The sequence below is a fragment of the Bos mutus genome, chromosome 3 (assembly GCF_027580195.1).
Source record: "Bos mutus isolate GX-2022 chromosome 3, NWIPB_WYAK_1.1, whole genome shotgun sequence".
Lineage (NCBI taxonomy): Eukaryota > Metazoa > Chordata > Mammalia > Artiodactyla > Bovidae > Bos > Bos mutus.
The window spans coordinates 32,311,779-32,383,867 of NC_091619.1; the positions used below are offsets into that span (position 1 = coordinate 32,311,779).

Consider the following 72,089-nt stretch of genomic DNA (forward strand, 5'->3'; position numbering starts at 1 on the left):
TGCATCATTTTCTGTGCAGCCCTCAGCGCCTATGATATGGTGCTGGTGGAAGATGACGAAGTGGTGAGTGACTTTTGCACCAAGCAGCTTTGATAGATCGATCCCCCATGACCCTTCCTCTAAGCTTTGTGTCACTCCAATGGCCCAACCTGGGTGATCTCCGCTAACAATAATAGTTGAGCAGTTTTCTAGCAATCGATGTCTTAGGCAAATAATTCTAGAAATACTTCTTCTGCAGGTTCTAGGTTAGCACTTTAGAGGTCCAGATTTACTGAGAGCTTGGTCTCAGATAAGACATCCAAGTACTACTTGGGACATCAAACAGTTCATCAAAGAAACTGAGTACTAGAGAGATAAGTGATCATTAACTTGGCAAAGCAAAAGAGTTACACTTGGTACTCTCGCAGGCTGCCTATGGAAGTGAAGGAGGTGAAAATGACAGAGCAGAACAGTGTATGATGTGCATCTTTACGCAACTTGATAGAAGGGTTGAACTAGTAAACTCACTTGGAAGCCTAAATATATACTCCGTGTCAACAGGACTACAGAGAGACTGGCAAACCAGGTTTCTCACATGCCACTTAAATTGGCAGCTGGAGAACTACCTGAGGGTGGTTCTCTTGAGCCTACAGAGTTTTACAAGACAGAAGCTCTGTAGAATACTGTCAGCCCATCCAGGTAGCATCCGAGTTTTAGACTGCTGCTGCTGCTAAGTCGCTTCAGTCATGTCCGACTCTGTGCGACCCCACAGACGGCAGCCCACCAGGCTCCCCCGTCCTTGGGATTCTCCAGGCAAGACACTGGAGTGGGTTGCCATTTCCTTCTCCAATGCATGAAAGTGAAAAGTGAAAGTGAAGTCGCTCAGTCGTGTCCGACTCTTAGTGATCCCATGGACTGCAGCCCACCAGGCTCCTCGACAGAGATGTCAAAGGCATGGAAAACCCCAAATTCACATAAACATCTGCTCCACAAATGGAGGCCCACAGGGAACTGACAGAAGACAAAGCTTCTACCCTCCGAGCCCCTGCTCCAGTTCTTCTGCCTTCTCCTTAGTGCCTCAGGTTCACATTACAGCACTCTGAATATCCTCTAGCCAAAATGTCTTAGAGAGCCATTCATTTTCCAAGAACTCTTCTGTCCTTAACCTTAAAGTTTACAAGGTCTTAAAGGATTTTGTAGGAGTGTTAGCAATGAGCGAAGGTTACAAATTATATTTGTTTTATCAGGTGAAAAGATTGAGCCCAAGTCAGCTAAGAGCACATTCCAAGACCCTAAAGTCCTGCTCCCTAAAAAAAAGGCTGCTTTGGGGGCACTGGGTAACCTCTGGACTCCGCAGGTAACAGCACTACTTCTCACTCATTCCAAGTGGCGATCAGAAAAAGAAACAAGGCAGAAGTGCTTGTGGTGTGGCACTGGAAAATTTTTTAGCCCTTACCATTTGGCACTAGGGCCAAATAATCCCTATTATATTCCTACCCAAACTGAGATCTAGGACTGTCTAACAGAAACCTATCAAAATCATCCTGGAGATGGAAGTGGACACATGTTAACTGGCACCCAGTTTCAACCCTGAATCAGCAGCCTTAAGGATATCAAAGTCCTTACCTGTGCCCTGGCTGCCAAAGATTTCCAAAACATTTATTGTACACCGATATGCCAGCTACTATCATGGACACTTGGAGAAAGAAATGGCAACCCACTCCAGTATTCTTCCCTGGGAAATCCCATGGACAGAGGAGCCTGGAGGGCTACAGTCAATCGGGTTGCAAAGAGTCAGACATGACTTAGTGACTAAACAACATCATCACCATGGACACTACAAACACACGATCTCATTTAACTTTCATAATAATCCTATGAAATAGGGAAACAGAGACTCAGAAAAGCTCAGTAATTTCCTCCAAATCATACAGCTGATACAAAGATCAGAAGGAAGTCAGATCTCTTTGCATCTACTCTACCACACTAAATGGAGATAAGCTGTTCCCTATCTTTCCTTTTACATTTGGAATGCAGGTCTCTTCAAGGACAGCAACAACAGGAAGCACACAGGTATGCCATTAGCCCAATCTGATATTTCTGATGGTATTTCCTCTCACTAGAATCGTATGCATGAGTCACTGCACCTGTTCAACAGCATATGTAACCACAAGTTCTTTGCGGCCACTTCCATTGTCCTCTTTCTCAACAAGAAGGATCTCTTTGAGGAAAAAATCAAGAAAGTCCATCTCAGCATTTGTTTTCCAGAGTATGATGGTAAGTGCCAAAGGCTAGAGACAATTCTTTCATAGTAATGATAGGCAATTGCCTCATTTCCTATACCAAGAAGTTCCTATACTAAGGAACTTGTCTTTAAGGAGTAGTAACTCCTTTGCTTTACTGAGTTGATGATCCCTTATCTCTTTAATATTGTCTTATGTGTTTTATGATGTCCAAGAGGTATTTGGATGTCTAACCTGAGAAACTGGAGTATTCAGTTAGAGGTTTAAATTCAGGTATCTCTGGAATACAGCAGACATTAAATGCAGATGAACTGCTGATTATTCAAATGATACCTGCCAGAAATCAAAGGTGTCTAAAGAGACAGAGACACCTCTCTCCTCAATTCCTTTGCTCAAGTGTGAAACACTGGAGTGCAAGAGAGGAGAGGACCCACCCTCCAAAACTAAACCCCCAACCACAACTGTCTAACACATTTTGAGGATCAAATCAGTCACTTAAAAAGTAAGTGAGCAACTAAGAAAGCCTAATTTATCCCACTTCTTCACTATTTTTCTGGAAAACCAGGGAACAACTCTTATGAGGATGCAGGGAATTATATCAAGAGTCAGTTCCTTGACCTCAACATGAGAAAAGATGTCAAAGAAATCTACAGTCACATGACCTGTGCTACAGATACACAGAATGTCAAATTTGTATTTGATGCAGTTACAGATATTATCATCAAAGAAAACCTCAAGGACTGCGGACTCTTCTAGTTCTCACCATTCCTCAAGTATGTTCTATAAACAGGCTCCGAATCTCGTTAATTTTAAGCAGAAAATTTAAGGTCAATATATTATTGAATCCATAAGAATGAATCCATCCTCCCTTGGAAATGGAGTATGTATGATTGCAACTGTGTCTCATTTGTTCTTTTAAAAGCGGGATAGTTAGCACAGTTTAAAGAATGCAGGACCAGGAAATCAGAAGACCCAGGATCCATTATTGGCTCTGCCACTTACTATTGATGCAAAAATGTAAATATTTCATTTGTCTGAGCCTTGAGTCCCTCATCTATAAAATGAAGGTAACTTCTCTACTACTTCACAAGGTTACTTTAATGATCACAAACATAACTGAAGGCAGGCACATAAAAACTGTGTGGTGACACAAAGAAATTCTATGTTAAAGCTCCCACTAATGAAATTCAACACCAAAGTTTAGATGAATTATCCCAAACAAAAAAGCAAACCTTCCCTGCAATCTGCAAAAAAACTTAAATTAGTTAAAAACAGAATTTCAATAAACCTACCACCCTTTTTTACTATAAGACCTTTATGTGCCTTAGCTAAGAGATCTGAATCACCAGATGGATGTCAGTTTGTGAGCTCTAAGGCACACATCCAGTTTTTTTTTTGTTTTTTTTTTTTTTCTGTTTTTTTGGCCACATGGCTTGCCTTGCAGGATCTTAGTTCCCCAACCAGGGATTGAACCCAGGCCCTGGTCAGAGTCCTAACCACTGGACCGTCAGGGAGTTCCCCAAAATGATTTTCATTAAATCATATTATCCCTCTGCTCCCAAACTGCCAAGCTGTGTTCCTATATCTCTGTAAGTACAGGGATACTTATCTAAGTAACTCTCTCAGCTATATAAGACACTTTCTGAATGAACCTGGAGGACAGAACACACTCCCACTTGGAGTATTAATGATTGTGTTGCTGCTACTTCTCTGTCACAGAATTTAGAACAAGTGAGCAATCCTAAAATCCTCATTTCAACTGCTACATGTTTCAGAACAAAAAAGGCAGCTGATTTTGCTTTAGGCACTGAAAATTTTTGCAGTTGGATCCATGTGATGCCTGGCTGAAAACAACATCTCCCCAAACAGGCCAACAATTAAATTATCCCTTGAACTCCTTTGAGGGGAAACAAAGCTTGTATTTATCTTGACAGGAGGTGGTGAAGTCAAGTATAGATTTAGCATTTACAACTACTAGTGAGGAAAGCTCTTGGCATCCAAGATTTAGTATATAAGAGAAAGTGTCAATTAAAATGAAAATCTGCTCCTTGCCAGAAAAACACATTCACACTTAGGCTACTACTAGCAATATTGATACTAGAGAGCCATATGAGCTTGAAATACACTGAAGAATAAATTTGCAGGTGTTAAAATTGGATTCATTTAAGAGTCTTTTTGATTCTTTGAAAAGAAACCAACTTGGGAAAATTACCAGGGAAATAAGGAAAACTACTGTCTACTGCCGATTAAAAAACTTAAACCGAAGGAAAAAAATCTGGGCAAGATTTCTTGTATCCAAGCACTGTTCAGGGACTATTCTAAAGGGCACACTCTAATGCTCACTAACCTCTTTGCTTTAACTCAAGTTATAGGGGTTCCGAGGTGTTTTTTTTTTTTTTTTCCCTTTTGGTATCATAAATCCCTCTAGCAGTCTGATGAAGCCTATGGGATCTCTTTCTCAGGATACTTCAAAATGCATAAAACAAAACTCAGAGAACTACAAAGGAAACCAACATACTGAACCAACAACAGTTGTATCTTTGGAGTTCTGAAGCCCCAGGTTAAAAATTTTGCTACAGCTATGATCTTAGCTATTCAAGGCCCAAATGTAGTTTTCCCATTTATTCCACCTTCAAGTAGGGTAACCCCACCTACCCTCAAATCACGGCAAATTGTTTGCTTTTCTAAATTATCTTTTCCTTGATCTTTGACTCTAGGCAGGAATTGGTTATAGGTCAAACTACAGAAGCCCAACACAGACTCCTTGGTTATTAATGTTCATATAGAACTTGCCCTACAGTACTAGCATGAAAACAGAGTCAGTGGGACAGGTCTTATGGTAGAACAATCTATAGCAGAATAAAACACAGTTATATTTTAGTTTTCTTCTGCTCTGGTAGACGTCTCAACTTTTAACTGGTTTATAAACAGATTCCCACAAGCCAAAAGATGCCCTATTATATTCACTTCGCAGAAAAGTTATCTTGGAGGCTGGATAGGGAAGTAGCAGTACTTAAAAGCAACACTTCTATAGCTGCTTTACTCAGGTTAGAATCTGGTTATTCATCTTATAATGCTTTCAAGCTAAAACTCTTCTGGTGAGTTTACACAGAATAAAAATTGGGGGCCTTGGTCATCCACTCATCTGTTCCTTAGAACAAAGTCAAAATAATTTCCTAAAGCTCTTAGCAAACACCAGGCTCTTCTCTGAATAAAGGTAAGAGGACGTGACTTCAAATGTTCTAGGTAGGCTTCCAAAAAGCCTATTAATCCTTACTGCGGCTTAACTGTTGGTCAGACCCAGAGATGATTCCTAAACCTTACACTATTAGAGACAACTACATTGGTACTTCTATCCAACTGGCTTATTTTTATCTCGTGGACATTTTGATTGTGTCCATGAAAAGTTCTCTTTGCATAAAACAGCTGCTAGAAAGCTTAAAACCAAAATTATGCCATATACTCACTCTGCTGTCTATATGTCTTCTTTTGATCCATTTTAAATTTACATTATACTGTTGAATTTTATGTCATCACAAATTCTTTTCTGTAACAAGATAGGTTAGAAACTAATACTCAACCCTGTTTTCATATACTGCAACCTTAATGCTTAGGATGATAAAGCTAGAAGAAACTCAAAATATTCCAGGTCCATCACTAGCAATTTATAGATAAGAAACTGAGGTCAAGAGAGGTAGAGTGTCTTCAAGATCACACCGCTGGAAAGTAACAGAACTTGAACTCCAAAACAGGTCTTCTGAATCCAAAGCCAGTAGTTTTTCTATCTGCACAATACCAACAGTCCACCAAACACCGTAACATCAAAGTCAATTTTCTCATTCACCTAAGCTCCTTCTAGTCCCAAACAAGTCCTTGGTTATTTTTAAATTATGCCAGCTCTAAATCATAGCTATTTAACAAAACCATCTCCAAACTAAATACAAACTGGCCTCAAAATGGATGTGATATTAGTATAAAATAATAAAAATATAAATAGCTTTGTTTGCTGAAGGTATAATTTCCTGTCCTTATCTTAGAGGGCAGAGACCATGTTTTCCTTGACTTGCATGATTAGACATTGATGAAAGTAAGCCAAATGTAAATTAAGTTCCATTTCATATCAATCTGATGACAGTTGCTTTTTTTCTTACAAAAATATGACACATAAGGACAAACAATATGATTTCACTTATATCAAGAATCTAAAGTAGTCAAATTTATAAAGACAGAAAGTAGAATGGAAGTGAGGAGTTATTATTTAATGAGTACAGTTTCAGTTTGGGAAGATGAAAAAAGTTCTGGAGATGGATGGTGGTGATACTGCTAAAAACATGAATGTACCTAATACTACTGAACTATATACTTAAAAATAGTTAAAATGGCAAATTTTATGTTATGTACATTTTACTACAATAAAAAAATAATAGAAAAAATATAACTGGAAATGTGCTTTTATGTTTCTGTCAATTAAAGGATGGATAAAATGACCACAAAAATTCAGTATAAGAACCATATAAAAGACACATTTACTCAAAATAGTTCCTACTCTGATTTAAAAAAAAAAAAATTAACCTACATGTACCCCAAATAGTCAAAATCTGGGTGGCCCCATCCCCAAGGTGAAAAATAAGAACCTTCAAAAACCATGCTATACTTGGAGATATGCCGTAGACCAAAGTGTGCTGGCCCTGCTGGGTGGAGAAGGTGGTGAAGGGTGAAGAGCTCTTACCTCCCACTGCCCTCTCTACCCGGCACAGCCCCCGGAGCACAGATTCCAGCAGGACTTCAGTGTTGGGCCAGGGACTGCAAGTGTGCCAGAGCCTCTGGTGATCCTGCTAGGCAGAAGTGTGAAGACATCTCTGTGAGGTCAAACAGATAAACTGCAGATTGTAGGAACTTTTCTGCCCTTTGGTCATGGAAAAGCAAACACTGGTTTGAATCAGAAATAAAGAACTGGATTTAAATGCAAAATTTTTACAGACCTTTTCACCCTGCTTCACAAAATAAAATTTCTAGTTGAATTTGTAGTAATTTAGTTCATTTTAGGTTTTTGAAAGGAGTAGGGAAAAGTGATTCTGAGAAAAGACAACCGGCAACAATGAGCATTTGTAGGTATTGTCTCAAGACTTACTTTTTTTTTGGAGTAGAGTACAATTTCGAGTATCATAAAGAGTATTTATGAAACATTTCTAATGTTATTTCTATTTGATCAGAACTATAGTATATCAGACCTGGAAGGAGTACTTTAGTCTGTCTTTAGATGAGGGATATAAGACTGAAAGATTTCATAGCTAGCTGGAAGCAGGGAAAAGACCAGAACCCAGCACATCAAGCAACTCTCCAATCTCGTAAGAGAACCTTTCATCCTATGTAAGCAAAGATGAACAGTTAGAAAAAACAGGTAATTTCTTATAATTTGTTATGTCCACTGGGATTCTCTTACAAATAAACAAGCCTCTTGGTAAAAATGTTTGGATAACCCAAAGGAATATGGCCGGGGGTGTGGGGGTAAGATAGGATATCTGTACAACAAGGTTGTACAGAACTTAATATTCCAGCTGTAAATGATCTTACAGCTAATGCTAACACACTGAGACGGTGTACTCTATAAGTATATTTACTAATATTTGATTATTTCTCCTATCATGTTGATTCCCACTAGATTTCAGGAAAGGAAAACATATACCACTGGGCATATGGAGATATATGTTTAACTCCTCAATCATTCATTCCCTTTACCTACCTCATCCTCAAAAGACTTTCATCCTATAGCTAGTTTTGTTCTTTGTCTACCGACTGTAAATGGATATTCATGTTATTATAGTTATCTTTGTTATAGGATTTTATCTTTACTTTTGTGTATCTATTTTCACTGAAAATAAATGGAGTGAAATAAATGAAATAAATGTTTAGAAACCCCAAGTTTCTTGTTTTGTCTAACTTTTGTATAAAAACTAAATACTGTTATCCAAAATGCAATAATGTTCTTTGGCTAAACAGTCCTCAAACTAACTTTTTGGGTGAAAGGCACTTTAAGTTATGTACAAAAGGTGCTTTGTACTTACTGCAAATAAAAAATAACTCAAGTCTTTCACTAGTGATTTACAGGTTGTTTACTATTCATGTTGATCTTTAATATAAGGTCTATTCAGTTGTCCCCAGGATGTTGGCCCAGGTTAGTTACATCAGAACCACCTGAGGAATTTACTTAAAAAATACATATTCCCAGGACCTGGTTTGGACATTTTAATTCAGTTGAGGTTAGCCAAAGAATCTCCATGTTAATCGTGCACCACAGGTATCTGCTGCTGCATAATATTCCACATTATCTCTTATTCCTGAGAAGCCTTGAATAAAGCCAGGTGCAGGCCTGACAAAGTATCAGAAAATAACTGTCTTGCCCTGATTTGTTCTGAAATATGCTCTCCTCGGGAGAAGTAATTCATAAAACATTGTGAGAAAACTGGAGGGTGGGTGGTGAGGGGTAATGGGAATTCAAAACCTAGACAAGGGTAAAGGAACAAGGATCCTGACCATCCTGGAAGTCTATTCTTCAGTATGCCTCACTTAAATTAAATCTTTTACTTTCTGATAGTTGATAGCAAGAGGTATCTAAGTTCCAGGTCTCTAAGCAGCTTGGTTTTCTTTTGTGTTTGGACAGTCATAAGTTTACAAGGAGACCTGTGGCTGGTTCAGGTCAGATCTCTGATTTGTACTTTGAAGCCTAAACTGGAAAAAGAAAATTACCTGGTAGTACTGGGAAACTGAGATAATTTTATTCTTAAAGTCAGTATTACATATGAAAGATTTCACAGGGAATCAGTAAAAGGAATTAGTACTATTAATATTTTAGGTTTGTATCAATGAGTAAGGGGCCACTGTTTTTTGAACATCTAAAAGGAAAAAAAAAATCATTCAAAGGCAGCTTTTTGATTGACTGAGAGACTAACTTAACTTCTCCTTGTATGTAACTGCCAATGCAGCAAGGAGCTCTGCAACAGGAAATGCCAGAACTATGCTAAGCAAATGGATAAATATAAAAAAGTAACTAGTCAGATCAGGCCATCAAGGTCCAAACAAAGTTATAGCTACAAATCAGAGAGAACGGCCACAAATTAGAATTTAAGAATATAAGGTGAGCAAATAAATTCGAAGAACCACCAGTTATTTTTAAATACTCCAAAATGTGTATAAATAAAACACAAATAGAATACATAAGAGAATAAAAAATGAACAAGGCAAGGAACAGGTTTTTAAAATGTGGTCCATCTATTCTTAGAAAGCAGCACCTTGTGAAAAGTCACAACCCGTCAGGTACAACGCACTAAACTAGAGGTCTAGAGTCAAACCATCCAAGATGAAAATGGCACTTCAAGATCCACTTATGAATAACTCTAACAGTTCTTAGAATTTTCACGCCAGGAGGTGAAATCTGTTGAAAGGCTGAAATTGTAAGGTTATTTATTCCCTAAGACTGACCATTAAGGAGCAGAATACTTCCTCTTTACATAGGAGCCTAAAGATGGCAATTTTACACCCCAGAGTTTTAATCAAGTGGCTAAGATGTGACTGTCAACAAAATAAAGCTGCTGTTACAGTCCTTCCTGCTAATGGCTATTTACTGTTATTTAATTTTTTAACTTTCTTAGATGTGCTGATTTCTTAGATGGTCCAAAGCCTGGCCAACTAAATTCTGAAACATGATCCATCACAAATTTTCAGTATTTTCCACCAAAAAGATACAGGCAACTTTTCATTTCTTTGATTACAAATATCAATCCTTTTTCTCCAGGCTAGTAGATATGATGTGTCATCCCTACATTTTGGTTCTGCTATAAGAAAAGATCTTTTAATTCAAAACACAATAGTGGTTTGTAAGGCAGACCATCAGATTCATCAGATCAAAATCACCTTTTTAAAATTATAGACTGCTAGCCCACCATCCAAGAGTCAGTCTCTGAGATGGATCCAGGTGATTGTGACTGAAGGCATATTTGAAAACCACTGACTGAAACTGTGTCCTCAACGAATGTGCATTTTGATAAATTATTTGGGATGGAGGGGTAAGAAGTGATCCTCACATAAATATAGGACAAATGTAAATGGTGTAAAGTCAAAAAAGTGGAGAATTACTATTTTTCATTAATGAAAAGGCTAAAAAATTAACACATCAGATAGACATATTCAAATGAAAATACAAAATGCATTTCAAGTTAAATTAACTTTTTTGGATTATCTCTTGTTTTGGGTTATCAACAACACGATCCCACTAGCCCAGACTATAGAAAAACTACAGTTAAAGTAACATTCTACCAGTTCTCATTTCCAAATGATTCTACATCACAGAATACAATAAGGAAAAGATATATTCAAAATGAACAAGAACTATCCCTTATTTACACTGTGGGCATAAGTCAATCACCAATTGAAGCTGATAATTTTCTTTCTTTTAGATCCAGTTTTGCCAATCCTAAAAAAAAAGTTGTTAGATAATAAGAGTTATACCACCTGCAGAGTTAAAATTTTCCCAAGAAAGCAAAAAGAAAAAAACCTACCAATAAAGGCACTGAAGTGCTGTGGCTTGCCTTCTGAACCAGCTTTGATGACCACCAACCTTATTTTTTTAAAACTACTGAAAGGTCACATCAAAAGATGAAACAGAATCCAATCCAAAAAGACTGGACCCCAAAAGGCACTGCTCAAATTACTGATTTGGAATGCTCAAACTGCATTCTCTTCCTTTGCCTTCCCCTAATGGACCATTCAATATTTAATGACATTTGCAGTACATTGCACAAAAGGACCTGCAGGCTGAGGTGAAAAGAGCTCTTCACAAAACCAAAATGTAAATCTGGAAAATTGGTTTTGACTGTGCATCACTTATACAGATATGACATAACAACCTCAATCAGGCCAAGACTCAACAATACTATTACATCAAAAGACTTAAGACCTTCAGAGAACCCTTCTACCTAAACCCATTCTCAGACAAAGGCCTAAGCACACTCAGCAGGGGCAAAAAACAGCAGAAGAAAATATTTCCAGAAAGGACTAATTACAAACAGGAACAAACCTGGACTCTTTACTCACCATTTTAATACTGCTGTCAACTGTAACAGATTAAAATCTGTACACACGACAAAGTAGAAAAAAGTCCCAAAATCAATAGTTTCAGCAAAACAAGGTACTAACTAAGGATTACTACAATCAACATTGCTACAGTAAAAACAATGGCAAACAGGGATTTGGCACCACATTTACAAAGTAAAAGCATGCACTTTTAATACACTTCAGATGTTTCTCAACAGAAAAGGCCAATGGAAGATGGAAAACATGGGGCATCTTTTACAGAACTCCCTATGACTAAGACAAACAAGCAGGAATCAAAGTGATCAATTTAGCAGATATGTAGCAGCAAAGTCATTGGTTCTGTTTGGAATTTAGCAATATACTTTTCTAACTGACAGCTGCCCTGGGTGTGTCTGTATCCAAGAAGCTGACTTTATCATACTACATCAGCATTTATTTAGTAATTTGGTGATTAGCATAAACTAGGTTAACCTTCAACCACAAGCTTAAAAAAAAAAAAGAGAATCTTACTATAGACTTCTTCAATGTAATTGCCATTTAGAAACCATAATGGTACTCTGAGCAGGATAGTAACATAAATTTTATCCAAAAAACCTATAATCAGAGCCCAAATAACTGAAAAGAATTAAGTTATTATGGAAATATTATATTCTGACCATACCTAGAGTTATAAACAAAGAATTCCTACTAGGAGGAATATTTTCAAGATGATCTGGTCACATTATGTGCATAGTTAAGATTGTTTGTGTTTTAATAAAGGTTCTTTCACAAAAAAATAAAATTCAGTGAAGTTATTCTTCCCTTGATGAAAAAAAAAAGAAAACTTGAAAAAAATGAACTACTGGTGGTTTGTCAAGAGGGAAGAAGAAAAACAGTAAGCTACATATTGAAGTTCTGGAATGCAGCACCTCAACTTCACATCTGCCCTAAACGTTTGAGACTATGAAATCCAAGTCATGTCTCGATGATCAAACCATACTTTACAGTTGCTCCAATTCCAATGTCTGACTTTAGCATCTTGTGTCAATTAAGAGTTCCCTAATACAGAGGATTGTGCTAAAAGAGTGCTAGGATTCTGCATGCTGCTGCCATTCCCTGGTCCCGTTCATGCTTGCGCTGCCCAATGAGGCAGCAAAGGAAGTCTGGTCTCAACACTCCACACTGTAATAACTAGAAAAGAAAAACAGCTGTAATTAGAAGAAGTTTACAAAGTCAAGAGACATCACTACAGCACTATAACTAAACTGTTCAAAGTTTTACCTTTTATTAACATCCACACTCTATTCAATAAAGCCCACATTCCTTTAAGTTGTTTTTAATGATGACATCTGTTACAGCATCAAAAACAAACTGCACGTTCTTGGTGTCTGTGGCACAGGTGAAGTGGGTATAGATCTCCTTGGTATCTTTTCTTCTGTTCAGGTCTTCAAACTGGCACTGAATGTACGCAGCTGCTTCTTCATATGTGTTGGAACCTGAAGCAGACACCCAATATTCTCAGTTCAAATTATAACAGCTGCCTGAACTCAATTAAGTCAGGCCATCACCATTTACTTATGGAGAGAGGGACTATAACCCAACTGAAATAAACAGATTTCTATTTTTCTATAATGATTAGGTTTTTCTATAATCACATGTTTCTTGAGTGCACAATCTCATTGTCAATAAACTTATCAGAAAGATCCAGGAAAACAAAACTTTTTTCCTTTTTCCCTTTCATTTGCATTTTTTAGCTAAAAAATTTATAAAGTATAAAAAGAAACTAGGGAAATAGGAGGATGCATTTCTAGAACACAATTGCTTAAAAAGTCAAGAGAACTTGTGTTCCTTGGATCAATGTTGAAATAAACAATTCAAAAGGGTAACTCCTGCTTCTTTTCAAAATCATCCACTTTTAACAGAGCGTAGCCTCAGAGCCTTACAGGAATAGTTTAAATAACCAAAGGTAATACAGTAGATGCAAATGGGAAGGGGTTTGAATTGCACACTTTTAAGTGGTGCATTTTATGGTACGTGAAGATCTCAGTAAATCTGTTATTTCTTCAAAGAGGGGGTTATCCAAAGTAACCCTATTTCAATAACATTTAAAATTAACACTCTTAATCACCTGCTTCAGAAACAATCTTGTCTACTTGTGAGTTTTTAGAATAGCCTTAGAAATTGGCTGCAGAGCCAGGGAAACTCAACAAAGACAACACACAGTTGCCTGAGAATTAGGGGCTATTTTCAGTGACATGAAGCATGACCAAAAAAATATCAACGACCAAGTATATAAAGAAGACTAAATAACAAAGGAAAGCTTAAGAAAAAAATGACTATTATTTCAATAATATTTTAAAAGAGGAAGGAAGATAGCTTGGTAGGTGCTTGAATAAGATTTACTGAGATGTACAGAACCTCTGTAAATTAAAGCAGCTGCTGTTGTTCAGTCACTAAGTCATGTCTGACTCTTTGCAACCCCATGGACTACAGCATGCCAGGCTCCTCTTTCCTCCACTATCTCCTAGAGTTTGCTCAAATTAATGTCCACTGAGTCACTGATGCCATCCAACCATCTCATCCCTCTGCTGCCCCCTTCTCTGCCCCATGAGGAATATGAAAAGGCAAAAATTTAGACAGATGACCAAAACATGATGTGAAAATTCTTAAGAAGAATGACAGCAATGGAAAACAGGCTTGGAAATTCACCCCACCCCCTACCGAAAAATAGATTAAGATATTGACAACTTTTTGCTGTGTGTGAAGATTCCCAGCTGAAACATTAACATCAATCCTTTACTTAAGATTTTTCTCCCATTCTAAAATCTGGCTACCTTCTATGAACTTAACCAACTCTAATCTTCCTCCTCACTCTTAACAAAGGCTGCAGTTCTAAATTCCCTAAGAAAAGAGAGGGCACAGGGCTTTAAAACTATATCTCAACTTTTTAAGTTGAAATGAAACTCACATAACTTGCTTTCTGTCTCTACGGATCTGCCTATTTGGGATATACCATATAGAAGGAGTCATACAAATGTGACCTTTTCTGTTTGGCTTCTTTCATTTAGTATAAAATTTATAGTATTCATCAAAATTGTAGCATTATCAATACTTTGTTCCTTTTTATAGCTAAATAGAAGCCTGGCAGGCTGCAGTCCATGGGGTCAAAAAGAGACAGATGCGATCGAGCACACACACACATACCTAAATAATATTCCATAGTACAGATATACTAATTTATTTATCCATTCATCCTATCTAGACTCTCGATTGCTTCTTTTCCCACCTGCTTACAAATTTTGCTCATTACATCCACTTTTAACAACTTCTCTTTTGCTTTAGGATCTCACCTCTAAGCCTATAAACATTTAAAGATCTCTCCTTCCCCTGTAATCTAAGCTGCTCAAGAGGAAGCTACACTTGTCTTTATTTCTTCACTTCCCACTCAGTAACCCACTGGTCCTGGCTCTGCTCTCATCATTCCACTGATAATGCTCTCCATTAACAGTCAATGATCTTCTAACTGCTAGCTCCACAAGACATTTTTTCAAAATGCATTTACTTATCTGCATATGACATTGTTGACCACTCCGCACTATTTAAACTCTCCTCTTAGTTTATGACACTTTAGCTTTCCAGATTCTTCTCTTTATCCAATATAAACCTTTATTATATTATATTATAAAGGTTTATCCAATATAAACCTTTCTTTCTCTCCTGCCAACAGAGGCTGGTATTTGCTCCCATTCTATTCTTTTCTCTCCTCATTCTATATCATCACCCTAGGTCATCTCATCCATTTTCATGTTGTATTTACACATGATCCCAAATCAGTATCTGTTACTAACCTTTAACCTCTCCCCAAGCTCCAAGGTCATATATATAACTATCTATTAAATATCTCTATTAGGATGTTTCAGAAACTTCAAAATCAACATTCCAAAATATGAACTCATATTTAACGTTCCTAAATGTATTTATATTTAGGAACATACCAAGTACCAATCAAGAGTACCTCTGACTCTTTCCATTGTCTTACCCTAGCTACACTCTTTCACCTTATTATATAAAGCATTTACAGCATCTGCTCAGCTAACAAGAGGTCTCCTTTCCTAGAAATACTTAATTCTGATCTGAAGGTCATAATGGTACAGCCCTAGCACTCATGTTTGTTGACCCTAACCTAAACTGACTGAGCTAAGGGTTTTTGCCTTACTTAACCTTGGCCAGTCAATATGAACCTTGGGCCAACAAATCCCAATCTAGCCTAGTTTTTTAAATGGAGGAGATATAGTAACCATGACAGGGCCAACTTTTATCATATACACTGAACAGGAGAGAGTTGGTAAGGAGAGAGAGAAGAATAGAGAAGACACAGGAGAGAAAAAAGATGGGGAAAGAAGGGCTTCCAGGACTTCTGACAATATTTCCTAATTCCAGCTGCATTCTTGAGAACCGTTTGCATTCTTGTCCCTGAATTCTGTATCTCTGAACCTTCACCAAAAGTTCCTATGTGCATACTGGAAGTCCTTACTAATTCAACTCCCCTACTATCCATCTTTATTGGCATCTGTTATGTAATTTTAAAAAATCAGTTTCTACTACATCATGTACCCCAAAGAATATCCTTCAATAGTTCCCCTCTGTCTCAGCATGGCATACAATGCCCTCTACGAGCATCCCTGCCCTTTTCTCTAACCACTCCTCCCCACAGTCTAAGCTCCAGCAATATCAAATTCCTCCTAGGTTTCAGAACAAATCATGTCTTTTTCTTTTTTTGCACATGAAGTTAGTTTATTAATGACGACATTTTGAAGCCAACCATTTTGATCCAGTATTTAAATAACAAGCTGTTTAATATTAAAGCAGACAGTACTGTCACAATGCTGCAAAAATACAGCTTTACCCATAAACCTTTCACACAATTATACATTAAATGCTATTTTTATTTAAGCAAGGCACCCCTATTTGTTCTAAAATATGAGATGTGTTCTCCACTGAAATAGCAAATGAGGAGACAGATTTTTTTCCTATCTAGAGCTGGTTTAATTCAAGTGAAGCCACTGATGTCCTTACTAGTCATGGCAGTTATGACAAATCATGTCAATTTTAACTGCAGATTTTATATATGCTATTTTCTTTTCCTAAAATGTTTTTCCTCCCGCACCTGCCTGATGATTTCTAGTTCATCCTCCTATTCTCTCACTCCAAGTGTCATTTCCTCTAGAAAAAGATTACACTGATCCCACTGAGGTAACCACTTCTTTGGTTCTTCTATTAACGAACATGTCACACTAAAATGAAACTCTTTACATGCGTCTCTCTCTCTCTTTCTATAACTAATGTCAGTTTCTTGAGTGCAAAACTCCATCTTATACTTGTTTTTTGTGAATATATTTATATCAAATTTTTATCTTGCTTTACCTCAAAAAATGAGGACAGAAATATAAACACCATAAATATGATTATATCTGGAATAGCACTTTAGACTTAAGGGGTCTTAAGCACATGCTTAATGTTGATACCACTACAAATGAGCACTCTCCACAAGGAGATACACACAACATTCAAAACGAATGACAGCTGTAGGAAGGTCATGAAAGTTTTGATTCAAGATGTATACCTCCAACAAAATCTTTCATGACCCTTTACCTGTGTATTCTGGATAACAGATAGTTAATGAACTCCTCTTTATTTTTTCCTCAAAAAGATCTTTCTTGTTGAGAAACAGAATGATCGAAGTGTCTGTAAACCATTTGTTGTTACAAATGCTGTCAAAGAGTTTCATGCTTTCATGCATTCGGTTCTGAGAAAGAAACAAAGGATGATATAGGTCAGTAGCAAAAACTAAAAGTAGATTAACTATTAATGAAAAAGAGACCAAAAAGAGTTTATTTCTTTTCTTTTCTTTGACTATGCCACACAGCATGCAGGATCTTAGTTCCTCGACCAGGGATTGAACCCATGCCTCCTGCGGTGGAAGTGTGGCATCCTAACCACTGGATCACAAAAGAAGTCCCACACCACAAAGTTTTAAAACCACTGATGGGCAATCATGGAAACTAGTCAAATACTGATAATACAAAAGCTGAGTCGGTCCTTATTTTTATAATTCTTGAAGCTTGGGAAGTGGGAATAAGGACTAGCTAATAAGAGACCTAATCCTGTCCTTATTCTCAGTGTGCTGTCATATCTCCTTACGGTTAATAGGGTATAGATAAATAATTTGAAATTTTAATCTCACTGACAAGGAGAAAAATTAAGACTATTAGGTTCTGGTTCAATGAGTAAATGGATGCCCAAAGTCTTCCTAAGAGTTATTTTCCATTTCCTGCTTGCATTAGACAGGTCTTTTATTTACCAGAAGCTCCAACATACCATCTCCTCATCTTCAGCCAGAACAAGGTCATAATCACTGAGGGCCACACAGAAGATAATTGCTGTCACTCCCTCAAAACAGTGAATCCACTTTTTTCGTTCTGATCTTTGGCCACCTACATCAAACATCCTGAACAAGGGGAAAGAATGCACAATTTTAGCAAGGTCACACACACACACACATTTCTAAACTGAAATGGTTAGGGAAGTTCCCACTACTGCATTTTCAAAACCCCATTTATAATAAAAAAAGACAAACAAGAAGCAGATAAAAATTATCTGTAGTTAAATGTAAGAGAACAATATGAGAAAATAAAGCTGAAGAACAATCAAGATTCTCATTTTAGAAAAAACAGTTGAGCCTCCTCTCTATTAAAGCTTGTGCCAGACATGCCGAAAGTCAGCAGAGTGAGCGGTGAAATAGATTAAAGGAAGGAGGGAAAAAAGACAGGAAAAATGAAGAGCTGAACAATACTGAACAATCTGAGATAGTAAAAATAATAACTAACATTTGCCAGACACTACCCTAAACATCTTTAAGTACATTAACTCATTTAACCCTTATAACACTCCTGTCAGTACTACTATTATCCCCGTTTTACAGATGAAGAAACTGAGGTGCAGATATGTTCATTTGCCCAAGGGAACACTACTAATAAATGGTGACTGGAGTTCTAATTCCTATACCCAAGCTGGTACTCACAACACCACTCTACCTCTCAAAACGATTTATCTCTTTAGTTAAAAGAGATAAAAAAGAAAAAGAACAATGAAAAAACATAAATCCCCAACTTGCATCCTGCTTCCGTAACTCTACTGATTCAAAATTTTGTTTTCCTTACTTTTTTCTTTCTTTAAACTGAGTTATAACTGAGATGTGTTTTTCTTACTTTAAGGAAAATATTTTTGAGATTAATTGCAGACAAAAGTAAATCATATTTCATGGTAGAACTTTAAGAACCCAGTATCTAAACACAAAACTTAACCAGTATTTTCCAACTTGAAGTCTCATTCAACCTAATTAATAATAACAAAGCCTCAAAACCGTTCACACACCTTATGTTCCACTTCTGATTAGTTTTAGTCCACTAATCCCTTCCGGGAGACTTAACTTGATATTCTGAGTAAACTGCTGAACTTGTGTCAGCAGTGTCCTCCTTTGCCACCTACAGTAAAAGGAGGACCTGCACTGCTTTGTTTTTTAACTGGCACTAGGGTCTGAGGAGGTATGTACACAAATGGTTAGCTACTCTTAAGACGTATGCTTGATGACAACGATAAAATGTTTTAAGGTTAAACTCTGCCAAGCTGGTTCAGTGTGTCAGATCTACAGGGACTAGGCGTCTATTTTAAGAGAATATTTCCTATAGAGATTGAGAGAAATTTAAGACATAGTTGAATAATTTTTCAGTGTATGTTTTAAAAGAACAGTCATCTCATCTCTTCATGACCCACTTTCACTTTTGGCTGATCTTACGCAGTTTTCTGAAACTTTAGTCCTGACCCCTGAAATGAGGCAATCACAAGTTGGTGCTAATACAAGGTCATATTATAAGTTTTAGAAAAGTTAACATCACATATTTCACCATGGACCTTTCAAGGGCAGACATACACTGGTACACAAATAATTTCAGTATGCTCTACCATTTCTTTCTATAAAATCCGTAAAACTGGTAGAACACTGTGAAGTTCCCAAAGTGGGCTTTTCACACATATTAACATTTACAGTATCATTCACTAACATCAACATTTTATAAACATTACCTCATAACAGAGAGGCAAGTAAGCAATTACAGAATGCCTTGCATATACCAGATGCTCAATAAATGTTTGAATAAATGGATAGTGGTTTTTGCCTAGAGAGAAGAGGAAAAGGAAGAAGTGATAGTACTTCATAACAAGGTATCTACATGCCAACAATAGTGTGTGCAGAACCTTAATTAGATCAGGCTATTAATCCTGACATAAAGAGACCAATAGAATTTACCTAACTAAAGATCAACTATGACATCAACAAGTTTCCCACACTAAATAAGTAAAGGTCATGACATATAATTATAAATGGATTACTAATCTTATAACATATAGTCATCTCATTTTTTCGGTTTCATGACTTATAATCCATGGAGACTCTGCTATTCTTGTTAATAAATTCATCAGTACTATGATAAGCAGCTCTTCTACTCTAAAAATATTCAGCTGAACTGCTATTTTCCTCTATCAGGTTTCAAATCCATTTTGGTGTATTAAGACTTCAAGACCTCAACTAGTGTCTAGTAATAGGTAAACTCTATATGGATTTTGCATACTGTTTTGCATACAGAATTCTATGAAGCAATTTTTTTCAGAGAAAAGAAAACTAAGAGAATCTGAGCTAGAAGTTACATTTACATGCAATAATGCTGAATGTCACACTCTACATATAAGCATAACAAAGTAGCTAAAAAGTACATCATATATTCAAGAGGGAAAGTTTACTCCTAAGCTCAAAGGTCACAAAAGCAGAAAACAGGAACCAAAAAGACAGGTCTATTATTAACACAGAGACAAGCTGAAGCCTATTTTAGAATTACTAATAATGATGAGAAAATCCTCTGTATTAGAATACTAGAATTTTCTCTCTCTAAAATAGTAATTGTTTATAAATTATCTTACTTTCTGCAAATTAACTCTACCCCTAGATCAATATTCCACTCTGTACATAGTACTAAGAATTAAGCTGTGCATTATACTGTGCACTAATCAGTCAAAGGCCATGACAATATTAGCTTCATTCCATTAAACTTAAAGAGAAGTGAGATCCAGTAAGAAATGGTTGACACTGGTGAGAAAAGCATTTCTATTTTAATATCAAAATGCCAGAACAAAGCCACATAAACTAAACCAAAACACTACTTTCTATCCTTTTAGTATTGTTGCTACCCTTCTAAACAACAAACATTCAATACCTGTTTTGGTGATTCCAATAAAAAAGCAGCTGAAAAGAATAAAATTAAAGATAAAATAAATTGGTAACCACATGATTACTTTTATTGATACGTAAGTTCTAATTTAATTTTGAATTCAAATTGCTCCAAATAGAAAAAATATTTGACGCTATTTGGAGAAAGAAGAAACACTTGGACCCATTCACTTAAAACAGCCAAATACTAGCAGATGAATATAATTTATAAATTTCTGAATCAAAGAAAGTTGCCTAGATAAATTATACCCTGATTAACAGATACTAACTAAAGGAAAGATATTTGTGTTTGGCATATCTAGAAAAAGGCTAGTGACTTACTTGAAGTATAGGTCTTTGAAAGTGAAATGTGTTTCCACAATGCCTGTGGTCTTCACTCTCGTCCGCAAAACGTCTTGCTGAGTTGGAATGTAGTTGGTTTGGGATATTCTATCCAAATCATTTAGGTAACTAAGTAAGTAAAATACACATTTATTTTTACCTAATGAAGCCAACCATGTGCAGAGCAAGTCAACAGACTAAACTAGTTCCTTGCTGAAAGCAGAATCTGTACCTGTCACTAAAGTGGCAGAATAAATCAGATCTTCAGTATCTTAGAAATGATAATGAGGGGAACAAAGGGGAATCTAGCACAGGACAATTAAAGTAGACTCTTTACACTCTACACAAAAGTGGTATTAATTCTACCAAAATTTAACTGTGAAAGCCAATTAAAAAACATGAAAACACTATTCTTAATAAAGACTCCTGAAATTTAATACTAAATCAACTGTGCACTGCACAGTACAAAAATCCAACCAAACAAAAGCCCTCAGACATTTAAATTAATGGGTCATTTGTCTGTTTAAACATTTGCCAGGACATTAGAAATACTGTTTGAATTATTAAAATTAAAAAGAACTACTAAGCTCAGTAAGAATGAGTATTTATTTCCTCCTGTTTTCACTCATAAAACAGAAAAGTTAAAGATTTCTTTTTAATCTAAGCCAAAAACAAATAAATACCTCCAAAGAAACTTCACTTGTTCAGTGAAATAATTTAAAAACTGCTTCAAAGCTAAATTAAATTCTTCACAATTTCAGGTCCCCCCCCCAATTTTTTTTTAAAGAACAGCTGATACCATAGTAAGTGAATCATTAATGACCCTCTAAAACTTAGTAGGAAATGGCAACCAACTCCAGTATTCTTGCCTGGAAAATTCCAGGGATAGAGGAGCCTAACAGGCTATAGTCCATGGGGCTGCAAAGAGTCGGATACGACTCAGCATGCACACACACACAAAGCTAAGTACCATCGTTAATGTTAGGGAATCAGTCAAGCTTAGATCAACGATTATGGAAAAAAAAAAAAAACACTCTATAAATCATGTGTCTTCAGGTATAGTTAGAGGATTCAGAGTTTACTGAATGCATGTTTTAAAAATTACAATCTAGCTTTGATGACTACAGAGAAAACTATAGAATCCTGACAGGAGGAGAAGGGGACAACAGAGGATGAGATGGCTGGATGGCATCACCGACTCGATGGACATGAGTTTGGGTTAACTCCGGGAGTTGGTGATGGACAGACAAGCCTGGCGTGCTGCGATTCATGGGGTCGCAAAGAGTCGGACACGACTGAGAGACTGAACTGAACTGACATGTTTCTAAAGTCAAGTTTTCATTTAAAAAATATGTTTCTCAAATATCATTTAATTTCTTCTTATAACAATTTAAAGCTAGAATGATAGGAAAAGGAGAATATAATATTGGAAAAAATACCTTAATGCTTAGAAATGCCTTCATTTGGTACAGAGATGAATACAGGTAACAAAAGCACACCAAGACCCCAAAACAACATTAAGAAAAAACCCACACATTCTGAACATAGGTCTTATAAACACACTGTAAAAGAAGCAATATAGGACAACATGTAATAGCTTAACAGAAGTATTAATTACAAATTTTCTAAAACTATGTAACACTCCAGAGAATTTTCTTAACAAACAGATGCTTCAACTTTGTCCAAAGACTCAACATTCTCCTTCTATACAAAGTCTATTATTGTGATCTAGATAAAAGATTTTTAAGTGGTAACTAGTACCAGAGAAAGCCATAGTGCAGCCCAGCCAGAGTTGTGTGCATAAAAGGGATATCACAATTTTAACTTATTTTGTTAGCTGGCAATCAATGTAAAGCCCTTATGCAGAGAGAACTTACTGAGTTGAAAGAAATTCAGGACTCAGCTGCAATTGATTTCTCTCCTCTCACTTATTTACTATAAATGACCACTGCTGCCGCTGCTGCTAAGTCACTTCAGTCGTGTCCGACTCTGTGTGACCCCATAGACAGCAGCCCACCAGGCTCCCCCGTCCCTGGGATTCTCCAGGCAAGAACACTGGAGTGGGATGCCATTTCTTTCTCCAATGCAGAAAAGTGAAAAGTGAAAGTGAAGTCGCTCAGTCGTGTCCGACCCTCAGTTTCCCCGTGGACTGCAGCCTACCAGGCTCCTCCATCCATGGGATTTTCCAGGCAGGAGTACTGGAGTGGGGTGCCATCGCCTTCTCCAATAAATGACCACAGAGCTACTCTAATGATGCCAAGTCTCCCATTTACATTCCAAGAGGAAATATTTTTCTCCAAGCCACACAAAATGACCAATGGCTCTATAACCCTAAACTGAAACAATTTTTATAAATATATCCTACAGAATTCTAAGGGTGTCTGTTCCTAAAATATTCCCTTAAGAATAGGCACTGAACTTTCGATAGGGTCACCAAGACACTTTCTGTTTTAGTTTCACAAGGAAAAATTACTTACTATGAAGCCGAATCATTGAGCTGATATTCCCTGGATCTGCTGAAGCAAGCTTGCACCCCACCATCTCGCCATAACCGTTTAATCACTCCTGCTAATTCTGGAGTCATGACTCCTTCTTCGGCACTGCCAGCTAAAACAAATAATTGCCGGGCATCGTCCTGAGGAAAGCATTTAAGGGAGAGAGACAGATGATTCTCTATTTCTTGAAGACTTAACAAGTGTCTCATTAACACACACATGCAAATGGTACCACATACAATACACGGTAACTATTTCTAAAAAGAGACATGAAAGAGACCTTTCTTGGCAGTGTAGTTTGAGAGAATTTACAATGAAGCCTGTCTCCTCCCTTCTCACCGCACTATAGTCAGAAGTGCACTCCCACTCCTCACACCACCATTCCCTGAAATGATCTCTCCTGACTGTCCTACAAATCTCCATGCTGGTCACTCATGATTTCTTTGACAGAAAAAACTTGTCTGTGAGACAGGCACATGGAATACATCCCCATTCTGTTAAAGGAAGCCTACAATAAAAAATAGAAATGAAAAGACTAGCAGATAAGAGGTAAAGTCTAAATACATCAAAGGGAGTAAAACATTAATCAAGTTTAAGGCAACATTGTTCTGTTTCCCACCCCCTAAATCTTAGAAGAACAGGAAGAAGAACAGACTGAAGCATATACAGAGTCTGGATGTCTAGTGGGGGAAAAAAAATCCCTAAGGGAAAAATTCAGAGTCTCCAGGTTTCCCTGAAGTATAATAATCTTCTAAATAAGAAAGAGGAAGAAAGGTAGAAGAAGAAAAAGAAAGTACCACAAAGAGATTTGATCAAAACTTCCTGAGTCGCAGGCACAGCTTTCTAAGTGGTTATAGTTTTAAAAACTAAGACATGTGAGAGATAAAGAGGACAGAAAGGGCTGTGAGAATTGTGACTGCTTTGTCCTAACAAGCCCTGCTTGTCAGATACTTTAAAAATAAACACAGATCTCATGGGATGATTTCCCTGCCTTGAATCTAATTATTTATCTGTCTCAGGAGATTTTTAATTAACTGTAAGAATGCAACTGCTAAACAAATTCATAAAGTAGTAGTAAAGGGGGAAGGGGAGCAATCAACTATATTACAAGTAATCAGGTAATATTCTCCTTTTGCGATTCTTTCCAGTATTTTTCCCAGTAGTATTTGAGACCCACCCCCCTTTAATAAACTTTATCTAATATCTATATTCCCCTCCTCTATTTTCAGAGATAATAATTTTATAAAAAAGGAACGAATGAGAAAAGCTCAAAAATTACACAAACTGGCAATGTACTCAACAGTGGGCATGTCCTTCTACGTATATGGTATAAACCCATGGACTGCAGCCTACCAGGCTCCTCTGTCCATGGGATTTTCCAGGCAAGAATACTGGAGTGGGTTGCCATTTCCTTCTCCCGGGGATCTTCCTGACCCAAGGATCGAACCTGGGTCTCCCGCACTGCAGGCAGATGTCTGAGCCACCAAGGAAGTTACATATGGTATATTGCCTTATTTAACATTTAAAGATTTTATAGGGACGTCCCTGGTGGCTCAGTGGTAAAGCATCTGCCTGCTAATGCAGGAGACACAGGTTTGATTCCTAATCCAGGAAGCCTTCACATACTGCCAGAGCAACTAAGCCCTTATGCCACAACCACTGAGCCTGTGCTCTAGAGCCTGGGAGCCACAACTACTGAAGCCCACACCCCCTAGAGTCCATGCGCCACAACAACAGAACCAAAGCAATGAGAAGCCCATGCACCACAACTAGAGAGTACCCCTCACTCACAGCAACCAGAGAAATGCCTACGCAGCAACAAAGACCCAGCACAGCCAAAAATAAAACTAAATTTTTTTTTAATTAAAAAAAGTTTAAAAAAATAAAGACTTTATAGTCCCTTGGTTCTGAAATTTGACCTATACTCATGCAAGTATTCAAAAACCTTAATAAGTATTAGTTTTTTTAAATATCATGATTCTAATTTCAGAAACTTTAAAACAGAGATACTGCTACATATTTTTGCTGTCTTGACTTCGTTAAGCTTTAGGAGGAAACATCTTTCCCTTAACCCCTTCTAGAGACCTACTCCTGCTTGTCCACAATAAACCCTCTTTTATAGGTCCATAAAGAGGCTCCTCTTTTCAGTGAACATCATACCTCCACCTATAAAGCAAATATGAAAAAGCAACCTATCCCACACCAGTTCTATGCTTTTCCATTCACTCTCCTACCAACTACAAAAAAACTAGCAAAAGATAAGTGAGGAGCTATAAATATAAATCCTTACATACGAAAGGAAAAAAAAGAAAAACTTCAAAAAATTATATAGGGTTGTAGATTATGATGAGTAGATGCTGGAGAACTAGGTGATTCAGCAGGCATGAGAGGAATTAACAATGTCAACTGCTTCTGGTGACACAGGAGTGTTAGGACCTGGAAATTAATGGTACTGATTTGATCAAAAAAGAAATGAAAGGAAGAGGGATAGTATGGTGTGAATGTTTGTATCCGCCTCAAATTTCTATGTTGAAATCCTAATCTCCAAGTGATAGTTTTAGGAGGTAGGCCCTCTGGGAGATGCTTAGGTCATCAGGGTGGCACCCTCACGAATGGGTGAATGCCCTTATAAAAGAGATTCCAGAGATCCCTTCCCCTCCTGCCTAGTGAGAACGCAGCAAGAAGTCTGCAACCTGGAAGAGAGCTCTAACCAGACCATGCTGGCACCCAGTTCTCAGGCTTCCAGCCTTCAGAAGTATGAGGAACAAATTTCAGTTATTTATAAGCTACTGAATCTGTGGCATTTTATTATAGCAGCCTGAACATTCTAAGACAGAATGTCAACTGCGTCTGGTGACAAAGGAATGATAGGACTCAAAGATTAATAACAACTAATTTGACAGAGGAAAGAAAGGAAGGAAGAAGGAATGGCCAGGATAGAAAGGAGGTCAGATAGAGAGTGAGAAATAAAAAAGGAGGAAACTAAGAAAGTAAGTAAATAACTGAGACAGAGAAAAAGCCAACAAAGAGAGGGAAGAGAGTATTACTAACCAGTTACTGGATACAGCAAATATGACAGATAAACAGAGTTGGGTGATAAGAAGGAATGAGAAAAGAGGAAGAAAGTAAGAAAACGAGAAAGAACTGGTAGATGGTGTGGGGAAGAAGAAGTCAGGCTGGTGAGAGAAAGGATAGAAAGGAATAAGACAAAAATAAAGACTTCATTTATTCTTGTCTCAGCTACCACATTTTTCCTGCTCAGAGGGTTAGAAAAACAGTCTCTAATTTCTGTGATATGGAATTTCTACAAAAACGTCAAAGTCATGCCCCACACATTCCTCTTCACTTTTTCTTTTGCTCTCTTCTCTCCAATCATTTTACAATCCTTATTACAGCTTCCCTTCCTTCATGGCACCTCTAGACTTCCTAGTCTAACATTATCAATTATAACCATCCTTTTACTATGATTCCCTCCAATATGTTTCCCACTTATTTACTGTATATTAATTTGCATCTGAAAAGTTGACAGTTGCTTAGAAGAGTTCCTAAGCTACTTTACAGACATAGAGGCTTTGCCTTTCCAGGCAGTCTCCCAAAGTCACTTCCTTTTATTGACCATAGCACCTAAGTATGACAATGAACACAGCTGATGACTCCCTTAGTTCTAGGAAAGCATTCTATACATTCCCAGCCTTCTCTTGAAATTTAGCTAATGATGATATAAAAAATCCTGCACCTTCATTTTGGCCCTCTCCCCACTGTATCAAATATCTTAATTTACAAACTACACTTTCAGGGCCCAATAAGTATTATAATCAATCAACACAACTTCTGAATATCTGGCATTTCAAAAATTATACTAGGACATGGTAAAACTCAATTCTATAGCCTACAGTACAGTGTAGTATAAGGATACAGTATTCTTGAATACCAGAAAATCGCCTCTAAAATTGAGACTTAGTGTTCATGTCCTTATCAAGTTTATCCCAGAGACTGATATTTGTTTTTAATCTCTACACCTCAGAAAGCAGAGCTACTTATCATGACAACCTCTTTTAGATCATTTTAATTCATTATCATTTACTACTACAAACGTCAACAGTGCTGTAAAAGCAGCAAGTAAATAAAAGTTACCACAAAAACCTACAGTATATCCACAGAATCCGATTTCCTAGATTTATATTTGTGGCAGTAATCAAATATCTCTTAAAGTAGATAGTTAACACATCTCAAATGAGCATACAGTACTTTGCTACATCTTGTCACTTAAATTTATTTCCCTAAAACATGAAGCAGATTTTGCTTAACTGCATCTACTGAAAAAGGGCAAGTAAAGAGGAAATGAGAAGCACTTACTGCTCTGGCAGCTTCCCCAAAGTCAATCTTTAGCCGTCCCATGGCTCTTATGATTGCAATGATAGACTGTATAGTATTGCTGTAGACAACTACTTTATATTGTTTACATTCTTCCTCTGAATAGCCATCTTCATGAATGATTCTTTAAAAAAAAGAAAACCACAAATCATTACCATGGAACTAAAATGAAAGACACTATGGACTTTTACGCATTTTGAGGAAATGTATCGAACAGTTTTACAAAAGACCATGTTCCAACTTACTTCATCTGTTTCACAATCGTGCTTTTGCCAGATTCTCCAGCACCTGAAAGAAAAGAAAACCAGACTTTGAATTCATCTGTAATCCAGCTCAAAAGTATGAAGTCAACATGAGTGATAATTCTAGATTAACAGAAACCACAGGTCCCAGGGAAAACTTTGATGAGGTTTTTCTATCAGGAAAAACTACAAAGCTTCTCCATTAGAGATTTCACACACACCACACACACACACACACACACACACACATATTTTTTTACTTTCTTCAGCAACCAAATATAATTCATTGAAAGTGTCCCAGTGCCATCTTGATATAACTTGTGTAACGCAGGCACTCTAAAGGAGATATGGCAACATACACACCTCTACAAACTCATCATCTACATGAAACATTGTGCATGATACAGGTACTGAATACAGGCAAAAAGGAAATGATTATTTTTTGGCTTATTCACTTTCACTAATTCCTGTCTATATCCATGAACCTGAGAAGAAACTTCCATCTTAACAAATCCAATGGTCAATTCTAGGCCATGACTAAAGAGTTCAAAACAGAAGCAGAGGGGGCGTTGTCTCTACCACCTTTCCACTGTATATTCCCTCAAAATCACACTTCCCTCCTCAGCCACGGGGCCCCTGAATGCCCTGACATTCCACCTGCACTTCCCTAGTGAACTCTCTGTTACTTCCCAAGATGCCTATCCGATACCACCTCTTCTCTCTCAAACTTTACAAACCCCTTCCCACTCTGACTCTCAGCTAATGATTCTGCCTCCTTCTTATGGGCAAACGTAAAGCACTCCGAAAAAATTATCTCATCTTCCCATAACCAAACCCTTCAATCTATCTCAGTTCAGTTCAGTCGCTCAGTTATGTCCAACTCTTTACGACACCATGAACTGCAGCACACCAGGCTTCCCTGTCCATCAACTCCCAGAGCTTGCTCGAACTCAAGTCCATCGAGTTGGTGATGCCATCCAACCATTTCATCCTCTCTGGTCCCCTTCTCTTCCTGCCTTCAATCTTTGCCAGCATCAGGGTTTTTTCAAATGAATCAGTTCTTCCCATCAGGTGGCCAAAGTATTGGAGTTTCAGCTTTGGCATCAATCCTTCCAAAGAATATTCAGGACTGATTTCCTTTAGGATGGACTGGTTGGATCTCCTTTCAGTTCAAGGTACTCTCAAGAGTCTTCTTCAACACCACAGTTCAAAAGCACCAATTCTTCAGTGCTCAGCTTTCTCTGTAGTCCAATTCGCACATCCATACATGACTACTGGAAAAACCATAGCTTTGACTAGACAGACCTTTGTTGGCAAAGTAATGTTTCTGCTTTTTAATATGCTATCTATGTTGGTCATAGCTTTCCTCCAAGGAGAAAGTGCCTTTTAATTTCATGGCTGCACTTACCATCTGCACTGATTTTGGAGCCCACCAAAATAAAGTCTGCCACTGTTTCCATTGTTTCCCCATCTATTTGCCATGACGTGATGGGACCAGATGCCATGATCTTAGTTTTCTGAATGTTGAGTTTTAAACCAACTTTTTACTCTCCTCTTTCACTTTCATTGAGAGGCTCTTTAGTTCTTCTTCACTTTCTGCCATAAGGGTGGTGTCATCTGCCTATCTGAGGTTATTGATATTTCTCCTGGCAATCCTGACTCCAACTTGTGCTTCATCCAGCCCAGCATTTCTCATGATGTACTCTGCATGTAAGTTAAATAAGCAGGGTGACAATATACACCCTTGATGTATTACTTTCCCAATGTGGAACCAGGCTGCTGTTCCATGTCCACTTCTAACTGTTGCTTCTTGACCCGCATACAGATTTCTCAGGAGGGAGGTCAGATCGTCTGGTATTCCCATCTCTTGAAGAATTTTCCACAGTTTGTTTTGATCCACACAAAGGCTTTGGCGTAGTCAATAAAGCAAAAGTAGATGTTTTTCTGGAATGCTCTTGCTTTTTCGATGATGCAGTTTGATGTATGGCAATTTGAACTCTGGTTCCTCTGCCTTTTCTAAATCCAGCTTGAACATCAGGAAGTTCACGGTTCACATACTGTTGAAGCCTCCTAGCTTGGAGAATTTTGAGCAGTACTTTGCTAGTGTGTGAGATGAGTAAAGTTGTGCAGTAGTTTGAGCATTCTTTGGCATTGCCTTTCTATGGGATTGGAATGAAAACTGACCTTTTCCAGTCCTGTGGCCACTGCTGAGTTTTCCAAATTTGTTGGCATATTGAGTGCAGCACATTCACAGCATCATCTTTTAGGATTTGAAATAGCTCAACTGGAATCCCATCACCTCCACTAGCTTTGTTCATAGTGATGCTTCCTAAGGCCCACTTGACTTCACATTTCAGGATGTATGTGAAGGATGTATGGCTCTAGGTGAGTGATCACACCACCGTGGTTATCTGGGTCATGAAGATCTTTTCATATAGTTCTTCTGGGTTGGGAAGATCCCCTGGAGAAGGCAATGGCACCCCATTCCAGTACTCTTGCCTGGAGAATCCCATGGACAGAGGAGCCTGGTGGGCTACAGTCCACGGGGTCGCAAAGAGTCGGACACGACTGAGCCACTTCACTTTCACTTTTCTGTGTATTCTTGCCACCTCGTCTATCTGCACCTCCATTAATCTTCTCTACCTTCACCAGTGGATGAACTATCTTAAGACTAACCCCTCCAAACTTTGCACTTATCCACCTTATTTTACCTACTCAAGGTCTTGGCTGCTACAATTAGTCCATGTCACTCAAACATCATTGAGTTTTCTCTACCCACTGGTTCGCTCTCATCAGTATACAAACTTGCTATTTGACCTTCTATCTTATAATCAATACAAACACACCCCATGCATGCATGTGTACTAAGTCACTTCAGCTGCATCTAACTCTTTGCGATCCCATGGACTATAGGCCACTAGGCTCCTCTGTCCATGGGATTCTCCAGGCAAGAATACTGGAGTGAGTTGCCATGCCCTCTTCCAGGGGATCTTTCTCACCCAGGGATCAAACCCATGTCTTCTGCATTGGCAGGCAGGTTCTTTACCACTAGCGCCACCTGGGAAGTCCCTCAAACACACCCCACTTTCTACCTTTTCTTGACTCCACAAATCTTTCTCTAGCTACCGCTTCATTTTCTCTCTTCCTCTTATACCCAAACCCCTCTATGTTGTCCAATTCTGTACCCCCAATTCTCCTTAACCTATTCCAATCAGATGTTTATGCACTTCTCAACTGAAACCACTTCTCAATGTCTTCAGTAACTTCCATCTTAACAAATCCAATGGTCAATTCTCAGTCCTCATCTTACTCAAACCCTCAAAAGCAGAATTTGTCCAAGTTGATGACTCTTCCTGAAATATTTTCTTCACTAGGCAGCTACTAGAACCCACACCCTACTGGTCTGACTCCTACCCCACTCCTTCTCAGTGTCTTCTGTCCCATCTCTGAATTCTAAAGGTTGTATTGCTTCAGGGCTCCTTCCCTGGATGCTTTCTCTACCTACATTGACTCTCTAGGCCATTGCATCTAACCTCATAGTTTTAAACACCATTCATAAATTGGTAACAGTTAACATCCACTGGGGAGAAGGCAATGGCACCCCACTCCAGTACTCTTGCCTGGAAAATCCCATGGACGGAGGAGCCTGGTAGGCTGCAGTCCATGGGGTCGCTAGGAGTCGGACACAACTGAGCAACTTCACTTTCACTTTTCACTTTCATGGTTGGAGAGGGAAATGGCAACCCACTCCAGTGTTCTTGCCTGGAGAGTCCCAGGGACGGGGGAGCCTGTGGGCTGCCATGGGGTCGCACAGGGTCGGACACGACTGACGCGACTTAGCAGCAGCAGCAACAGCAACATCCACTGAATACATGCTAGACACTGTTCAAACACTCTGCTTGTGTTAACTTGTTTAACCCTCACAATAACCCAGTGACGCACATGTTATTACTATCTCCGTTTTATAGAGATGGTAAATTAACTTGTCCACCATTACACAGTGAATGCCAAAGTTGAAAACTGCATTTACACAGGATGGTTCCAAAGTTCTTGTACACTGCCTCTTTGCTAATGATTCTCAATCTCTAATCTAAATCCTGGCTTCTAACCTGGACTCCAGGGTCATAAATGTAAATCTCTTACCTGATAATCTCATATTTCTAGTAGACATCTCACAATGTCCAAAATGAGTTACTGCTTCCCCACCCTTATCCTCAAACCAACCTTGCTCTACCACGTCTTCTCAGTAAATGACATCAGCATTTACCCACCTGCTCAGGCCAAAACTGGTGACATGCAGCTAATATACAGAGGGACTGTGGGTGCCAGGACAGATGTGTGTACTGAATTAGTAGAGCTTAACTTTTAAAAATAAATATAAATATACAGCTCTAACAGTTACTTCTTGCACCACAATGGATGGTCATGAGTATACTGGAAATCACAGACCTAGTCACTGCAAAAGACTCCAAATGGTCGAATGCTTCAGATCTCACCTTTCCTATGGTCACTTTTCCACTCACTAGCTGGAATGAATTTTGTAAAATGTAAATCAGACCTTGTCACAACTCTGTCCCCAAACTCTCCTATATTGTCCAATTACACTCAAAATACAATTCACAGGCAATAAAGCCCAATATGCTTCAGCCCCTGCCTGCTCCCTCACCCTCAATTCCTATTATTCTACACTTTGTTCTCTGCACTTGTCAGACCAGCTTTCTTGCTTTTCCTCCAACATACCAAACTGGTTCTCAATGAGCTAGATCCTGACTCATGATTTTCACATTTACCATTCCTTCTGCCTGGAATAAATTTTTGCAATATCTTCTGCATCCAGGTTTCTGCTTCCCTCAAAACAGCCTTCCCTGACTCATCTATCAAAACAGCCTTCCCTGACTCATCTATCAAAACAGCCCCTACTTGATCACATTCTCTCCTTTTACTCTGTTATATTTTACAAACTACCAATCACTTCTTCACATTATTTATTTGTTCATTTCCTGTCTTCTCCACAAAATATAAGCTCCATGAATGTTTACTCATCCTTGTATTCCGAGGGTCTAGAACTGCACTTGATATAAATTGGTTACATAGGTAAGCAACGTTGAACAGATGAATAACTTTTGTTTTAAAAGCATAATCCTTTATAATCCGTTGTTAATATTTCTCAACTTTATCAACCAAAACTGGTTGAAATAACATTCAAATCATTTTAAAATTCCAGATATCTACATTTTTACAGAATCAAAAAGAACATTTATATATGGTTTTATCTCTGTTCTTACCACTTAATTGACAATCAGGGGTGGTACTAAAATAGTAACAATCAAGTAGCACACAAAGAACTTTCTTACGGTAGTGAAGAAACTCAAGTTGAACGGTTCTATGAAGACCTCACCTACAAGATCTTCTAGAACTATCACCCAAAAAACATGTCCTTTTCATTATAGGGGGCTGGAATGCAAAAATCGGAAGTCAAGACATACCTGGAGTAACAGGCAAATTTGCCCTTGGATTACAAAATTAAGCAGGGCAAAGGCTAACAGAGTTTTGCCAAGAGAATACACTCATCATAGCAAACACCCTCTTCCAACAACATAAGAGAAGACTCTACACGTGGACATCACCAGATGGCCAATACTGAAATCAAGTTGTTTATATTCTTTGCAGCCAAAAATGGAGAGGCAAAACAAGACTGGGAGCTGACTGTGGCTCAGATCATGGGCTCCTTATTGCAAAATTCAGACATAAATTGAAGAAAGTAGAGAAAACCACTACACCATTCAGGTATGACCTAAATCAAATCCCTTTTGATTATACAGTAGAATTGACAAATAGATTTCAGGGACTAGATCTGATAGAGTGCCTGAAGAACTATGGACAGAGGTTCTGACACTGTGCAGGAGGCAGTAATCAAGACCATCCCCAAGAAAAAGAAATGCAAAACGGCAAAATGGTTGTCTGAGGAGTCCTCACAAGTAGCTGTGAAAAGAGGAGAAGCAAAAGGCGAAGGAGAAAAGGAAAGATATACCCATCTAAATGCAGAGTTCCAAAGAACAGCAAGGAGAGATGAGAAAGCCTCCCTCGGTGATCAATGCAAAGAAATAGAGGAAAACAACAGAATGGGAAAGACTAGAGATCTCTTCAAGAAAATCAGAGATACCAAGATAACATTTCATGCAAAGATGGGCACAATAAAGGACAGAAATGGTATGTACCTAACAGAAGCAGAAGATATTAAGAAGAGGTGGCAAGAATACACAGAAGAACTATACAAAAAGATCTTCATGACCCAGATAACCATGGTGGTGTGATCACTCACCTAGAGCCAGACATCCTGGAATGTGAAGTCAAGTGGGCCTTAGGAAGCATCACTATGAACAAAGCTAGTGGAGGTAATGGAATTCCAGTTGAGCTATTTCAAATCCTAAAAGATGATGCTGTGAAAGTGCTGCACTCAATATGCCAACAAATTTGGAAAACTCAGCAGTGGCCACAGGACTGGAAAAGGTCAGTTTTCATTCCAATCCCATAGAAAGGCAATGCCAAAGAATGCTTAAACTACCGCACAACCTTACTCATCTCACACACTAGCAAAGTACTGCTCAAAATTCTCCAAGCCAGGAGGCTTCAACAGTATGTGAACCGTGAACTTCCTGATGTTCAAGCTGGATTTAGAAAAGGCAGAGGAACCAGAGTTCAAATTGCCATACATCAAACTGCATCATCGAAAAAGCAAGAGCATTCCAGAAAAACATCTACTTTTGCTTTATTGACTACGCCAAAGCCTCTGGCTGTTATGGATCAAAACAAACTGTGGAAAATTCTTCAAGAAATGAAGACGACCTGACCTCCCTCCTGAGAAATCTGTATGTGGGACAAGAAGCAATAGTTAGAACTGGACATGGAACAACAGACTGGTTCCAAATTGGGAAAGTAGTACATCAAGGCTATATAATGTCACCCTGCTTATTTAACTTACATGCAGAGTACATCGTGAGAAATGCTGGGCTGGGTGAAGCAGAAGTTGGAATCAGGATTACCTGGAGAAATATCAATAACCTCAGATAGGCAGATGACACCACCCTTATGGCAGAAAGTGAAGAAGAACTAAAGAGCCTCTTGATGAAAGTGAAAGAGGAGAGTGAAAAAGTTGGCTTAAAACTCAACATTCAGAAAACTAAGATCATGGCATCTGGTCCCATCACGTCATGGCAAATAGATGGGGAAACAATGGAAACAGTGGCAGACTTTATTTTAGGGGGCTCCAAAATCAGTGCAGATGGTAAGTGCAGCCACGAAATTAAAAGGCGCTTTTTCCTTGGAAGAAAAGCTATGACCAACATAGATAGCATATTAAAAAGCAGAAACATTACTTTGCCAACAAAGGTCTGTCTAGTCAAAGCTATGGTTTTTCCAGTAGTCATGTATGGATGTGAGACTTGAACTACAAAGAAAGCTGAGCACTGAAGAATTGGTGCTTTTGAACTGTGGTGTTGAAGAAGACTCTTGACAGTACCTTGAACTGAAAGGAGATCCAAACAGTCCATCCTAAAGGAGATCAGCCCTGAATATTCATTGGAAGGACTGATGCTGAAGCTGAAACTCCAATACTTTGGCCACCTGATGGGAAGAACTGATTCATTTGAAAAAACCCTGATGCTGGCAAAGATTGAAGGCAGGAAGAGAAGGGGATGAAAAAGGATGAAATGGTTGGATGGCATCACCAACTCGATGGACATGAGTTTGAGTAAGTTCCAGGAGCTGGTGATGTAAAGGGAAGCCTGGCGTGCTGCATGCAGTCCATGGGATCACGAAGGGTCGGACACGACTGAGTGACTGAACTGAACTGAATAGCAGTATTGGAAAGAAGTGATTTTGCCCATGCATATCTAAGAAAACCTTAATGATTTCATTCTGAGGAAGAGAATACAAAAGCATACCAGTTACATTTTATACAGTCTCAGACACACAATTCCCAGATTATCCTATGTTAGCAATAACTACAAAATTAACTATGAAAAGTAGCGATTAATGAAGTAATGTGTACCATTCTTTTATATAATGAAAACAGCATTTCAATCACTGATGTTGGATTATTTTGAGTGAAATAAGTTTATTAATCTCAGAATCAATTTCTACTCATCCCACTAAGTTCTACTCTATGAAGGTGCTGATTTTTTTTAAATGTTGCTCTCCCTCATGTTTTTCCAAAGCTACTCATAAAATGTCACTTTGTCTTCTCTTTATCATACAACATTATCACACAACATACAGGTTTTTACCAGGCATCTAGTTCTATCTCTTAAAAGAAAGCACCTCTTACCACAGAACTAAACACAGGATCTGTTTCAGGGGGCATTCCATGGCACTTCATACAAGAAAAGAAAAGAATCACTTTATACCAAGTCTTTGACCCATTCAGTTTCTAGATCACTATGAAAAGCACCACCATCTTATCTTTCTTCCAACACGAAATCTAAGAGTCATCTGGAAGCCACTCACCCTTCTTTCTTTACATCAGGCTGTAATAAAATCTTCTTCTTATGCATTTCTCAGATTAATCCTTTCTATTCTTCACATGCCTGAGCCTGACATTACATCTATTGTATGTTACTGCTATAATTTTCTCAAACTTCTAGCTTAAGGCCCCTCTTCCTTCTCATCATCTCCAAAAGGCTCTATTTAAAAAAAAAATCAGTTTATCTAATAATTCTCCAAATTCTTAAAACATTTTCTATAAGCCTTTTTCTTATTAGTCTGAACTCTTTACTTTCACCTCAATCCTCTGTGCTCCACTGCTTCAAAAGTAAGTTCTCTAGTAACTTCTCATTCTTAGGTTTTCCCTAAACTGCTTTCCTTGTCTCACCTTCTTCCCCTAATATACATGTGGGGTTTGAAACTTCCTAATTTTATCTACATCTTTTTACATATCTTCCTTCAAAATTCATCAAGTTGAAGGAGAGATTCATTTAACTATGTCCAATCTTCAACAGTAAGGATATAAAGAATGGAGTAGACACAAAGGAATTGCAAAGACCGACTCTGGCTTGGAGCGGAAGGAACTGAAGATGACTTTGTAGGCAGAAGAGGCAGAACTGGGCAGGCAACAGGATATACAGGGGAAAAATCTGAAAGTTTCCAGAGACAGGAAGGAATGGGATAAGTTTGGCTTAAAAGATTTATCCTTATAACAATATTTATCTAAGGGACATCCTTTTTATATAAAGGGAAAAAGGAGAAAATGAAGACAAATAACTAAGTTAGATGCTGTTTTCAATAAAAGAAGCAAGGCAGTCTGCAGAGAATAAAGGAATAGAATTATTAATAATTTAAAAATCATGTTATAAACTGTCAAACAGAACAAGAAAGAAACATGTGTACAGCTTGGTGCACACAATCACCAACACTGTAAAACCAAAACCAATTTACCAGTACATAGTCTACTGTAAAATCACTGTAATTACCTAAATATATTCTAAATTTTACTTTTAAGGAGCTCCTTGAGAGCAGGTTTCATCACAGGCCCCCTCTATTTCTTCCCACAACATATACTATATTATGGGTATGAAAAGAAGAGGTGATGATGATTTCTTTGCAGGTTTTCTTTTTAAGGTCAGTGAATTGCTAACATAAATAAATCATTATATATCAGGAAACACATTTAGCTTACATACACACTGATTTTAAAAACCCTGAAAGATGGCTGACGCTCAAAAACACCATGTCACCTGATACCTCCTCTTTTTCTCTTTCACTTTTGACTAAAAGAAAACTTTAAAGTCAACCCAAAGAAGGTACGTGAGTTTATCATGCTTTTTCATATTTATGTGCCATCAGGTATAATAAATTTCTTCATCTATAAAACAGGGGTCCATAGGAGGTTCTTAGAGCAGTGCCCAGTACATAGTAGGTATTCAATAAATTTTAACTAGCCATTATTTGTGAATGCTGTTTTCTCTGAGTACCACCAAGTGATGTTAAGGCCCAAAGAGCTTAACTTAATAAAAACTTGTTGGATATTGGATATTGATGTTGGTTCAAAATCACAGTAGAAATGGTGTAATTACTTAGCTGCTCTCTCACAACAACAATACTATAGACAGAATCTGGATTCACACACTTAAACAGCAACTTACAACCTAAAAGCTGCAGCAAATACATCAAAGCATTAGTCATTTTCTCTGCCCCACCCTGAGGAACAAAGACACTTTCTTCCTTAAATCTATTTTCAGTTCTAGATTCTCCTGTCTGCTATCTCTGCTCCCACACTTCTCACCCATCTGCACCTCTGCAGCTGTTTCTTAAGCTCCCCCACAGATCTCTGCACTACTACCTCCTTCTACCTCATATACTAGTAGTTACTCCAGTGGCACCTGAAAAATCTCTCTTCCTTTCAAATACTTGTTTCTGTGGAAAAATCATGAAACTTCTAAAAGCCCAGGATTATAGCTGCAGCGTAACCCCTTTTCTAGAGGTCTGCACAGCCCCCAGCATGTCAGTATTTTTGGATAACCCTCTAGCCAGTGCTAGACCAAGATATAGCTCATGGACTCTCCATAGGCCTCCAAAATCAGACTATGGGAACACATGACTGGAACATATAGGTATAGACAGCATCTCTCCCACAGCAAATTGAAAGCTTGGTCAGTACATTTTATTTTTCTTTCTAAATTATTTTCACCTTTCATTTACAACTCAGGCACTTAAAAAGATTTTTTTAGTCAAATGCCTTTCTCCAGGTGATCTTCCCAACCCAGGGATTGAACCTGGGTCTCCCACACTGCAGGGAGATTCTTTACCGCCTGAGCCACCAGGGCAGCCACGTAGTAACACACTATGCAAGAGGAGACTTTGGTGCTAGCTCTGCCATGACTAGCTTGTGACGGTGGGCAAGTAACCTCATTTAATGCCGAGTTTCCTTATACATAAAAGGTGAAGGATTTTGGCCTCAATGTGCTTTATGGCTGCATGCTAATATTCAATGACTGTATTATAATACTAAAGGCAGACTAACTAATTCTGACACACAGAGGCTTCAAATCAAACCATGGAGCCACATCTTCCTATTAATTCAACAATCCACAGTACTACCATAATACAGTGATCAGCATGTTCTCCAATTATGTACTCTAGTCAAGAAGGCACAAAGAGCAGAAAGAATTAAAGAGCGCAACAACAGTGAGAAGGTAAGAGCTGTTTAGCAGCCAAGCTCCTATAATCATGCTCAAGGATACTCTGTATTTATACAGTCTCAAACTAGAATAACATTCAAGTTGATTACTATTCATTAAAAAAAATGTGAATATCTATAACTAAAGATCACAGATGCACAATTCATGCTATTTACAGTAAGATTATCTATTGTGGGAGGGGTCTCATGTTGATGTTTGGCATAAATCAACACAATACTGTAAAGCAATTATCCTTCAATTAAAAATAAATGTTTTAAAAAAGATTATCTATTGTTCATACTGATTCCTTTCTATTAAGGCAAAAGTAGCTAACAGAATAAAAATTCAGATTAAGGTAAAAAACTGACATTTCATCCAACATGCTTTTCAAGGTACGACAGTGATAGTGATAGTGAAGTTGCTCCGTCGTGTCCGACTCTTTGCGACCCCATGGACAGGAGCCAACCAAGCTTCTCCGTCCATGGGATTTTCCAGGCAAGAATACTGGAGTGGGTTGCCATCTCCTTCTCCAGGGGATCTTCCCGACCCAGGGATCGAACCCGGGTCTCCCGCATTGTAGGCAGACGCTTTACCGTCTGAGCCACCAGGGAAGGTCTCAAGGTACGATGCTTAACACAAAGACTAGTTTCCAGTTTTCTAACTCAGTAAAAGAAATGGTTAGCAAAATTACAGATGGAGAAAACATCACAGAACAAACAAAAATTGTTATTCAGCCTTTGAAACAAACAAACAAACAAAACACAAACATATCTTGCATTGCCTGGCACTGCTAGACACTGTGACTTCAAAGACAAATAAGTTTAGGAATTTATGGTCTTAAAGGAGAAGTTAGATCTATTTTTCTTGTGAAATTAACAAGTTTCCTTAACCTAAAATATAATTTTTTCACCTAGCTCACTGTCCCTCTAAGCATGCCAGTCTTCTCCATTTAAACATTCTTGAAAATACTATTCAATTCAATCTCAACTCTTTGCTGAAGCCTCCCCTATTCCCTCTGAACACAGTCAATTAATACTCCCTGCTCTGATGGCTGGCACAGATTATTTCCTTTCAGCATCAGCCCTAGAGGTTAATTTCCAAAATTAAGCCCCAAACTGTCCTTCCCAGTCACATCAACTCATTTTATCTCTAGCCAGCTCTGGATACTCAATAAGAAAAAAATTTTTGACTCTCTTTCCAGCTCCTAATCTCATAAACTGCTAATGGGTTTTTCTTGATTTTGATTAAAATGGTAATGAAACTTTTTGGTACAACCTGAAAATCCTTCCGCATCTATGTAATTCTCCTTCAAAGTGACTCTGACCAGGTTCAATTTGATCCTACATAGGCTAATGTCAAACACCAAAACACTAATACTTGAACAAATTATTTTAAGTATTTGAGTTGGGGTCTGTTTAGTATTCCACTAGCCCTAAACTCAAAAGCTTGCTCCTCGAAAGCACAAAAACACTGCCTTCTTTTTGTGTCCCTATCCCCAATCTAGAGCACATTGTAGGACAGAGTAGACACATAATAACTGTGGGGGAAATGGCTTGAGTTTCTATGAGATTCAGTGGTTGCCTAATCAACATTTTGCGAATGCCAGTTGCGATAGATGGAATTTTCAATGTTGGGCAGTTAACAGAAACAGGACATTTCCACTCCTCTGCTATCTTCAGTCAGCCCACACCCACTCGTGGTTACGTCTTCAACTCTCACCTCACAACTATATTTGACAATAAATTTGGACTCACTCACAAGTCTCCTATTTTCCCTGAGCTGTACTTAGGCCCTCAGTCATGACCGACTCTTTGCGACCCCATGGACTGTAGCCCACCAGGCTCCTCTGTCCATGGGATTCTCCAGGCAAGAATACTGGAGTGGGTTGCCATGCCCTCCTCCAGAGGATCTTCACAATCCACGGATCAAACCCAGGTCTCCTGCATTGCAGGCAGATTCTTTACCATCTGAGCCACCAGGGAAGCCCCCTATTCTCCCTATTCCCCTCTAAATTTTATTCTCAAACCCTGTTCCAGCTCTCTTATACCCATTATCTGCTTCAGTGAAATTAACTGCTATCAATCTGTCCTGTCCACTCTATATCCAATACCTGAAAGAGTGTAAGAAATGTTATGAGTGCTCATTACATATTTGTTCACTGAATGAATGAAAGAATGAATGAATATCTTAACAATAAAAGATGGCAGTGAGTTGTGACTAGGACAAAGATAAAGGGTCTCCTCTCTGAGAAAGATTTTTCCAGGAAGTAACTATATACCAATCACCAAAGAGACTAAAAGTGCACTATTTTTATTAAACTTAATTGATACATTAAGAGTACCTGCCTACCCATAACCTCTTCTGGAGACATCCCTATTTCATTTGGGGGTTGGGGACTACAGGATCTGGGCCATGGCCCTCTCTATGACTGGATAATCAGTAAAAACCTCACACAGGACCCACCCAGTCACAGGCTGACAGAAGACCTACACCCTGTGTGACCTAGCTCCAAAAGATGAGTGTGTTAATGTTAGTCGCTCAGTCGTGCCCGACTCTTTGCGACCCCATGGACTGCAGCCCACTAGGCTCCTCTGTCCATGAGATTTTCCAGGCAAAGATACTGGAGTGGGTTGCCATTTCCTTCTCCAACTCAGGGATCGAACCCGGGTCTTCTGCACAGCAGGCAGATTCTTTACCGACTGAGCTACAAGGGAAGCCCTGTCTGAACCATAGCCACTCTATTTTGACTTTTTAACTGTAAAATTTTTCTTAATAGCCAAAGCAGATGTCACCATTAATGACGTCAGTGTTTCTCTAGGTATAAGAAGATGCAAGAATTGGAACTCATAAAATCTTTTCCTGAAAGGATCTAACTATCTGAAGGCCTGTTCTGCCAGTTTTTCCCAGAGCACAGAGTGCCTCATTTATGATTTTCACCCTGAACTCCTTTCATGGGCCTTGAAAGTCAGCAGTGGCCATGACTGTATTTCATGACCATTCTATCCCATGGTGCTGAGAATGTCCATTCTCAGGTTTGGCAAAGATTTTGTTGATAGACCACTCAAAGTGCCTTACTGGAGTGAGTGAGTGAAGTCACTCAGTCGTGTCCGACTCTTTGCAATCCCATGAACTGTATAGCCTACCAGGCTCCTCCGTCCATGGGATTTTCCAGCCAAGAATACTGGAGTGGGTTGCCATTTCAACCAATCAATTATTGGAGGACTCTGCACTAGAAGACACAGAAAAAGTCATCCTAAACTACAAGGTCACAATGTGTGAAAACTAAGACTACCATTATAGCACATCAATACCATAAAGATATGTTAGTTGCTCAGTCGTGTCTGACTCTTTGCAACACCATGGACTGTAGCCTGCCAGGCTCCTCTGTCCATGGAATTTTCCAGGCAAGAAGACTGGAGTGCGTTGCCATTCCCTTCTCCGGGGGATTGTCCTGACCCAGGGATCAAACCCAGGTCTCCTGCACTGCAGGCAGATTCTTTACCGTCTGAGACATGAGGGAAGTCCCCCCATAAAGGAAAGGATTCAGAAAGCTGGTCTGGAGAGAAAACAGTATAAACAAATGCACACAGAGACTCAGAGATGTCATGTGAGAGAGACTGCACAAAAGAAGACACGAAAAATAACTGAGGGAAGAGAGAATGTATGGGACCAAGGAGACAAAGGAGAGAGGCAGACACAAAGGAGAATCAGTAAGGACAAAGTAAAAAGAGGCAGAAATGGTGAATAATGAAGACAGTGAGAAAGAAACAGAATAAAGGCAGACAACAGGTGGCCAATGCCAATACTGCTTCAGTTTCTGCAGCCTGATTCTTCAGCTCCTGCAGCCTGATTCTTCAGCTCTTCCTGCACTTTCATAAATCTATCTCTAGTTTAACAGTAATTCCCCTCTTCAACTCTAAGCTAGTTTGAGTGAGTTTTCTATCCCTTGTGACCCAACAAAACAAAACCACCATGACCACCACTTTGAATGGAACTGGCTTAAACCCCTTTTCTGGCCTTTAAACCTTTTTAAGTTGCTTCAATTAAATACTGAATGTAAGAAGAGATATTTATGACATGTGCAAGACAAAACAAATATATGTGTACCTATTACTCAATATCAAAAGTTAAACATTACCAGTTATCTGAAGTTACCTATGTGTCTCCTCTCAGTATCAATTACTTTTTCATTAAATATTTCTAGAAGGTAAATACGCAATAAGGGATGGGGAGAATTTTTTTTTAAATCTCTAACAACCAAGATATGTCTGGCTTACACAGTGGTGTAGGGTTTGTTCAGCTTCACATCTTTCATGGACTTGATCCTATCATTTTACAAGCCACATTATAAACCATAAAGTAGAAAGTTAACGTTCATAAACCACCTAAATGGGGACAAAATATTAAAAAAAAAAAAAAAAAAGATGCAGCTCACTTAGCCAAGTAGCTCTCCTCAAAATATTTTCACTTGAGAATATGAACAGTGTTACTAAAGATCATGTGTTTTCTTTGGACAACAAGTCAATTAAAAGGGGGAAGTAGGCTCTCCTCTTCACTTTTATGAAATATAACAAGTGTGCTTAAGGGATCAGTCATTTGCGAGCAAGAAGGGGGTTCATTTTCTGACTGCTGCAATGTTCTAATCCTGGCTTCTGGTGAGTAACTTTCCTTTTATTTCTTTGAAAGCAGAGCAACATAAAGTCACTGTAGTGCTAAGGCTAAATTACATGGTATATACATGTGACCTGACTGAAAACTATTTTTAAATAGGCACATTTCTTACCAGCTAGCTCTGCCTCAAAATTTTCTTGTGAAACAGAAATGTGAAATACACATTTAACCCATACAAATAATTCATAGCAGTGATGTCCTACAAAGTTAACTGTAATGTTACATCCATTCATCAAATTTTCACATTTAAAAATATTAGAATCATATTGCTACCTAAGTCTCAAACATTGATGGCAGCATACAGCACTTTTCTAAATGCCTATTTAATTGAATGCAAATGCCAACTTTAAAAATTCACCAGTAACAAAATATAAATTCAGTTGTCTACAATTTCAGTTCAGTTTCAATTCAAATTCAGTTATACATCCCTATGGATGTCTACAATTTCAATTTCCTTTACCATATAAATGCTCACCAAGGCTATAAGTCAAAACCCCAAAAAGTGGGTTCATACATGTATTTCTTTCTACTAACCTTTATTAGAGCATGAATTAGTAGCAGAATGGCAAAAAAGAGAGGTAATAAAAGGAAAGGAGAATGCAAAGTCTCTAGATGATTTCCCCAAAATTCTATCTATATTTACCTTTACCTAGGGGCTTCCTTGGTGGATCAGTGGTAAAGAATCCACCCATAATGCAGGAGATGCATTTCGATCCCTGGGTCTGGAAGATCCCCTGGAGAAGGAAATGGCAACCCACTCCAGTATTCTTGCCCAGGAAATCCCATGGACAGAAGAGCCTGGCTGGCTACAGTCCACGGGGTCACAAAGTTGAACTAAACAACAACAAATCTTTATCTACTTAGCGACAGTAAAATGTAGCTTTTTAAAATACAGCTAGTAAAAATTCAAATCAATACTCTCCAAATGCCCTGTATACCTTTCCAGCCTTACCTCCTACACTCCTCCCATGCCAACCCTTTACTCCGGGGCAAATCTATTTGCTCATTCATATTTCTGAGTCTTTGTACATACTATTCCCTCTGCCTGGATGTGCTTCTCTCTACTCTCTGCCTTAAGAGTTTCTATTTATCCTTCAAAGTCTATCTCAAATGTCACCTCGGAGAGGACTTCCCTGATATGTCTCTCCCTCCTCCCAAAACTGGCTATTTTTTCTATAACAGCATTCCATTACCACTGTTTACTTGTGTATCTCCACAACTTGAACTGCTTAAGAGTTTTGTCTATTTCTCATTTATATCTCCAGGCTAGCAAAGTACCTGTGTACACATAAGACAATCAGATACCTAATGATAAATAAGTCAATAAACAAGCCTCCTTCTGAACACTGAAAACCAAAAAGCTTAATAAAAAGTAACCTTGACTAAATGCAATGCAGTGTCCTGAACTGGATTGTGCAGCAGAAAAAGAACATTCATGGAAAAACTGCTGAACTTCAAATAAAGTGTGAAATTAACATTAATGCATCAACATTAATCTCTTAGTTCTGACAAATAAACCACAGCTATGTAACACATCAACACTAAAGAAGATCAAGCAAATACTACACAGGAACTCCCTGCATTATTTCTGCAGCTTTCCTACAAACCTAAAATTATTCCCAAACAAAAAGCTTACTTAATAAACTTTTAAGTAGTCTAGAAAAAGTTGAAAACTACAAAATCAATGAGAACATGAATGTGGACTTTAATTACAACTGTAATAAAAATAAAAGAGTAAGAAACACATGTGTCTTCTTAGACATAGACAAAGAAAGGAAATTATTTTCAATAATCTGAAATGAGCCTAAACATGAAGAATTATTAATGCTGCAAAATGGTAAAAAAAAAAAGACTTACATCATTAAACTGAAGTAGTTCAATTTTTATTTTCAGAAATACATACATAACTCAATATTAAAATAACTTGCACAGAAAGGTTAAGACTGTGCCATCACATCACATACATCAGAACTACAATATCTACATAAATCATTGTAGTATTTATATCATTACTTCAAACCAAGTCCTGTTCTGAAGTTAACAATTCCCATGTTCTAACTGCAGTAAATAGAGGGGGGAATGTTCTATTAAAGGTATCTCACTCTAAAACAATCCTTCTGTAATTTACAGTAATTTGTAAAACATAACTTCAAGGTACGGGGCAAAATTCATTTCCTCATTAGTTCAAAAGTAGTGACTAAAGAGGAGCTTTGCTGCTCCTCAACTGATTTTAAAATATTTTTAACCTAATGATTCTAAAATTATATTGGTTAAGTTCCAAGGTCATATCTAAGTATAAAATACTATCCATTAAATAAAACCTATAAAAACTAGAGATTTCAATACATGACTAAAACAGAAATCCAAATACAATGTTTAAAGATAACATGTTCCTAAGTTCTCAGAATTCAATGGAATACTATTTTACTTTTAAAATCCAACTTGAAAGGATAAAGGAAATTTTGAGTATTTAGCCAAGTGTAGATAGGTTGCACGATCAATCACTACAGGAAGATTAATTACAATATGACAAGAATCAGGTTATACTGCTCATTTTTAAAGAGGTCTGATTTAAATGGCCCCTGTTTTACAAGTGTAATAAGTGTTAACAGCAGGCCACGTGAATAAAAGCAGGAAATACAAGAACAATTTAAATATACAAATAGTATATGTTTCAATCCTGGTGAGACATGCCTGTCATGCCAGCTATAGATTTATACAAACAGCTAAAAAAATAGGACACCGTCCACTTTTAAGCAATGAAAATTTTTTGAGATGTAAAATACTAACAACACTCAAAAAACTTAAGACTTTTATATGATTATTAAAACATTTACCTATCTGAGATACAGACATGTGACTATAGCAAAAAAACAGTAACAGGACAATGTATCTCAGCTAATCCTTAAAAGTCTTAAACTTTAAATATCTTCTAAGTTAAATTCAGAAATCAAAGCAAACTCATGTCTAAAGACTGTATCTGGGAACTCCCTGGCAGTCCAGTGGTTAGGACTCTGCGCTTTCAGTGCCATGGGCCCTGGTTCAATCCCTGGTTGGAAACGAAGATCCCATAAGCTGTGCGGCATATCCAAAAGGAAAACACAAGACTGTATCCTCCTGAAAATTGTTTCAAAGATCACCTAGGCCATTATTCAGGTACAAGTCAAACAAATTTGGTCTTTCTAGTATCCTTTCTTTGCTTGGTTCTTATCAGATATATTCATTTCTGTTAGCACCTAATAGCAAGACATCAAAAATAGTGTATTCCATTTACATACAGTGCTGCATCAAAACTGGAACAATTAAACAGTGATCCTAACACTGTTATTCAGTTCAAGAAGCTTGAATTACAGAAATGACACGGATGATTGCTACGTAGGTAAAACAATAGCCTGGATAGATAAAAGTTTAAAGATAACTCTAACTTGCCCAACACTGATAAAGAATTAGACAAAATGAAGATAATTAAAATAGGTAGGAAAATCAAATACTAGAAGAATTTATTTATATCCTCTTGAATATTTACATACAAGTACTTCGTGAATTTATGTCTTTCAAGTTTTAAACTTGTCTTTAACTATCTTCCTAAACAGCTTTATTATGTTACACTACTTTCAATCAGACTCAAGAAAAAGAGAAATAACACAAATATAGCCTTGTTAATAACTTGCTAAAATATTCCATCTAGTTGACAATATTAATTTCACAGACAAGGGACCCCTGAAGTTGGACCTCACTGTACAGAAAAAGGAAAATGCAGCTCAGAGATGAGGACTGCTCTTCCAGTTTTCAGTCTCTGCCCTACATTACATGCTACCTCCTATTTCTCAATTGAGTTACTAGTCCAAATAGATGGATTTTATTAGTGCTAGTCTACTGTATTCTGTTTACTACAAAACAAATGTTTTTAATTTTTATTGGAGTATAGTTGCTTTACGATGTTGGGTTAGTTTCTCCTGTACAGCAAAGTGAATCAGCGGGACATATACATATCCCTTCTTTTGTGGATTCCTTTCTTTTCATTTAAGTCACCACAGAGCACTGAGTAGAGTCCTCTGAGTTACACAGCAGGCTCTCATTAGTTATCTATTTTATACATAATATCAATAGTGTATATATGTCAATCTCAATCTCCCAATTCATCCTACCCTATGGACTTCTCAGGTGGCTCAGTGATAAAGAATCTCCTGCCAAGCAGGAGGTGCCTGCTTCAATCTCTGGGTCAGGAAGATCCCCCAGACAAGGAAATGGCAACCCACTCCAGTATTCTTGCCTGGGAAATCCCATGGACAAAGGAGCCTGGTGGACTACAGTCCACGGGGTTGCAGAGAGTCAGACAGGACTTTCACAAAGAGTCAGACAGGACTTAGCAACTAAACAGCAACAACAACATACCACAAACTGGTAATCTGAACAAATTTAGTGTCCACTGCTCTAGACAATTCTTATAAGACCCACGTTTTAATTTTTTGGTCTTTACTGCTAATATTCTAGCTCATGAATACTTAAAGCATATCTTCCTTCCCATTTCTCCTAACAAGCCCCACTTCCAAATAAAACCAAACAGAAGAAGACACGGCATGGATAACTAAAATCTAAGAGCAATCTCTTTACCAAATGTTTTTACCTACTCTCTAACAAAAACCTCTAAGCAAGGTTATTAACAAGGAGAAAAATGGTCCATTTTCCCTCTCCCTTAGCTCCGGACAATTTTCTGGTGCTCATAAAAATAATAGAGGGGGAAAAAATTAATAATAATAGAGGGAAAAGTTAGCCAGGAAAAAGTAGGGACAATGATGCATAGATTCTGAACTGATTATATGCATTTAAGAAAATTAATTCCTGAATTAAAAATCAAAGGTAGGACTTCTCTGGTGGTCCAGAGGTTAAGAATCTGCCTGCCAATGCAGGGGACACAGGTTTGATCCCTGGTCCAGGAAGATTGCACATATCATGGGGCAATTAAGCCTGTGTGCCACAGCTATTGAGCCTGCGCTCCACAGTGAGAAGCTTGTGAACTGCAAACCAGAGAGTAGTCTCCACTCTCCACAACTAAAGAAAGCCCACGCTCAGCCATGAAAACCCAGCACAGCCAAAAATAAAAATATAAATTAAAAATAAATAAATAAATAAAAATAAAAGGTAATTAAATTCAAGTGATATTAACTACTCTGGTTGGATGTGTTGCTGTTTTGTTTGACCTTGCCATACACCATGTAGGATCTTAGTTCCTCTACCAGGGATTGAACTCAACCCCCTTGCAGCTGGAAAGAAAATCTCTGAGTTGGATATGTTGATAATGGGAGCTTAAAATCTTGCATCTACCTGAAGTTGAATTTAATTACATCTCCCAACTACACAAAATGACAACTTGATGTTGAAAATTAGCAGCCATGCTCTTGTGAATTAAAGAAAAACTAAATAATGATATGTTTAGCTCTTCAATTCATCTCATTCCATTAAGTTCAGCTTACATTTAATGAGTGTCTACTAGCTAGGCATTCAGTTCAGTTCAGTCGCTCAGTCGTGTCCGACTCTTTGCTAGGCATTATCATCTATTAAACATTAACTCTCTAGCCAAGCCTTTTTAATAGAGAACTTGGCCCACCTAGTCCCTGAAAGGGTCAGCCTTATGAAACTCATGATACCCCACAACCCTGCCATATTCCCACCACAGGTAGGCACCTGAAAGGGATGGGCCAATCTGATATTCTTTTCCAGGAACCCAGAATGAGAATCCTGGGAACCTGAGTCAGATGATATGAAGTACCTGAACTACCAGATTAGGCAGTGTGTGAGCCAGAGGTATCACAGTAAGTCAAAATTGAAGACTTAGGGAAGGGAAGTAGGAGCAAAGAGGTCCTGAGTGAGCAGAGAAAGCTGATCTGAAGAGGTGACTTACCAACAAAGCAGAGCAAGTGACCAGTCTCTAGGAGAAATGGGGGGAGGGGACATGTATTACATTCCACATGCATTCAACCTGCTTGTATTTCCTTTCTTATCTATCCTTGGATGTCTGATGCCTATAAAGTTGCCTACTGTGTCTTTTCAACAAAGACCTCCTTGACTGGAACAAGTATGAATGAGTTTCTTACAGGCAAAACACCTTAGCATTATATTAGGTGCTGCAGCAGATATAAAGATATAAAAACACCAAGTTCACTCAGCCCTCAAAGGCCATACATAGTTAGGAGCTGCTAAGTTTACAAATAACCATAATATAAGGTAGATGATAGCATAAAAAGTACTATGAGGTTTCAAAAAGAGGGATACATCATATCCAACTCAGAACATCAAAAGGTTTCAGGGAGGAAAGGAAACTAAAATAGTAATCATAACAGATGGTGCTTGGAATAGTTAAAAAAATGTGTTTACTAAGAAAAATATAATGTTGGAGACATTAGTCAAGTCAATAACATAAAAAATCATTTTACTGGTTCAGGAAATACAAAAATCTGGTTAACAACTGAGTCACAGAATTTGGCAACTGACTGATTGTATGGATAAGAGCAAGCCAGGAGTTTAAAAAAAAAAAAGTTTAGTTTTCAGGGTAGGTGATTTTGAGAATGATAATCCCAGAACAGAAAGGTTCACAGGAGGTGGATTTGGGGAAGAGAAGTGAAGAGGGGAGGCAAGTTCTGTACTGGATATACTGACTTGAGGCAAGTGGCAGTGAGCAGTTCATTAATCACTGGGGAACTGTAGAAAGAGAAGCCCTCTAAAGCACAGAAAACGGTTTTCTCAAAATTCCAAGTAAAAAACCTTTAGAGAAAAGAGGTAAAAGACTTTTCAGTGTCTAGGTTTTCCCTTTGCATTCTGAATGTCCCATTTTTGCCCAGCTACTGATGTTCCGGTCCAAAGGCGACAGACTTTAAGGAGGTTAGGCAGTATCATAGAAGAACTTGATGAAGATACGGTTCTTCTCTCCAGAAAACCCCATGTAACCACAAATATTGCTAACAATTTTATAAAGTTTATGGATCTTCTGAAGCCCTAAGGAGTACACACACCCCAGGTTTTTTGTTTTTTTAAAAAAGGCATGATGTGAAAGACCCTGTGGAAGGAGAGAGTGGGTTGGAAGAAAAAGAGGAAATATCTGCAGGGACTCATCCACTCCCTTTTCCCTTCCAAGCAACTAGAGCATGAAGCAGCACACCATGGCGGAGAGGCAGAGTGACAAGCACAGAGCTCAAGGTCTGCGGTTTTACCAACCATCTGTAAGAGAATGAACTACTTTTATCAGAGATATCTGCCCCCAAACTAAAAGATTTTTAGTAGTAGTCTAACACTGGGCTGGAGGAAGCACAAACTGGAATCAAGACTGCTGGGAGAAATATCAATAACCTCAGATATGCAGATGACACCACCCTTATGGCAGAAAGTGAAGAGGAACTAAAGAGCCTCTTGATGAAAGTGAAAGAGGAGAGTAAAAAGTTGGCTTAAAGCTCAACATTCAGAAAACGAAGATCATGGCATCCGGTCCTATCACTTCATGGCAAATAGATGGGGAAACAGTGGAAACAGTGGCTGACTTTATTTTTCTGGGCTCCAAAATCACTGCGGATGGTGACTTCAGCCATGAAATTAAAAGACACTTACTCCTTGGAAGGAAAGTTATGACCAACCTAGACAGCATATTCAAAAGCAGAGACATTACTTTGTCAACAAAGGTCCATCTAGTCAAGGCTATGGTTTTTCCAGTGGTCATGTATGGATGTGAGAGTTGGACTGTGAAGAAAGCTGAGTGCCGAAGAATTGATGCTTTTGAACTGTGGTGTTGGAGAAGACTCTTGAGAGTCCCTTGGACTGCAAGGAGATCCAACCAGTCCAACCTAAAGGAGATCAGTCCTGGGTGTTCATTGGAAGGACTGATGTTGAAGCTGAAGCTCCAATACTGGCCACCTGATGCGAAGAGCTGACTCATTTGAAAAGACCCTGATGCTGGGAAAGATTGAGGGCAGGAGGAGAGGGGACGACAGAGGATGACATGGTTGGACGGCATCACCGACTCAATGGACATGGGTTTGGGTGGACTCCAGGAGTTGATGATGGACAGGGAGGCCTGGCGTGCTGTGGTTCATGGGGTCGCAGAGTCGGACACGACTGAGCGACTTTAACTAACTAACTAATACTCTGCATGCAACTTAATTTTTGCCCTGCCACTACCAGCAAAATCCTAAAGAAGAAAGCATTAACCTCATTTTGTGTAACAATGCTTTCTCAAGGTCTGCTAAGGGGAACTATCAAGAAATGGATCGAGATAGCACAGGAGTAGATCATTCAATAACCCACAAAACTAAAAGATAATGTTTAATGCCTTCTACCACGAAAGAGCTGTATTAAAATTCTTTGAAGGTCTTTGAAAAGGGTTCATTAATATTTGAAAAAAAAAATTTGAAAAATAATCAAATATCTGTCTGAAACACCCTTGAAAAAAGCAACTAAAATGATGTTTTCAATCATTGTAATAACAGAAGTCACCATTTAGTTAGTATTTATTTGCTAAACAGTTTACATATATTATCTCATTTGAACTTTAGAAATAAGTATCACATCCCCACTTTATATGTGAAAATAAGACTCCTAGGGCTAAGTTACATGCTTTGGGTCTCACAGCTAGTAAATGGAGGTGGGAATTGAATTCAGTTTTATGTGACTCCAAAAGCGCTGCTCATATCCATTATACCAGCGATTCCCAACTTTAGTCACATCATGCTGCATGCTTAAAATTATAATACTTGTATAGATTACCAACGTAAACTGAAGAGACCTGGTGAAAATAACATACGTTTTCTTTATATTATAAAATTATGGCATGAAAAATAAAGTACAAAATGTTACAGATGATATTAAACACTAATTGGTACAAATCTTCCAAATCAAATATTTTCGATTGCCAAATTCAGAAAGTGTACTGGTGGAATCATACCAAAAATGTTCAAATATCATTCTAACTGCTGTGAAATTTGAAAAGTTAGTTACAAAATGATTTAAAATCATAAAAATGATTTAAAAATTCAAAACCATAAAACATTTGCAAACAGCACACTGCAAGCCTTCCTATGCACTACACTCTGGTTAGGAAGCCCTGTATAACATAATTTTGTTTTTTTACAGAATATTATGATTAGACAGTATATCAAGAGCTTCTCAATAACACATCTAAAAGAAATTTAAACAAAAAGTAACAAAACAGGTACAATACTGCATTCCTCCTGAATTTCTGTAGTAACTTTAATTGGTAACATTCATTTTGTTAAAATAATAACAATGATTGCAACTTAGACCAAATTTGATAGTTTTACACAGAGGAAGTAAAAATGACTTGCATGTATATCAAAGGAGGTATTCAACAGCAAAATTATTTGTATACTGTGATAAGTGCATTTTGTTTATAGAAATAGCAAAGAAGATAATTTTAATTTCATATATGTGTTATGTCGGGAGAAGGCAATGGCAACCCACTCCAGTACTCTTGCCTGGAAAATCCCATGGATGGAGGAGCCTGGTAGGCTGCAGTCCATGGGGTCGCACAGAGTCGGACACGACTGAAGCGACTTGGCAGCATGTGTTATGTCATGACTCAAGCAAATGCATCTCTCTCTGCAACCTGCTTGAATCTGTTCATTTAACTTGCTCAAGAATATTAAAAAAAAAATTACTTAAAACAATGAAATTGATTAAAAAGTAAAATCAAATGTTGTAGTACTTTGATTTTTACCTACTGCTTTTGAAATTTCCTAAGTGATCATATGTTTAATTTTGGTTTTAATTAAATGCACTGTTTATAAAGTCATGTATTACAACAGCCTAATATCCTGAGGGGATCTCTGATTATGAATGTAAACCAAAATAATCATAGAAGATAAAAACACACCTCTACTTTCATAACCAACTGATCAATAGAAACAATGCTAATGCCTTGAGTACTATAGTTTATATCAAACATCTGAAAGATCCCAAGGAGCTATGTCCAACAGTAGCTGGCACATGCTGGTTAACAGTTTATATTTAAGCATCTACTAAATACCAGGGACCATGCTCATTCACAAATGATACCTGTTCTATGGAAGAGTAGCAGTTTGAAACTTCAATTTTTTTTTTCATACATTCTGTAAGATCAAGTATTCAAACTGAAGGCTTAAACTCCAGTGCATAACTTCCTTTCTTTATTCAAAAAGCTGTTACCAGGCCTCCTGCAACCTACAAACTACCAAATATGTTAACATGAAAAGACTAGCATGGGCACCCTGAACACCCTAGAGTACAAAATAAACCCTGGGTTATGGTGGTACATTCTGTCCTCTGGAGCTTCACACCATAAAAATTTGGCACTTATCCTAAAGCAACTTCTTTTTCCCAAAAATCAATTGTTTTAAAAAGCAAAGTTCTATTGCTTACAGAAACCATTATTTCCATTTACTCTTCCCTAACAGATCCCTAGAAAATACTAACAGTGAAGAAAAAATATGGCCTGATTTATTGGTAAGCTGACATCAGGGTATTTTATATGATTCACTGAGCTTCTAGAAAACAATCTCTCAAAAATTCTAAAACTAACCAGGCTGAGTAAAATGCATCTGACTGTACATAAAAACTACTTAAAACAAATGTCAAGTAAAATAAACAGTAATTCCTGAAGCCAATATTTTTCGTTTGAAGAAACAAAAAAGCCCAGCTCAAAAGAAGTCTGTCACAATCATCTTTTACAGTAAGTCCAATTCCATAATTTATCCTAAGATAACTGCATTCCCACTGCACATCATCCCTAGCAAATATTCATCAACTCCCACTGTGTAACCTATTGTCATCATCACATCCTATGCCACAAACCTCAAACAAGCCAGTCCTTAAATATCCTCAGCTCACACCAGCTCCCCCTTTATAAAAACAATGGAAGGAGTTATAAAAAACCTTAAGAAAATAAAAATAATAGGAAATAGTGGATAAGTACACACAGCCTCTACACTCAAACTCTTTACCTTTACACCTGAGAACTTGTCAGTTATTTCAACCATACACTTTTATGTTCCTGGACGACCCAGGGTTCCTCCACCTCAGCGAGAGCTCGAAATGTCCACTCTCTAATAAATGACAGGGTCCTATGTGACCACTCTGTCCAAGACCCCCTCTCTATTTATATTAATTATTCAAACCCCCACCCCAGCTCTAATCTGTCATAAAGTATCACCACGCTCCAAACTCACAGTCCATTATACAAGCCCAACACACTCTCCCGTCCTCAACACCAACTTACTCTAACCCTTCCCTTGAAAAACCTTCTCTAACATCAGCTCTTCCTTTATGAGCTTTTCCCATATTCCCAATACAGTCTCAATGTCCTATTGGACCACATTTCGAAGCTCCTTCGCTAAACACAATCCAGCATGGTGGCACACCCTCTTTCCAGCCTAATTCCTACAACCCCAAAACCCCACCCCTTCATCACGCCCTCCGGCATCAGCCACCAACCCCACACCCCGCCCCACGTCCGTCACGCCCTCCAGATTCTTCGGGGTCCTCTTCTCCCGCCCGGCCCGACCCCCCATTAGGACTCTCAAGCGCCTGGGCCCTCTAAACCACCCCGCCAGCCCCGCCCCCAGCCCCTCACCAAGTAGCAGCAGCTTCACTTCTTTGGCCGCTTTCTCCCCGTCCTCCCGCAAGTTGCGGTCGATCATCTTGCTTCGCTCCACCGCCGCCTTATCTTCGGCGCTCAACGTGCACCCCATGGCGGCGGCGGAAGAAGGGACCGGGCCGGGGCTCACTCAAAAACCGCGGAGACTGCGGCTTAGCAGGCGGAGAGAAGAGTCTACTGCTGGGCGGCGGCCCTCTCCGTCAGCTCCCAGAGCGCCCAGAGGAACCGGATATCCGGCGTTTTACGACACTTCCGGCAACGCCCGCGGCCGTTATTTCTTCGACCTCCCTAGCTGGGGTAAAGGAGGCGTGACCAAAAGCGGAAGTACGGAGAGAGAGAGACCAGGACGCCGAGTGTTGGTTCCGAGATGTAGGGCGGCCCTGTCGAGTTTACCGGGCGCCGCTCGACTTTAGTCCCCTTTCACCTTTTTGGCTGTCTTATTTGGATGAATATAGAGATACCAGGGACTGGTTTCTCCGGTTCAAGGCACCCTCCCGAGGTCGCACGGCCGATTGGCGTGGGGAATGGGAATTCCCAAGAAAAGCCCGCAATCCGCACGGGAATTTCTGCTGGGAATTTTTCACTGGCCAGAAAACGCAGTTAAATTCTGGCTGTGGAGATCTGAGACCAAGTGTAGGATAGTTTGTCTGTTGGCGTCGTCCCAGCCAGAGCTATGGGATGAGAATTACAGAGTCTGGGCCTCGCCGCGGTCACGCTCCACATCTGGAAAAAGTTAAGACCCACCATGCCTGGGACTTTGCAGTCCCTTTCTGCCCTCTCCTCTGGCTCACCTACTGGTACCCAGTGGGCTTGAGAGTTTCCCCGCTACTGTATCGGTAAAGGATCTCTTGAAATCGGTAACAGATCTTGCATAAGGTAAGAATGTGGTTTTTCCATGAAATTTCCATGCTGCCTTTCCCCCACACAAGCCAGGTTTAGCCCTGACATATTGTCGTGTGTTAAGGGCTTAGGACTTCTACCAAGATTAGTCAACCAAAGTTCCACACCCTAAAACAAACCAGTGCATCCTATTAAAATTTACTGTTGTGGTAACACACGAAAAGAGAAGTCATAGTAAAATTTGTTTCTCAGCTATAGTATCACCTGGAAGTTGATAAATCCCCTATGAAAGCCCCACACTGATACTCTTTTTACTCATAATCCTGGATTCTATGGTGAAAGTAGCCCTACATTACCGTTACTTCCAAAGAGCCCCACAAAAGCATTCACCGTACATTCTAGGGAGGGGAACTCGTGCAGCCTCCAAGACCTTACCCTATGATTAAATATTATTTCCCCAGTTGAACCTAGACCTTAGAATATAAGATCCCAACAGAAAGATATATACGGTGACTGATGATCATTAGAGGGATTTCTTGAAAACCACATTAAATAGCCTCATGCACCTTAATTTATCAATGCCAGTTCTTCAAAGTTCCAAGTCTCCTACTCTTCCTAGTGACTGTTAGAATATCAATGCTTACGGGGAGAAAGGGCAAGAAGAAGGGAAGAAAAAACGATGTTTATTGAGTACCTATTTGCCAGGTATGACTAGGTACTTCGATGTGTCATCTCGTTTATTCCTCACAACAACCCTGTAATTGTGGGTTGTTATCCACATTTTTACAGGTAAACAAATAGGCTCAGAGAAATTAAGCATCTTTCCACGTTCACACAGTGAATAAGTAGATCTGATTCCAAATTCACTCCTTTTCTACCATGCCATTATAAGATGTTACCTGGGAGTCTTGACAACAGCTTTTCATTTAAGATTGAGAGTTACTCCAACAACACTGGGGTGAGGGAAAAAATAACTTGAGAGCACAATTTTCTCAACCTGTTGATTTCTTCAGTGGATTTATAAGTCAAATTTTGCCTAGGAACTGCTTTCACAAGCTTAAGAATTACATATGGAACTTTACCAAGTGATCCTGGTGATTAGAATACTCCTGGAAGGTGGTCATGACAGAAATTGTTGGGAAAGTTCTCAGCAGAATAGAAGAGAAAATTTTATTTCCTTCATGATCAACTCAAGGAAAAATAAATGCAAATAAACCAGCATATGTTAAATTCTGTAATAAACGCCAGTGAGGTCACAGTGTCAAGAAATTTCAGCCTAAATTAGCAATATCCTTCCACTCAAGACTTTCTCCTTTGAAGTATGAAGTAGGGGTTGGAGGGCAAAGTCAAAGGAAAAGGCAAAATAAATTAACAAAATGGCTGCCAGGCAATGTTCCCCCTCCCCACCTACAAGCTTCTTTCCTATTTCCACTAGACTCACACTGCCACCTGCTGGCAACGCTCAGTCTGCTAGTTAATCAGTGATGTTTGGATGTTTTCCCCTATTTCTAAAATGCGATTCCTCATGAATTTATCTTAAAAGGGAGGAGAGGGTGGTGGAGAACATGCCTTCAATCGCAAAAGACTCTCTTCGACGTATAAATTATCTGAGGGAACTCCTCAGTGCAATAGGCCTTGCGCATAAGTCTAGCAGTAGGAAGACAGAAACCTGGAAAATTTCCTAGATCTGGAGAGAAAAAGCTGCCCTATTTCATTTAATAAATCATTTTGTTCAACTAGAGTTTCATCTGCAACCCCCACACTTTCCAGTCTGCAGAAAGCCTCCATGTAGACATCTTGCTGCAATGGGCTGAAGTCTCAAGTTAGAACCATGAACATATTTTTCAATATATTTCTCTAAAATTCTATAATGCTTTACTATATGTGAATGCTCTGTCAAAATATAAAACAAGGTACCTGATTCAAATTAAGACTGTGCACTCCTTGAAGGCAGTGACTATAAATCTGTGTGAGTCCCAGAGAGTGGGGTATTCAGCTATTATGCACTGGGTTGAACTGAAGGAGTCAATGTTGATATCAGCATAACTTTTTTATAATAAAAATTATTTATTAGCTGTTCAAAGGGGAAGCTATCCTACTCCCACCAACCCGACTTCCCTTTGAAGCTCAATAAACCAGGAATTTGTTCAAATACAGATCACATCACCATCTGGTCCTGCCTTGACTCTTTAATGTTACCTGATTGAAATGAGGGAAATGGATGAACAGGTAGTCCCAGATGGGTGTCCTGTCCAGTTTTGCAGTTATTCCCCCTCCTTTGAATATACCGCCATCAGTACCACCTAACAGTTTCTACAGTCTCAATCAGTGAACAGCTGAGCCCAGTTCCTGTGCCCCCTGTCCAACCCAGGGCTGCAGATAGGAGAGAGATTTAAGTCTTTGTCACTGAAGCTAATTTTGAGAGCGATGAATGGGAGTAAGGAAGCATTTAATGAACCATGGAAACCCCACCTTTCCCATTCCCAACCTTAGTCTCTTGTACCCGGTTGTCCAGGGGGCTGGCGATGGGTCACTGCCATGAGGAGAGAGATCAGGGAGGCCAGTTCTGGAAAATAAAGATTTACAGTATTATTGGTCAGGGTTATTGTGAGCCTCTCTGTATCCAACCACCTTAGCAATTCAAATGCTAACCCCCACCTTCAGCAGTCCACCCCCAATCCCTCCACTTCATCCTAAAACACAAAGAGAAAGAGCCATCCTGCTTTAATCTTCCCTCTGCTAAGATCAAGTCCCAAAATCAATCTCTCACGTCTAAGAGAGAGACAGAAGAAATACAACAGAACAGCTGTTCCTGGAAGGTGGGAGACAGAGCTGCAGTTATCTTTCCTCTCTTCTACTCTATGGGCCCTGATTACTACTTCCCCTTGCTCTGACCAAACTCAAGAAAGGAATAAAGCTGGTCCTCTCACTTCAAGGAAACCTCAGGTTTAAAACTAGAAAAAAAAAAAAAAAATCTGTTAAATGGAAACACTTGGCTGCGATTTTGCCCCTTTTTTTTTAAGCCTAACAAGGAAATGAGAAGTCAGGGGTCATTTTCTTACCTTGCCTGGGTGCAGTTTCTACCATGGACTGTTACACTGAAAAATGAAAGATCCTAAAGAGTCCTCAGAATAACTCCACGCCTGGCCTGCTGCCCTATATCTTCCAACTCCTGCCCTTAGAATTTCCCTGCTTCCTGAGGCATGGAAATTTCACTGGTTGAAAAGCATCATCATCATCATCATCATCTCACCTTAGTGACCCTTGACTCTCGTCACCATCTCACCAGGTCCCCTCCCCCAGTAGTCAAGGATCATAGCCATGTCCAAGGCTTTTGCCACATATCCATCCAGTTGGCTCTGTTGCTGACCCAGAAAACATTAAGCAAAAGCTGTGTGCAGAGACCCCAGCCCCAGCTAGCCAGGAAAAGGTGATCCCACAAGGAGTTCCTTGCAGTTACAACTGGCCCCCAGCCCCATCACCCTCCAAGCGTCCACCAGCCCATCATGACTCCAGTCGTGGTGAGGGAGCGGGACGGAGGTAGCTGTCTGACATAATGATATCGCTGGTGAGTTGTTGTTCCAAGAACTCAGAGGTCTCCTCAGCTATCTGGCCAGGGATTCGAAAGTCAACTGCAGGTGGCTCCTGCTTGGGGCTGGGTACAGGTCGGGAAGCCCAGGACTCCGTGGGACAGCCAGTGCTCTGAAGAAACTGCAGGAAGTTCTCCTCAATGGAGCCCTCCCGGCTTGGCAGCCTCAGCTCCTCCTCTGGAGCCTGTTTGAAGAAGCAGACAAACTGCTTGCTGAGCTCCCCCCGGATCTGCCGATTAAGACATCCATAGAAGAAAGGGTTGGAAGTGAAGCAGAAGTAGCCAATCCAGGTCACCACATTCTCCACCTGCCCCGTCGAAACAGGCTGAGCACTCAGGGCGACGTAGAGGTGAAAAGAAAAGTAGGGCAACCAACAGAGCAGGAACTGTCCCCCCACAGCCAGGAGGACCACTGCTGCCTTCCCTCCCCCAAACGTCCGGTGTGGCGTGGTCTGGGGGGCCCCTGAGCTGGTGACCATAGTGGAGCGGCTGCTGAGAGACTCAGAGCGTTGCCGGGGGGTCTCCATCCACGTGGGCAGCGGTCCGTGCTGCATGGCAGCCACACGGGCTACTCGGAACATGCTGCAGTAGACCACTAGGATGAGGAGCAAGGGCAACAGGAAGTAAAGGACAGCAAAGACCACCACAAAAAGCTGGCAGTAGGCACTGTGGCTCCATTGGAGTGAGCAGCCTAGGGGGACGCCGGGAGCTCCCTCCTCCCGCGAGACCCTTCCCAACACTGGCACAGAAGCCATGGCCAAGGCCTTCACCCACACACCCACCAGAACAGAGGCCACCAGCCCCAGCGTCATTCGCACCTCATAACGCATGGGGTGGACCACGTAATAGTAGCGCTCCACGTTGATGGCCGACACTGAGAGAATGGCCAGGCTAACGAAGCATATGCTCAGGAACAAGTAGAGGCGGCAGGCGACCTCCCCGAAGAGATCATGGTCAAAGAGGGCGGAGCTGGAGAGCATGGCAAGGGGCATGAGGGTCAAGGCAGCCAGCAGGTCCACCAGGCAGAGGTGGAAGACAAAGACAAATTTTCGAAGGGCAGGTGTCTTGGCAATAACAGCCATCACAGCCGCATTGCCAGCCACAGCAGTCAAGTCCAGCAGAAGCATGAAGAAGAGGGCCACGGATTCTGAAGCCACGTCCCGCAGCCCTGCCTCCGGGACCCCGCTGGCAGTAGAGGGACCTGGGGTTTGAGGGGCCCTCCCCAGAGTGGAAGAGTTCCCTGATGACTGGGGGATGGGTGAGGACTCCATGGGGCCGAAAGAGGACACCCAGGGCACCTCCTGTCACAGGCCCATCCCCCATCCTAGTCCAGTGCCCCTGGGATGGCGAGCCCAGGCCCAGGCTTCCCAATTTTGTGTGTGCAGATCTTGGGGAGAGAGCGCCTCCTGCTGGAGCCTCTCTCACTGTTGCCAGCCTTCAAGGCCAGGGACTGAGGGCTCAGGAGGCAGCTCTGGTCCACCTTGGTGACTGCAAAGAAGCAAGAGAGGGAGCGATGCAGGAGCCTCACCAACTCAACACTCCATCTTCTGAGTGGTCTCCAGCTCCTTTTCCACTTCCTTTTCCTCTCTTTTCCACACCCTTCTCCCCTTTCAAGGACTGTTGTCCAGAGTCTAAATCCTCTGTCTCCCTTTCTCAGGGTCCCGCTGAGCTCTGGGATCGTGCCCCAGTTTTAAGGTTGCTTATGTAAATTTCCTGATTTCTTGTCTCCTCAGAATGGCAGGAGTCATTGTGGAGAATAATCACGAGATCCGGTTTCCAGTCCCAGGTCTGGGAATTACTAACTCTGTGGCTCTTCTCAGCTTCAGTTTCCTCATAAAGCCATCTGTAAAATGAAAGGAATAATACCTACTTCACAACTGTGTTTGGAAGATGATGCAGGATGTATTAATCAGATCCTAATAAGCAGTAATGTAAATATGGAGCTTTCCACACGCCAGGCCCTGTTCTCAACACTCCATATATATTAACTCATTTTAATCCTTATGCAACCCTATGAGGTAGATATCCTTTCCCTACTTTGCAATTGATAAAACTGGGGCCTACCAGAGATAAAGGAACTTACCGAAGGTCACATAGCTAGTAAGTGGCCAGGTCCAGTTACACGCCCAGGAGGCCTGGCTCCAGGGCTAGTACTCCAGCCCACCGTGCCATGCTTCGCCTGAAGGTGCCCTCCACAGTGGCTGCAACACAACAGACATTCAATAAATAATTAAGAATTTGAAACATCTCTAAAAATGTCTCTCGGGCTTCTCTGGTGGGTCAGTGGTAACGAGTTCCGCCTGCCAATGCAGGAGACACGGGTTCCATCCCTGGACCAGGAAGATCCTATATGCCGCAGAGCAACAACCGCAACTACCGAGGCCTGCAAGCCTTCCAGCCCATGCTCCACGGCGACAGAAACTACCCACGATGAGAAGCCCGGGCACCGCAATGATGAGTAGCCCCTGCTTGCTGCAACTAGAGAAAAACCCACACAGCAATGAAGACCCAATACAGCCAAAAATAAAAATTAATAAATTAATTAAAAACAAAAAAAATGTCTCCCACTGAACCGGGGCTACCACTGGGAAGAGATCACCTGAGAAGGGGAAAGACTGTGCTTGAGTTTGCTCTAACATCACCACCCCTGAGCCAAAGAGCTGCCCCTTTGGGAGTGTTTAGAAGGACCAGTGAAAACAAAACGTCCCACTGGCAGGAAACTGGGAAGTCAATTCATCCAGCCTCCATTGCTCCCAAAGCCAGAAGGGCATAAGTCATATGATAGCTGCCCATCTCTACCCACTCATTAACTTCCCAAGGTCACTGTGCCCCTGGAGGTGGGAGAGGAGCTGCTCCTAAACTCCCACTGTCCAGGGTCCTGGATCCAGGGTCATTGCAGCTGACCATGGAGGGGCCTCTGGCCAAAACCCTCCTGTTCCTGGACTGTTACCATAGACCGAGAGCAAGAAGGGGGTGTAGGCATCTGTATAAAACGTATGGGGAGTGAAGGTGGGTGAGCATAAAGCAGAGAGGTAAACCGGAAGAAACTGGCAAAGGAAGAAGTCTCCGGGTTCAGCGTTTCTCATTTCTCTGATAAAATCTGTTTTATGTGTCTCATTATCCATGCTGAGTTCGCACAGAATTGAACTAAGTTGCCCAATGTACAGCTGACCCTTGAACAACATGAGTTTGAATTGCTGGAGTCTACTTACACGCAGATTTTTTTTTCAATAGTAAACTACAGTACTACAGGATTCCATCAGCAGTAAAGGATGCGGAACTGCGAGACAGAAGACCGACTATACCCGGATTTTTCACTGCTCAAAGGGGCAGCACTGCTAACCCTCACATGTTCAAGAGTCAGCTGTAATTTTAATTTTTTTTATTTCCATATGCCATTCTTTCAGTCCAGAGTCCCTCAGCATAGTGTACTAAGGTATAAAAATTAGAGGCAAACTGTGGCCATGCCAAGTCTGATGGGCTTTTTGCAGACAAGTCAGAAGTTTCCTGGGTCACTCTCCTCATGTGTTAAATGGGAGGATTGGACTAGAAAAACTTCAAGGTTTCCATATGTGATAGCATTGGATTGCTCAGTGAGTTCCTGGGCTATGGAGGGCCTGGTGGCTGCTCAATTAAAAACCCCATGATTTCTCTGACTGAAGTAAAGAGGCCCACATGGGGCAGATAGGTCCCTTGCCCCTCTATAAGCTACAGCCTTACAACCCTTGGTTTTTGGCATTACCATCAACTTTGCACTAATTTAACTTCTAGCATGCCATGCATGCAATAGGTGCTCAATACAACTTTGTGACCTGAATCAAACTCAGATTATTCAGTTGGATCCTTTCCTCCAGGATATACTCCAGGAACACTCAGTCCATCAGTTGTGTGCCAGCCAGGAGCCTCTTCTGAAATGAGTAAGTTGGGCTCCTGGACTTGAAGGAGTCCTAACTTTGGACTACCTACCTAGAGATGTGCCTCTCCCAGGGGATAAAAGACAGCTCCTATCACATAGACTCAGAGTCTGTGGAGAAGGTGAAAGAGAGGGCTCAAGTAGAGACGCTTATCATAAGACAAGCTTCCAGAAAAAAATGTGGGAAGAAACACCAGGAGAGGCAAACTTGCCCTTTTCTTTCTATGCCATGACTCCCCCATCCCTTCTACCTGGGGTGGGGCCCAGAAGACATGACTCTGGGGCCCTGGAGCTAAAGGAGTCAAGGCCCACCACATCTGCCCAGATATCAAGAGTCTGCCAACAGGGCCTGCCCAGGGTCCCCGACCACGGGAAGCAGATGTGTGTTCCACGTGGAGATGGAGAGGTGCTGTGCAGCCATAATGGAGCCCTAGGCAAGAAGGCATTGAACATTCCTCTTTTTCACAGCCCCTCTGAGCCTTACCAGTATCTCCGCACTGCTCCCTAAATTCCAGCATTCCCATTTACCTTCTAAAGAAAAGCCAGCATACCCACTCCCCAGCACTTCCTCACTGATGGACCAGGGTAAAGGCTGGGAGCGACATGGGGTAACAGTTTCACAGTGGAAGCCCAGGGAGCCTCGCTCCACTCCTCGCTTGGTTATCGTGGCTTCTCGGATGCTCTTATCCTCTCCCTGCTCCCTTATAGCAACCCTTCCCTCACCTCCAGGACATCTCAATACCTGGAAGGCTTTGCCATCCTAGAGGCTGAAGTCTGGGCCTCTAGCAGGGGTACGGTCAAGTTACACATAGCCTTGTCTCAGGAGGCAAGATGTACATAAGTGCCCAGCCCAAGGCCGCAGAGGTGTTGGGATTCACATGCACCTGTTTCTTGGTTACAGAGTTTCCATCCCGAGGACCCGAGCCTGGCCTTCCTTCAGACAGGAGCATGCCCCCCCTAAGCCAGAGGAGATTTTCAGGGGGCTATGTCACCTCCCCCCGGCAGAGTTGCCCATGCCTAGGACACAGAGTTTCCCGTCGGCCTGCATGCCAAAGGACCTATTCCTAGGATGTAGGGGACCCGTTTCTATGACATGGAGCAAGATAGATGGGGAACCCTGTCTGTCTGCAGGATGTGGATACTCCAGCTGTAGATCAACCCCCATCTCTAGACTTCAGAGATGCCCACACCCCAATATTTCCTTCAGGGTACCTGGGGGCCCATCCCTGGACAGAACTGCCCACCGTAAGGGAGGGTGGGCTGTACCCTTCTGTGGGGTATCTCAGCACTCATCACCAGGCCTGGGTCTGGCCCCCATTTCTGGCCTAGTCGACAACTCCTACCTTTGCTGAGCAGCTCCCGGTTCCCATGTGATAGCGCCTCTCAGCTGATGCTTCTCCAAGGCTGCTGAAGCCTGAACCACTGCAGTGATCAGTGAGAGGCAGCCGGCAGAGCAGGATGCTCTGAGAGCTTCTGGGTCCTAATGGCCTCCTGCTTCCCACCCAGACCCTTGGAGCCACTTCTGGAGCCAGGAGCCAGGGACCAGTGCCCCCAGGCAAGGTACCCAGGAGTGGGCCCAGCCCCTCCCACTCCTCTCAAGCTGCTAGAGTGGTAGCTCAAAAGCCTGGTGAGGCCAGGTGATGGCAGACTGGAGAGACCCTCCCGGCTAACCTGATGACATAAAAAGAGCACTCAGAGTCAGAAGATCCAGGTTTAAGGCCTGACTCTGGCAGGTCCTAACTGTGTGACCTTAGGCAAGTCACTTGTCATTTCTGGCCTTAGTTTCTTATTTGTCCAAAGGGAATGAAAATGTAAGTGTTTGCTAGTCGTCTCCAACTTTTTGTGACCCCATGGACTGTAGCCAGCCAGGCTCCTCTGTCATGGAATTCTCCAGGCAAGAATACTGGAGTAGGTTTTGCCATTTCCTACTCCAGAGGATCTTCCCCACCCAGGGATTGAACCTGGGTCTCCTGTATTGCGGGGAGGTTCTTTACCATCTGAGCCACCAGGGAGGCCCTCAAAGGGAATAGAAGGCAGATGATCCCTGAGGTTTCTGACAGCTGTGCCATTGCTTGGTTCTGAGACATCAGAGCCAAGGCACTCCGGTAGTAGGCCAGCCAGCGCAGACACAGGGCCCGGGTCAGGTCTGACAGGGGCTGCGGCTCAAGAGCATGGCCCAAACTTGGGCTCCTTTGAAAGCTGCTTCCTGTATAGAGAGAACAGGTTTGGAGGAGAGCCAAGGGCCTTGTCCTAATCCTGCACTTGCCCCTCAAAAAGTGCTTTATTATTGTCTTCTTAGATAGTATGTTTTCTGGTATGGGGCTGCGAGAGCTTGTGGAGACAGGAGAATTGAACACCCTCATAAGCCACCCTGTGGTACCAACACAGCACTGCTCCCTCAAGGCAGGGTGGGAGGCAGGTGCTTGGGGAGGCTCTGATTGTTCCAGATCTGTGGGGCTGAACAGAGCTGAGAAACATCATTGGCAGAAGGGCGAAGAACAGGTGATGAGCCTTTGGAAGTGAGATGAAGGGGCATGACTTCCCACAAACAATGAAGAAAACAGCTCCCTCAGGATTGGGGCTGACACCCAAGGACAGGATCCTAAGACTGTAGAGTTGCAAGACATCCTACAGGCCAAGGCATCTGTGTTTCTGAGGCCCAGAGAGGTGAAGAGATTGCCCAGAGTCACGTATGGCAGAGCCGTGAGCCTAGACAAGGAATTCAGTCATGATATCTGCTCCAGAGCCCTCTTCCCTGAGACTCACCTGTATGGGAACTCCTTCTGTCTCGAAAAAGGAAGAAAGGGAATTCTGGAACTGTTTACCAGACCCCAGTCAAACAGTCATAAGAACAATGAATTTCCCAGGGAACACAAAGAGGGCAAGGTGGCTGTCCCAGGCCTTGGGTCGACAACAAAGAGTCCGGCGACCAGCCCAGACCCACACTGTGGTCTCCACTGTTCCCGTCCACCCTCTCCTGAGCTCTTATGAGTGCCAGCCCCTTTACATACGAGGCCTTCAATCCCCGCACCAGTTCTATGAGGCAGCCGTCATACACCTTACGTCACAGATGAGGAAATGGGTACCAGAGGTGAAGTGACTTTGTGCAGATCACATAGCTAGTAAAAACCAGAGCCAGTATTTGAACCCATGTCTGTCTGATGTCAAAGCATTTACTTCTTTCCCCTACCCCCCTGGCTTCTCTAGAGGTCTGACATGAGACTCTGGGGTGAGGCCCTAAAGCCAATTCCATAGAAATGGCTATTACCTTCCAGGAAACAGCCTAAAACAAAATTAGATGAACCTGAGTATAGGAAAATGTAATTAAAGTGTCAAATTAAACCCGAAGACAGCAAAGTGATTTTTATCTAACCTTGTGCTCTCATGTTGGCAGGATCATCCTGGCATTAGTCAGACCCTCTGGGATCAGGTAAAGCCTGTCCCTGATCAGGGCCCACATCATTCCTGCAGGGGCCAAGCTCAGACTGACATGGCCCCCAGCTCAGACTGACATGGCCCCCGTCCAAGGATTCACAAAGAACCAGAGACTACACTTAGAATGGGATTATAGGAGGGTCTTCCCTGGAGCATTCATGGCTGGAACCCAGATTCAGTCCTTGGTTGGAGAACTCAGATCCCACAGGCCACACAGTGTGATCAGGAAAAAAGAAAGAGCGAGCACTGGATTGGTCAGAAGTCCTTGGTTCTAACTGGGCTTTACTCTGTTGGTCAACAGCAGGAACTTAGCCTGAGCCTGAGTATTTCTATCTATAAAATGGATAAAATTCTTCACTTCCTACTTACCCAATAGGGATTTGTTGTTGTTGTTGTTTAGTCACTAAGTCATGTCCAACTCTTTGGGACCCAATGGACTGTACCCACCAGGCTCCTCTGTCCATAGTATTTCCCAGGCAGGAACACTGGAGTGGGTTGCCATTTCCTTCTCCGGGGGATCTTCCCAAGCCAGGGATTGAATCCACGTCTCCTGCTTGACAGGCCGATTCTTCACCACTGTGCCCCCTGGGAAGCCCATCTAATAGGAATAAGAAGCCTACAATACATAGCCTGCATCTCAGGCTTGGGGTAGCTAATACAGTTACCCTAGCTGGTCAAACAACTGGGGTGGGGGCCAGCAGGCCAAGTCTCCAGGTCCTGAAGTCCCTCCCAGGATCCTGGCGGGGTCCTTGGTACTGAAGTCTGATTTAGTACTGAGGTCTGATTTCATCCCAGGCTTGCTCCTTGCCCTGCCTGACCCTTGCCCACCATCACCTCTTTTTTATTTTTGGCCATGCCACATGGCTTATGGGATCTCAATTCCCCAACCAGGGATTGAACCCAGACCCCAGCAGTGAAAGTGTTGAGTCCTAACTACTCGATCATGGGGCAGTTCCCCACCAGCACCTCTTGATGGGGTTATGTCCACCCCTCCCACTCCTGCCTCCACAAGATGAGGCCTTGAAATGGACCAAGTTTATCTTTCATTCATCCACCCATGTGTTCAGAAGTCTCTCAAATGTTCCGTATGTTCCCACAGCCCCCTTCCCATAGCCCTTCGCCTGCTTAGTGGCACCCACTGCCCTCCTCCTCTCCTCTCTCTAGGTCTGTCAAAACCTGCTCTCGAGAAAGAGGTTGATAAATCCATTCACACTGATAGCAGCTTAATGTGTTCTCTCTCCAAGGAATATTAACAATTTAACAGGGAACAAAGGGAAGAAGCTGAATGTTGGGCTTCCGGCATCGACAAGGGGTGTCCCCGAGATCCCACAGCAAAGACTGGTGTTGCCCCCCAGGACGCTGACATGACGCCCTGCCAGCCCCCACCACACCCACATGGACATGCAAGCCTCCCCATGTGGAGAGCAGGCTCACAACTGGGACCTCCCCACCGCAGCTCAGCTCCTGGCTGTCCAAAAGCCCCCTGTGCCAGCACCAGCTGCACCTGCTCCCCAGGCAGCCAGCCCCCTGCCCACCATCTGTGGCCAAGCTGAGGGGCTGAAGAGGGAGTTGGAGGAAAGCAGAGGTGAAAGCCTTTCCATTTCCTTTATTCCCCCACAGTCTGGCCTACACCCCCTGCCAGGAGCCAAGATCCGACAGTATATTCAGCCTGCAGCTGCCACTGGTCATGTGAGCCCATTGCTAGGTTACAGGGACCCAAAAATAAATCCTTCCCAACCAGATTAGAAACTGAGGGCCTTGGATGAACCAGACTCACAAGAGTGACAGGAACACCCACAGTGCCTGCGCAGGCCAGGCCTGCTATGAGACCGCAGAACCTATCCCTTGTTGCCTACCCACCCCCAACCCATCAGCTGGGGCTCAATGCTGGACCTCCAGAGAAAAATTCCCAGAGAGCTGCTGGACCCTTGCTAATTGCACTATAAATAGGTATCCAGGCAGAGTGGCCCTTCCTCACTAGTATCAGGGGCTGGTTGGGTGATACCTCTCTGCCTCTTCTTCCCATCCAGCCTGCGCCTTCACATGCCCCGCCCCATCCCAGTGTATCTGCAAAGCACCATTAATCATTTGCCCTGTGGCCAGAGGGCCGGTCTGTGCCAGTTGCCTTTTTCCAGACTCCGGGAGGGAGGGAGATCTAGCAGTCACCCCAGAACTAGGCACTTTGACAGGAGAAATGTCACAACAATCTTTTGAGTTAGTTTCAAAAACTCCATTTACACATGTGGAAACTGAGGCTCAGAGAGGTTAAGTGACTTTCTCAGAGCCACACAGCTAAGCAGCTAGAAATCCCAGATCTCTATTTACTGAGTCTGGAGATGGGACAAGGAAAAGGATAGGGAAGCAGAGGGAAGGGAAGTAGGGGTCCCTGAAATCCCTTCCCTGGAGCCTGATAGCTGGACACTTTACTTTGAGTTGGGAGTGCTCTCTCTCTCTGCTACTCACTTCCACATCCTGAGACCAGCCGCAGCTGACCCAGACCACCTGCCTCCTTCTTTATGGCTTTGGGCTCTGTCACCTTCTCTGGTCCAGGACCTAGATGGGGTCATTCCTGATGCTCAGGCCTGAGAAGAGTCATGTACAAATCCCTAGTAATCTTTACCCTTCTACTTCAGAACCTTGACCTGCAGTCAAAATAGCAGAGCTTTGAGGCTCATCATGAGTTCATGCTCAGTTGTGTCCGACTCTCTGCGACCCCATGAACTACAGCCCACCAGGCTCCTCTGTCCATGGAATTTTCCAGGCAAGAATACTGGAGTGGGTTGCCATGCCCTTCTCCAGGGGATCTCCCTGACCCAGGGGTCAAATCCACATCTCTTGCATCTCCTTCACTGGCAGGCAGGTTCTTTACCACCAGTGCCACCTGGAAAGCCCCTGGTGGCTCAAACAGTAAAGAATCTGCCTGCAATGCAGGAGACTGGGTTCGATCCCTGGGTCAGGAAGATCCCCTGGAGAAGGGAATGGCTACCTACTCCAGCTTCTTGCCTGGAAAATTCCATGGACAGAGGAGCCTGGCGGACTACAGCCCATGCAGTTACAAAGAGTCAGACATGACTGAGCGACTAACACACACTTGAGGGTCATAGGGGGCTTCCCTGATAGCTCAGTTGGTAAAGACTCCACCTGCAATGCAGGAGACCCCAGTGTGATTCCTGGGCTGGGAAGAGAGCGTCATAGGAGGTCAGATAGCAATTTTACAGATGAATAGGCCCAGAGACAGGAAGTAAATTGCCCAAGGCTACACAGCCAGAGGGCAAAGGAGAAATGACCAGAATCTAAGCCTCTGGATTCCTATCCCCTTTTTTTGTGCCTGTCACTAAGGACAGCTGGGGGTCTGTCATACTTGGCGCTGGGGCAAACCCAAAGTTCCCCCAATACCAGGTTCCCTTCCTCGAACTGCCACATCTCCAAGGCCCTCCCACCTGCCTGTTCTCTTAAGGAAAGTGCTCCTCCCCAAGCAAGGGTCTAAGGAGACCCAGACTCCCCACTCAGCTCCTTGTACGTGTCTTGTCTCCGCATTCTGATGACACTCCTATCATCGCCTAAAGCCTCGGAGCATCCCATTCTCACCTCCTGCAACTCCCAGCAGCCCAAACTACAGGCTTCATGTTACTCAATTCATGAAATATTTCTTGAGCACCTTCTATATGCAAAGCTCTGTTTAGGAGGTAAGAAAGAGGGTACAAAGGTGAAACAAATATAAACATTGCCCTCTTGGTGCTTACAGTCTAGGACGGAGATGAAGCAGGTTATCACCTTCAAAGGAGAATCAAAATGCTGTGGAGGTTCAAAGGAAAAAGTGAACCCACTCGCTCAGGAAATCTGGGAAGGCTTCCTGAAGGAAGTGGCAGGGCTCTTAAAGGAGGAGTAGGATTTAAACTCCAAGTAAATCAAAAAATTGATGCTGTTGAACTGTAGTGCTGAGAGAAGACTCTTGAGAGTCCCTTGGAAAGCAAGGAGATCAAATCAGTCAATCCTAAAGGAAATCAACCCTCAATATTCATTGGGAGGACTGATGCTGAAGCTCCAATACTATAGCCACATGATGTGAAGAGCCAACTCACTGGAGAAGATCCTGATGCTGGGAAAGATTGAGGACAGGAGGAGAAGGAGGTGACAGAGGATGAGATGGTTGGATGGCATCATTGACTCAATGGACATGAGTTTGAGCAAACTCCAAGAGATAGTGAAGGACAGGGAAGCCTGGGATGCTGCAGTCCATGATGTTGCAGAGAGTCAGACATGACTGAGTGACTGAACAACAATAATTGGAAGAGGAGAGTAGTTCAAGTGGAAGCAGCAGGTCTTGGAAAAACATGGAGACAGGCAGGTTTATGGAACATCAAGGCAAGAGAAGTTGTCCAGTTTGACTGAAAATAATACATATGTAGAGAAGAAGTGAGAATAGAAAAGTAGACTGGCTAGGCTGAAGGCCTGGTAAGCCAGACTGAAAAGTTAGCACCGAAAAGTGTTTTGAGCAGGGAAGCACAGGGCCACAAATGTACCCCACCTCCAGTCTTTCAGTGAGTCAGTTGATAAGTATTTACTGAACCCACAAGTTCCAGAGTGAGGGGTTGAACTCAAAGCTGGAAATTTTCCTCATCATTCCAGCCTAGAGAGAGGCACAAAAAAACACATAGATCATGGAGACAGTGTCTGTGAACGTACGAGGAAAGGGGTGAACTCAGAGGAAAGGGGCCATCAGCGATGAAGTGATGTAGAGATCAGATGATACCCCTGCGTCCCGGGTG

At 40.8% G+C, this 72,089-nt stretch overlaps 3 protein-coding genes across 3 annotated transcripts in view; 1 reads left to right on the forward strand and 2 right to left on the reverse strand.

Annotated features, from left to right (window-relative positions):
• The window catches only part of GNAT2 (G protein subunit alpha transducin 2), an 8,799-nt gene extending 5,821 nt beyond the window's left edge, over window positions 1-2,978 (forward strand). The window contains exons 6-8 of the mRNA XM_005891307.2: window positions 1-63; window positions 2,103-2,256; window positions 2,788-2,978. The exon at window positions 1-63 is cut by the window's left edge and continues 67 nt beyond it. Coding sequence (XP_005891369.1) covers window positions 1-63; window positions 2,103-2,256; window positions 2,788-2,978 — 408 coding nt within the window. The remainder of the gene's footprint in view (window positions 64-2,102; window positions 2,257-2,787) is intronic.
• An 8,320-nt stretch (window positions 2,979-11,298) lies between these two features.
• GNAI3 (G protein subunit alpha i3) lies at window positions 11,299-55,771 on the reverse strand. The gene is made up of 9 exons (XM_005891308.3): window positions 55,520-55,771; window positions 28,067-28,109; window positions 27,804-27,945; window positions 23,430-23,587; window positions 20,953-21,081; window positions 17,670-17,799; window positions 16,944-17,097; window positions 12,573-12,787; window positions 11,299-12,482 (listed from the first exon to the last, which is right to left on the reverse strand). Exons 1-8 carry the CDS (start codon window positions 55,635-55,637, stop codon window positions 12,597-12,599), a joined length of 1,065 nt encoding a protein of 354 aa, XP_005891370.1. The 5' UTR covers window positions 55,638-55,771; the 3' UTR covers window positions 11,299-12,482; window positions 12,573-12,596.
• Window positions 55,772-59,508: 3,737 nt separating this feature from the next.
• GPR61 (G protein-coupled receptor 61) lies at window positions 59,509-62,175 on the reverse strand. The gene is made up of 2 exons (XM_014476857.2): window positions 62,056-62,175; window positions 59,509-61,815 (listed from the first exon to the last, which is right to left on the reverse strand). Exon 2 carries the CDS (start codon window positions 61,241-61,243, stop codon window positions 59,888-59,890), a length of 1,356 nt encoding a protein of 451 aa, XP_014332343.1. The 5' UTR covers window positions 61,244-61,815; window positions 62,056-62,175; the 3' UTR covers window positions 59,509-59,887.
• Window positions 62,176-72,089: the final 9,914 nt, after the last annotated feature.

What these genes read in the sequence shown, in the direction of transcription:
- GPR61 (XM_014476857.2), bottom strand. Translation starts at nt 61,243, where the DNA reads ATGGAGTCCTCACCCATCCCCCAGTCATCAGGGAACTCTTCCACTCTG.
- GNAI3 (XM_005891308.3), bottom strand. Translation starts at nt 55,637, where the DNA reads ATGGGGTGCACGTTGAGCGCCGAAGATAAGGCGGCGGTGGAGCGAAGC. An exon ending in ACGATTGTGAAACAGATGAA is followed by an intron (nt 27,946 to 28,066) that starts GTAAGTTGGAAC and finishes TTTTTTTTAAAG; the next exon opens with AATCATTCATGAAGATGGCT. An exon ending in CTGTTATCCAGAATACACAG is followed by an intron (nt 12,788 to 16,943) that starts GTAAAGGGTCAT and finishes TGTCTGCTTCAG; the next exon opens with GTTCCAACACATATGAAGAA.